At 66.2% G+C, this 67115-nt stretch overlaps 2 protein-coding genes across 2 annotated transcripts; one reads left to right on the forward strand and one right to left on the reverse strand.

Moving 5' to 3' along the window:
• Positions 1-25682: 25682 nt before the first annotated feature.
• On the forward strand, positions 25683-37174 carry LOC141995686 (rac GTPase-activating protein 1-like). The gene is made up of 16 exons (XM_074966963.1): positions 25683-25812; positions 26249-26451; positions 26687-26820; positions 30586-30664; positions 31017-31070; positions 31961-32038; positions 32416-32554; positions 32904-33046; positions 33362-33517; positions 33595-33690; positions 33763-33964; positions 34625-34730; positions 35706-35838; positions 36019-36133; positions 36679-36793; positions 36998-37174. Exons 1-16 carry the CDS (start codon positions 25728-25730, stop codon positions 37047-37049), a joined length of 1890 nt encoding a protein of 629 aa, XP_074823064.1. The 5' UTR covers positions 25683-25727; the 3' UTR covers positions 37050-37174.
• Positions 37175-43464: 6290 nt separating this feature from the next.
• On the reverse strand, positions 43465-54335 carry GMPPA (GDP-mannose pyrophosphorylase A). The gene is made up of 13 exons (XM_074966746.1): positions 54252-54335; positions 53284-53333; positions 52539-52636; positions 52224-52327; positions 48300-48492; positions 48126-48185; positions 47772-47902; positions 46530-46664; positions 46191-46288; positions 45880-45926; positions 45543-45635; positions 44871-45039; positions 43465-44698 (listed from the first exon to the last, which is right to left on the reverse strand). Exons 2-13 carry the CDS (start codon positions 53321-53323, stop codon positions 44598-44600), a joined length of 1269 nt encoding a protein of 422 aa, XP_074822847.1. The 5' UTR covers positions 53324-53333; positions 54252-54335; the 3' UTR covers positions 43465-44597.
• Positions 54336-67115: the final 12780 nt, after the last annotated feature.

The raw sequence follows: 67115 nt of genomic DNA on the forward strand, positions 1-67115 counted from the left end.
GGCTGCCAGGAGAGGTTCCTGTGGGAGAAGGGGTTCCTGTACCGAGAATGGGCTCCCCCAGGGGAAGGGGAGTCCTGTGGGATCAGGAGGCAGCTGGTGGTCCCCCAGAAGTACCGCCGCAAGCTCCTGTCCCTGGCCCATGACATCCCCCTCGCAGGGCACCAGGGAATCCGGCGCACCTGGCAGAGGTTGCTACAGAACTTTTACTGGCCCGGGGTCTTTACCACCGTCCGGCAGTATTGCCGATCCTGTGACCCCTGTCAGAGGGTGGGGAAGGCCCGGGACAAGGGGAAAGCGGCGTTGAGACCTTTGCCCATCATAGAGGAGCCTTTCCAGAAGGTGGCCATGGACATCGTGGGGCCTCTCAGCAAGACGACCCGGTCGGGGAAGAAATACATTCTGGTGGTGGTAGATTTCGCCACCCGCTACCCCGAGGCAGTGCCCTTAGCTTCCATTGAAGCAGACACCGTGGCAGATGCGCTCCTGACCATTTTCAGCCGAGTGGGGTTCCCCAGGGAAGTCTTGACAGACCAAGGCTCCAACTTCATGTCGGCCCTGCTCCGGTGCTTGTGGGAGAAATGTGGGGTCCGGCATGACTGGGCCTCAGCGTATCACCCCCAGTCCAATGGGCTGGTGGAGAGGTTTAACGGGACGCTAAAGACGATGCTGAAAACCTTTATGAACCAGCACCCGCAGGATTGGGACAAGTACTTACCTCACCTGCTGTTCGCGTACAGGGAGGTGGCCCAGGAGTCTACCGGATTTTCGCCTTTCGAACTGTTATATGGAAGGAGGGTGAGGGGCCCCCTGGACCTGATGAGAGACGAGTGGGAGGGGAAGGCCACTCCCGATGGAGAGTCAGTGGTGGAGTATGTCCTGACCTTCCGAGAGAGACTGGCTGAACTCATGGGCCTGGCCAGGGAGAATCTGGCCAGAGCCCAGAGGAAGCAGAAGGTCTGGTATGACCGCACGGCGCGGGCCCGTGCCTACGCCACCGGGGATCAGGTGATGGTTCTCATCCCCGTGAGAAAGAACAAACTACAGGCCGCCTGGGAGGGCCCGTTCAAGGTCGTCAAGCAGCTCAATGAGGTAAACTATGTGGTGGAGCTGTCGAACCGGGCCCACCACCGCCGGGTGTACCATGTGAATATGATGAAGCCATATTATGCCAGGGGGAATGTGGTGTTAGCTGTGTGTGGTCAGTGGGAGGAGCAGGGAGATGACCCTTTAGTAGCTCTATTCCCTGGGACCAGAGCTGGTTCCCCCCTGGAAACAATCCCCCTCTCGGATCAGCTCACCCCTGCCCAGCAAGCCGAGGTCAGGGGGGTGCTGCATCCGTACCGACAGCTGTTTTCCAACCAGCCTGGACGCACTAATCTGACTGTCCACCGGGTGCAGACAGGGTCGCACCCGCCGATAAGATGCTCCCCCTTCCGAGTCACAGGGAAAACTGCTCAGGACCTGGAAAGAGAGGTCCAGGACATGCTGGCTTTGGGGGTGATCCAGCCATCGGCCAGCCCTTGGGCCTCGCCGGTGGTGCTGGTCCCCAAAAAGGATGGGTCAGTCCGGTTCTGTGTGGACTATCGGAAGCTCAATGCCATCACTGTATCGGATGCCTACCCCATGCCCAGGCCGGACGAGCTCCTAGACAAGCTGGGAGGAGCTCGGTACCTTACCACCATGGACCTTACAAAGGGCTACTGGCAAGTGCCGCTGGATGCAGATGCCCGGCTGAAATCGGCCTTTATCACCCCTCTGGGGCTCTATGAGTTTCTGACCCTGCCTTTCGGCCTCAAGGGAGCGCCGGCCACCTTCCAGCGCCTGGTGGACCAGCTCCTGAGGGGGATGGAGAGTTTTGCCGTGGCGTATATTGATGACATCTGTGTCTTTAGCCAGACCTGGGAGGACCACGTGTCCCAGGTTAGACAAGTGCTGGACCGACTCCAGGGGGCTGGGCTGACTGTCAAAGCGGAGAAGTGCAAGGTGGGGATGGCTGAAGTATCTTACCTGGGCCATCGGGTGGGGAGCGGCCGCCTAAAGCCGGAACCGGCCAAGGTGGAGGTGATCAGAGACTGGCCCGCTCCCCACACCAAAAAGCAGGTCCAAGCCTTTATTGGGATGGCAGGATACTACCGAAGATTTGTGCCCCACTTTAGCGCCATAGCCACCCCCATCACTGAGCTATGCAAGAAGGGGAAGCCAGACAAGGTGGTCTGGACCGAGCAGTGCCAGGAGGCTTTCCGGGCGCTGAAGGAGGCTCTGGTCAGTGGCCCAGTTCTAGCAAACCCAGACTTTGACAAGCCCTTTGTGGTGTTCACCGACGCCTCCGACACGGGACTGGGGGCGGTGTTAATGCAGGAGGGTGAAAAGGGGGAGAGACACCCCATCGTGTACCTGAGCAAGAAGTTGCTACCCCGGGAGCAACACTACGCGGCCATCGAGAAGGAGTGCCTGGCCATGGTGTGGGCCCTCAAGAAACTAGAGCCCTATCTCTTCGGGCGACACTTCACCGTCTACACCGACCACTCTCCCCTGACCTGGCTGCACCAGATGAAAGGAGCCAACGCCAAGCTCCTGAGGTGGAGCCTGCTCCTGCAGGATTACGACATGGACGTGGTCCATGTGAAGGGAAGTGCCAACCTGATAGCGGATGCGCTGTCCCGGAGAGGGGGCCCCGAACTTCCCCAGGTCACTGGTCACAGTGACCCCGCTCAGTTCAGTCTCGAAGGGGGGAGAGATGTGAGGATGTGACGCAGCAGGGAGGGGGGAGTGTTGACCTGGGAATGTGCCCTGGGGATGGGAGACCTGAGAGCCTGTCACCTGAGCCAGGAGGGGGAGGGGGAGGTGACACCTCTGCCCAGGAATGTGGACGGAGGCTGCAGCAGGGAACCTGCTCGGTGGGTTTAGTTTCAGTTTGGGGCTGGGTGGAGGAACACAGGGAACCCCAGGGCTGGGGTCTAAGCTCCCTGCTCCCCCAGAAGGACTTCACTGAGGGGTCCTGGGTGTACCCACAAGCTCTGTTTTGGACTGTGTTCCTGTTGTCCAATAAACCTTCTGTTTTACTGGCTGGCTGAGAGTCTCAGTGAATCCCAGGAAGAGGGGTGCAGGGCCTGGACTCCCCCACACTCCGTGACAGATGGCTCTAGACTGTTCTCAATGGTAGCAGATGACAGAACGAGGAGTAATGGTCTCAAGTTGCAATGGGGGAGGTTTAGATTGGATATTAGGAAAAACTTTTTCACTAAGAGGGTGGTGAAACACTGGAATGCGTTACCTAGGGAGGTGGTAGAATCTCCTTCCTTAGAGGTTTTTAAGGTCAGGCTTGACAAAGCCCTGGCTGGGATGATTTAACTGGGAATTGGTCCTGCTTCGAGCAGGGGGTTGGACTAGATGACCTTCTGGGGTCCCTTCCAACCCTGATATTCTATGATTCTATGATTCTATGATTGGAAAAAGGCAAATATAGTGCCCATCTTTAAAAAAGGAAGAAGGAGAATCCGGGGAATAGACCGGTCAGCCTGACCTCAGTCCCTGGAAAACTCATGGAGCAGGTCCTCTAGGAATCCATTTTGAAGCACTTGGAGGAGAGGAAAGTGATCATAACAGTCAACATGGATTCATGCCTGACCAACCTGATTATGATGAGATTACTGGCTCTGTGGATATGGGGAAAGGAATGGACGTGATATATCTTGACTTTAGCAAAGCTTTTGACACGGTCTCCCACAGTATTCTTGTCAGCAAGTTAAAGAAGTATGGGCTGGATGAATGGACGATAAGGTGGGTAGAAAGTTGGCTACATTGTCGGGCTCAACGGGTAGTGATCAATGGCTCCATGTCTAGTTGGCAGCCGGTATCAAGTGGAGTGCCCCAAGGGTTGGTCCTGGGGCCGGTTTTGTTCAATATCTTCATTAATGATCTGGAGGATGGCGTTGATTGCACCCTCAGCAAGTTTGCAGATAACACTAAGATGGGGGGAGTGGTAGATACGCTGGAGGGGAGGGATAGGATACAGAGGGACCTAGACAAATTGGAGGATTGAGCCAAAAGAAATCTGATGAGGTTCCACAAGGACAAGTGCAGAGTCCTGCACTTAGGAAGGAAGAATTCCAGGCACCGCAACAGGCTGGGGACCCACTGGCTAAGCGGCAGTTCTGCAGAAAAGGACCTGGGGGTGACAGTGGACGAGAAACTGTATATGAATCGAGAGTGTGCCCCTTGCCCCTTGTTGCCAAGAAGGCTAACGGCATATTGGGCTGTATAAGTAGGGGCATTGCCAGCAGATCGAGGGAAGTGATTATTCCCCTCTATTCGGCACTGGTGAGGCCTCATCTGGAGTACTGTGTCCAGTCCCCCAGTACCGAAAGGATGTGGACAAATTGGAGAGAGTCCGGCGGAGGGCAACAAAAATGATTAGGGGGCTGGGGCACATGACTTACGAGGAGAGGCTGAGGGAACTGGAGTTATTTAGTCTGCAGAAGAGAAGAATGAGGGGGGATTTGATAGCAGCCTTTAACTACCTGTAGGGGGGTTCCAAAGAGGATGGAGCTCGGCTGTTCCCAGTGGTGGCAGGAGACAGAACAAGGAGCAATGGTCTCAAGCTGCAACAAAATGGCAGATGAAATTTAATGTTGATAAATGCAAAGTGATGCCCATTGGAAAACATCATCCCAACTAGACATATACAATGATGGGTCTAAATTAGCTGTTACCACTCAAGAGAGAGATCTTGGAGTCACTGTGGCTAGTTCTCTGAAAACATCCACTCAATGGGCAGCGGCCCTCAAAAAAGCAAACAGAATGCTGCGAATAATTCCACTAGTAAGCTCCCTCTGGCCTGCCAGTTCCCCTTTCAGTGTGACCCGTTGTAGTTGTGAGGCAACTCCCATCTTTTCATGTGCTGTATATTTTACCTGCCTCTGGATGCTCCACTCCATGCATCTGAGGAAGTGGGTTTTAGCCCACGAAAGCTGATGCCCAAATCAATGTGTCAGTCTCTAAGGTGCCATAAGGACTCCTCGTTCCCTTTAACTCGTTCCTTATCCACCATTCAGTTCTTGTGTTAAACCCCATCTTCTCCAATTTTCCTAATAATTTCCCTGGTGGAATTGCATCATGCACCTTCCTGACATCCCGGGAGATTAGCTCAACTGCGTTTCCTTTGTCTAGGAAATCGGTTCTCTTCTCACAAAGAGAGATGAGGTTGGTCTGGCACGATCTACTTTTTGTAAAGCCCATGATGTATTTTATCCCTATTACCGTTTACCGCTATCTCCTTAACTGCTCTCTCTTTCGAAATTTGTTCCAAGACCTTGCATACAATTGAAGTCAAACTAACAGGCCTGGAGTTTTCTGGATCACCTTTTTTTCTTTCTTACTCAAGGAACTATATTCGCAATGCTCCAGTCAGAGGGTGCAACCAGGGCTACTGGGCTTGCAATTTCCTCGGCCGGTTCCTTCAGCAGCCCAGGCTGGAGATTATCCGCCTCTGATTTGGTCTCATTGAGCTGCTGGAGTTTGGCTCCCGGCAGCAGTTTGGTGTCTCACTCACATGTGGGAATTTGTCGCAGCCCAGCCCTGCCTGCTGCCGACCGAGCTCCAACACAGTCCCCTGCCCCAGAGGAGAAATTAAACCCTTCACACCCAGTGGGTGACAGTACAGAGTGAGTGGGGAAACTGAGTCACAATTTTCCATAAACACAGCACAGGACTCTCCCCCCTTTGCCCCAGGAGTCGTGGGGGGCGTCTCAGAGCCATGAGCCCAGGGGGACGCACTGCCCATGTCCCAGGGCCTGCCACGGGCAGGGGTGTGCAGTGCTGCCCACAGAGCAACGGGCCTCAGGCTAAGGCCAGGTGTGTGGGGCCCTGAAGAGTCGGGGCAGAGGCTGCCTACAGCTCTGGGACCCCAACAAGCAGGACCTGCCCCTCAAGGACGTCACGAACCATTCCTGGCCCCAGCCGCATTCCTGAACCGTCCCGGCCACCCTGACACAGGAAGGCAGCGGGGGAGCCCAGATGCCATGGGGCAGGAGGGGGTGGCAGGGGGACCCCAGATGCCGAGGGGCAGGGGGACGATACTGTGGGGCAGGAGAGGGGGAGGGGGAGGCCAGGTGCCATGGGACAGGGGGAGAATGCTGTGGGGCAGGAAGGGGGTAGGGGGAGCTCAGTGGTTTGAGCATTGGCCTGCTAAACCCAGGGTTATGAGTTCAATCCTTGAGGGGGACATTTAGTGGTCTAGGGCAAAAATTGGGGATTGGTCCTGCTTTGAGCAGGGGGTTGGACTAGATGACCTCCTGAGGTCCCTTCCAACCCTGATAGTCTATGATTCTAGGAGCCCAGATGCCAAGGGGCTCCATGGCCATTCTGGGATGCGCATGCCCGGGGCGGGGCTGACGACGGTCGCTCTCTGCCTCCGTCTCCGGACTCAGCTGGGAAAGCAGGTGGGGACGCGAGGCGCAGAGCTGAACAGAGAAGCAGAGGGAGCAGCTGGGCAGCGCCAGGGCCAGCGACCGCTGAGGTCACCCGGCACTCGCCCCTTGCGCCCAGCGCAGTCACTGCCCCTTCTGCCCACTGTGCCCAGCTGAGTAAAGGCTTTGCCAGCTCCTGCCCCGGGCCTGGTGCCCTGCTCCGAGGAGAGGCAGAGCCAGCCCCCGCAGGGGGCCAACACCCGCCCAGTCCCTACCCTCCCCTTCCACCCTCCAGCCAAGCCAAGCAGCCCCCAATCTCCTTTCCCAGGTGTCCTACTCACAGGCTCCGCTGCCCCTCCTCTGCCTGGGCATGGCCCGGCCGGCAGGGCGCCCACAGCACCGAGTCCCCCGCTGGGCAGGGCCTGGCTGGCAGGGCGCCCGCGGCACCGAGTCCCCCGCTGGGCAGGGCCCGGCTGGCAGGGCGCCCGCGGCACCGAGTCCCCCGCTGGGCAGCGCCCGGCTGGCAGGGCGCCCACAGCTCCGAGTCCCCCGCTGGGCAGGGCCTGGCCGGCAGGGCGCCCACAGCACCGAGTCCCCCGCTGGGCAGGGCCAGCAGGGCGCCCGCGGCACCGAGTCCCCCGCTGGGCAGGGCCAGCAGGGCGCCCGCGGCACCGAGTCCCCCGCTGGGCAGCGCCCGGCTGGCAGGGCGCCCGCGGCACCGAGTCCCCCGCTGGGCAGCGCCCGGCCAGCAGGGCGCCCGCGGCACCGAGTCCCCCGCTGGGCAGCGCCCGGCCAGCAGGGCGCCCGCAGCACCGAGTCCCCCGCTGGGCAGGGCCCGGCTGGCAGGGCGCCCGCGGCACTGAGTCCCCCGCTGGGCAGCGCCCGGCTGGCAGGGCGCCCGCGGCACCGAGTCCCCCGCTGGGCAGCGCCCGACCAGCAGGGCGCCCGCAGCACCGAGTCCCCCGCTGGGCAGGGCCCGGCTGGCAGGGCGCCCGCGGCACTGAGTCCCCCGCTGGGCAGCGCCCGGCTGGCAGGGCGCCCGCGGCTCCGAGTCCCCCGCTGGCTGTAGCAGGCAGGGAAGCCCCGGGAAGGGGTGGCAAGGGGCGCGAGGTGCTGCCTGCACGGCTGCCAGGAGCCCAGGGGCTCTCGGAGAGATGGTGCCTGGGCTCCCCCCCCGAGCGGCGCTCTGGAGAGGTGCCGGGCGGACTTGGCAAGCGCCAGCCGGGCTCTCTCTGCAGCTGGCTAGATTTCCTTCTAATCCTGTTTCGGTAACAGAGACGGATTTTCTCCGGCAGAGCCAGGTGTGTAGCGCGGAGCAGAAAATACCCTTGACAGTTGTTCCGCTCCTCAGTGCGAAGGCATCAGATGTCGGCATTAAAACCAGGCTCTCCACTTAATGACTCTGGCTGGGAACTCGGCATGGGAGGCGGCTCCGAGGCTGAGAGCGCAGGGCTGGCTCGCAGCTGGGCCTGGAGAGCCTTCGAGTGCCATTAATCCCGGCTCTCTCCGCCCGGCTTAACGGCACCGGGAACCTGCCCAGGCTGGCTGGGCACACGCGCGCCTCCCCGGCCAGCCCATGGGCCAGCGGAGCTGCGGGACCAGGCCAGGAGACAGATGGGGGTGAACTCTGGGATGCCAAAGAATCGCTGGCTCCCACCCCACCTGGGGGTGAGAGGGAGCCCCAGCAGCCCAGCCCCAGCCCCCCAGCCAGGCCAAGGTGCAGGACGTCCCATCCACAGGCACCCTCTGAGAGCGGGCAGGAGACGGGGTCCCTCCCCCCCACTGTTTGTGGTGCGGCTGTCAGAGCTCAGCGTCAGGGAGCGGAGCGCGAGCGAAGGGCTGGATGCAGGATCAGCTGGCGAGCGGCACTGAGAGGGCGGCACCGGGAGGGGGGCACGGGGAGGGTAGCTCTAGGACAGCGGCACTGGGAGGGCAGCACTGGGAGGGGGGCACAGGGAGGGCAGCACCGGGAGGGGGTCACGGCGCGGGGGGCACGGGGAGGGCGGCTCTAGGAGGGCGGCACTGGGAGGGCAGCACTGGGAGGGCGGCACTGGGAGGGCAGGGCACGGGGAGGGCGGCTCTAGGAGGGCAGCATGGGAGGGCAGCACCGGGAGGGGGGCACCGGGCAGGCAGCACTGGGAAGGGGCACAGAGCGGGCAGTACCGGGTGAGTGGCACCGGGCAGGCAGCCTGGCGCTGCAGAATGCCGGGGCAGCCACTAACCCACCCGCAGGGTGCGGGGGCTGATTGATCTGCTCCCCAGCAGAGCCAGGCCTGGTTCTGGGGTCAGGCCCAGTCTGGAGCAGCTCCAGCCAGGGGGCACCTGCCATTAGCTTCCCAGCTCCATGGGCAGGGCTGGCTGCGAAAGCAGGGGCTGGGCGGTGGGGCAGGAGCTAGGCCAGGGTCAGAGCCCCAGGCCGGGGCGGAGCACAGACCCCATGTGGGGACCAGACTTCCTGTCAGATGGGACCACAGCTGCTTGGGTGCTTCTGCCTGTCTGGCGGGGCAGAGCCGGGGGGGGGGGAATGGGGGGGATGCTAGAGGGGCAGAGCCCAGGGGATGTGGGGTATTGGGAGGCTGTCACGGCGTCCCCGGGCAATGCTCTGGATCTGCTCCCCATGAAGCCAGTCAGGACTCTGGGAAAGTCTCCTCTCCGGGAGCAGCCTGTCTGCAGGACACACAGCTCACCTGGCTCCACCTTCCTGGGTCTGACCTCGGAGCATTCAGCCTCCTCTGCCCCTCTGTGCGCTTCCCACAGCGAGTCCGCCCAGGCGGGGTCCTGGGGGGGCCAGAGGGTCCTGCCCCCCAACTCCACAGTCAGACGGGACTCTCAGCCAGCCAGTAAAACAGAAGGTTTATTAGACGACAGGAACATGGTCTAAAACAGAGCTTGTAGGTACAGAGAACGGGACCCCTCAGCTGGGTCCATTTTGGGGGGCCGTGAGCCAGACAACCCCGTCTGCCCTTCACTCCATGTCCCAGCCAGCCCCAAACTGAAACTCCCTCCAGCCCCTCCTCCTCTGGGCTTTGTCCCTTTCCCAGGCCAGGAGGTCACCGGATTCCTTTGTTCTCCAACCCTTTAGCTCTCACCTTGCAGGGGGGAAGGGCCCAGGCCATCAGTGGCCAGGAAACAGGGTGTCGGCCATTTATGTACCCTGGCCCTTTGCCCTGCAACAATCACACCCCCTTATCCCACCCCCTAGAGACTTAAGAAATGCCTAGGGGAAACTGAGGCACCCCTACAGTATTCAGATGAAACATTAAGAACAGTCCCACTTCATCACAGAGGCTGGCAGTGCCCCCGCAGGGGGGATGCAGAGCCCAGGGGTGGGGGCATTGGGGGGCTGGCCGTGCCTCCAGCAGGGGTGATGCAGAACCCAGGGGGTGGGGGCATTGGGGGGCTGGCAGTGCCCCCAGCAGGGGCGATGTAAAGCCCAGGGGGTGGGGGGTATTGGGGGCTGGCAGTGCCCTCTGCAGGAGGGACCAGGGTCCCCAGAACCCCACACCCCACACACACAGGCTGGGCACAGTGCAGCTCTCAGCCCAGCTGGCTCCAGGAGTGGTGGCCAATGCTGGGGCAGGTGGTGGGGGAGGTTGGCCCTGGGGCAGACGGGGGTGGGGGAGTCCGGCCAGTGCCCAGAGCAGGGGCAGGAGCCGTGTCCCTCCGACCGGCAATGACCACAGGCAGGGGAGCGGAGGCCCTGGCTGGGGGCTGCCTGGGGCCCCATCTTCCACTGCCTCCCAGCTCGGCTGCAATGGGGCAGTGGGAGGAGCACAGGAGATGGCAGGTGCCAGGCAGCCCTGGGCTCTAACAGCGTTTGCCCCACTGTGGGAGTGAGGGGTGGGGAGAAGCAGAGCTGCCTCAGGGACCCACAAGCCCTGGGCTGTGTCATGGCAGGGCAGAGGGGTCAGCGGCTCCGGGTGGGGGTGGGGGGGAGAGGCCCCAGGGCCAGGGGGGAACCCAGCCCCGTGACACATGGCTAAGGGCTGGTTTTGGGTAACCCCACCCCGGGGGGCAGGGCGGGCAGCTGCGGTTCTGTTCAGATCCCCAGTGCCAGGACCCAGAGCGCAGGGACCAGACTGGCTGGCACTGACAGACCAAGGAGACGTGCTGGAGGCGGGAACCCGGGGGCAGCCGCCAGGGCGCGTCTATCGCACTGTCGTCTGCCCACGTGAGGGCACCGCACCCCCCACCCTGGCTGCTCCAGGTCCTGCCACTCGCTCTCCCTGCGCCGTCCGCCCCTGGCGTTAATTAGCGAGGTCGGGAAGGGTCCACCCAGACCCTGGACCCTTCCCGACCGGGCTTGCCTGGGCACCATCCTCCGACAGGGCAGGGGCAGGCTGTCCCTCAGCCCGTCCAGCCCAGGAGCCTCCTCCCAGCCCCCTGCCCGCGGTGCTGGCTCTGTGGGGTGCCGGCCCTGCCGGAGGTGCTATGGGGCCGGGGTGCTCGCTGAGGGGTCGCTGGGGGCTGTCACTCCGAGAGGCGGGCTGGAAGAGGGGACACTGGTGCACCTCGGGGTGCTAGCTGGGGCAGATGGACACGCAGGCGACGCCCGATGCCCTGGCCATGCCAGTCCCTGGGCACCTGCGGGGGCCCCAAGCCGGGAATTTATCCCGGCTCAGAGCAGGGCCCAGGGCCTTGGAGGGCTCGGTGGGAGCAGGAGGCCCCGGCACCGCTCAGCCTCCAGCCACTGCTGCGGGGGGCTATTATAAAGAGCCCAGACTCCTCCCCTGGGGTGCTCTGGGGCCGGCCCGTCACAGCGGGGCCCTCACTCCGCTTCTCCAGCCAAAACATGCCGGGGTGAACCTCGGCTCGCAGGTCAGGTGTGAGGGGTGCACAACCCCCCCCCCCCCCCGGCCCACATTGGGCTCAGCCCACCCGCCCCACCTGGGAATTAGCTCAGCTGGGACAGAGCTGGAGGGGAGCAGCCCCGGTGCCCCAGCTCCAGCAGCGTCTGGCACAGCTGCCCTAAGGGGCCCCCCTGCGGGAAGGGAGGACGCACCCCAGGGAGGGAAGTATCCTGTGGACCTTGGTAACCCCTCTGACTTAGTGGGGTTTGGGTTTCCCCCCCGGGGGAAGGGCTGGGACTGAGCTGACCCCAGCGGGGAGACGAGAGGAAGAGGCCCAGGGAGCCTTAAGCAGCCTTGGTTGCCAGACCACTGGTAGCCCAAAGGGCCCTGGGTCGGACCTCGGTGGAGGGGGAGGGCCTGGGCTCCCCTCCTCACAGACCCTTGGCAGTCTGGGGTTGTGGCCATGACCCCTGGGCCTGGGCCATGCTCCCCAACCAGACCCCGAGTGGGGACCATTGCAGGTTTGCTAAACCTTTGATCAGGCTTGTCGCTCTCCTCTGGCCTCTCTCCAGTTTGCTCAGATCTTTCCTGAAGTGCAGCGTTTCCTGGCAGAACCCCTACGTTGGGCCAGGCCCCCGCGGGCTCCCACTCTTCCTCCAGGGGAGCCACGCGGCCTCTCCACCTCCTCAGCTGGACCTGAGGGCGTCGGCGCCCTGGGAGCTCTGGGCAGTGAGTCCCACTGGGACAGACCCGCATAAAGACTGGCCACTCTGCAGAGATCAGTGCCCCCAAACCCCTCCCAGAACCCACACCCCCTCCTGCACCCCGAGCCCCAGCCCTGAGCCCCCTCCTGCACCCCGAACCCCTCCCAGAGCCTGCACCCCCTCCTGTACCGCGAACCCCCTGCCCCAGCCCTGAGCCCCCTCCTGCACCCCGAACCCCTCCCAGAGCCTGCACCCCTTCCTGCACCCCGAACCCCCTGCCCCAGCCCTGAGCCCCCTCCTGCACCCCGAACCCCTCCCAGAGCCTGCACCCCCTCCTGCACCCCGAACCCCCTGCCCCAGCCAGCCCCCTCCTGCACTCTACCCCCATGCTCAGCCTGGTGAAAATGAGCAAGTGAGTGAGGGTGGGGGAGAGTGAGCAAAGGGGGGGGGATGGAGTGAGTGGGGGGGGTGGCCTCAGAGAAGGGGCGGGATAGGGGGCAGGGCAAGGGTGTTCCGTTTTCTGCAATCAGAAAGTTGGCAACCCTAGGTAGGTAAGAGAAATGAAGGTCAAGAGCCCAGCCCAGCTGGAGTGACCCCCCCAGCCCCCCCACAGTTCAGGCTCTGTCTGACCCTCCTCCGTTCCCAGGGGAGAGCCACTGACTCCCTCCAGCAGCCAGCTCTTTCCCCCCCCCCCAGTGCTTTGTTCTCCAGCTGGGGTCTTTGCTCAGCGTCCCCCCGGGAGCGCTGGGTGGAGGGTCCCTGTCTGGGGACTGATATGGGCTTAGGCATGGCCAGTCTCTTTTAATGACCTACCCCAGCTGAGACAACCGGGCGCCATTCACACCTATGTCCTTAGCCTGCCTGAGCGCAAGCCGTCCTCTCCCCACCCCCCGCCCCAGGCAGCCATGCAAAATAGAGGGGAAACTGAGGCACACATGAGTTATAAAAATATTACAGAAAACTCCTGCTTGGCCGCACACCCCCGGGCACCAGGCCAGTAGCCCCACCAAAGAAGAGGAGGAAGCGGTCTCAGCGCTCTGGCAGTTTGGGACAGGAAGTGAGGTAGGATCCTGTATCCAGCTTGAACTGCCGAATGGATTCATCCAGCTGGGACCTTGGCCAGGGCAGCGGGGTTGACACCCTGCGTTGGGAACGGGCCAGGGACTCGCTAGCCAAGCTGGCCGGTTTGTTCCACCCTTTCTGTCACTCTCCAAAGACGGCGCCTGGAGTCCCGTCCGCTGGGGCACAGGGGGTGAGCGCTGAGTGCCCGGGGAGAGCGCCCCCTACTGACCCCCTGCTCCCTGCAGCGCGGTGCCCCCGAGCGCCGCCCCGGGGCAGTGGGGCCAGCACTGCTGGCCAGGGGAGAGCCCCATGTGGAGCCCCCACCCCACAGCGCCCCCTACTGACCCCCTGCTCCCTGCAGCGCGGCGCCCCTGAGCGCCACCCCAGGGCAGTGGGGCCAGCACTGATGGCCAGGGGAGAGCCCCACATGGAGCACCCGCCCCACAGCGCCCCCTACTGACCCCCTGCTCCCTGCAGCGCGGCGCACCTGAGCGCCACCCCAGGGCAGTGGGGCCAGCACTGCTGGCCAGGGGAGAGCCCCATGTGGAGCCCCCACCCCACAGCGCCCCCTACTGACCCCCTGCTCCCTGCAGCGCGGCGCCCCTGAGCGCCACCCCAGGGCAGTGGGGCCAGCACTGATGGCCAGGGGAGAGCCCCACATGGAGCCCCCGCCCCACAGCACCCCCTACTCAAGCGCCAACCAGTTCCTTGCAGCAGGTGGGTTTCCTTGGAGGTCTCCCCTCCGGCCCTGCGGGGCCGGAGCTCTGCCCAGGGCGAGCCGGGCCAGGCCGTGCCCGAGGCCCTGTCCAAGGGCAGCCACGGCTTCTGTCTGCAGCAGAGGGCCTGGCTGTCAGAGCAGAGGGCCCCTCCTGGTCCTGCCCCTGGCCTTCTCCGGCACTGCAGGGCCGCGCTGGCCCCCGCCCCACCCCTCATGCCCATCCCCGGGGACCTGCCGTGCTGGCAGTACCATGTCTCTGCCGGCGGAAGCACGTGCCAGGCCCGTCTCTCCCCGGAGATTGATGCTCTCGCGCCGTGCTCCTGTGCGCCGAGCGCCCCCCGGCATTTATCTTGCGGCCCCGGCGCTGTCTGGCTAGTTCCCAGCCTCGGGGCCCGGCGCTCCGCTCAGCGCCTTAATTGGGCTCCCTGACCCGGGGTGGGGATTGGCGGCTGCGGCCGGCGTGTGGCACCGTAAATCACCAGGTGTGCGGTGCAGGGAGTGGGCTGGTCCCGGCTGAGACGGCTGCCCCCCGCCTGCCTGCTGCCATGGAAACCAGCCTCTCCCGGCACCGGGGCAGCCACCGGGCCATCCATCAGCAGGTGCTTCTGGGAGACGTGTCTCCGGCCACCCACGAGCTCCCAGGCTCGGGGCCTCCTCGTGCGCCTGGCAGACCCACCGGGCTGCAGAGACAGGGCACCCAGTAGCCCTCACCACCACCTCCCTGCCCACAAGGCCGGGCACAAGCCAGCCCCCAGGCCCCTTGCTGCTCACCCTGCTGTGCCCTCCCCAGAGAGCTGGGTGCCCTTCCGCTCCTCTGGGCAGGGGACTGGGCACCCCAGCCGTGCCAGCTGGCCAGGGCAGGGATTCAAGGCTGCTCCGGACGCTGCTGTCCGCAACCGGGGCCCGAAGGGTGAAGCCGTCCCGCATTCTGCGCCACACGGGAGCGACCCGCTTATGGGGCAGCGGGGGCCTGGATTGGGGCGCAGAACCCCATTGCCGAGCGCCCGCATCATTCCGGGCAGGCCAAGGCTGGTGCGGCCGGGGCCGCATCAACATTCCCGGCCCGCTCGCCGGAAAGGGAGCTGCCTGCCATCCAACGGGGAGCAGAGCGTTCTGCTCCATCAGCCGGCGTTATCCCCCCCAGCCCCAGCCGCTCCCCCCTGCCCGCCGAGACCGGCCTCCCCCAGGGCACAGGGAGCCCCCAGCGTCCCAGCTCTGGGGGTTGTGGGGGGCTGGCAGACCCCCAAGCTAAGCAGTGTTAGTTGTGCCAGTGCGGCGATGGGAGACAGCCCAGGGCCATGCCAGCCCCGTCAGGGTGGGGCGGCAGCTCTGTGCAGGGGGCTCCCCCGGCAGGCCGTGCTGGCCCCAGCGTGGCACTAGGGGGCGCTGGGCTGCAGGGCGTGGGGTGGGGTCTCTAGGGGGTGCTCTCCCCGGCAGGCCGTGCTGGCCCCAGCATGGAACTAGGGGGCGCTGGGCTGCAGGGCGTGGGGTGGGGTCTCTAGGGGGCGCTCTCCCCGGCAGGCCGTGCTGGCCCCAGCGTGGAACTAGGGGGCGCTGGGCTGCAGGGCGTGGGGTGGGGTCTCTAGGGGGCGCTCTCCCCGGCAGGCCGTGTTGGTCCCAGCATGGCGCTAGGGGGCGCTGGGCTGCAGGGCGTGGGGTGGGGTCTCTAGGGGGCGCTCTCCCCGGCAGGCCGTGCTGGCCCCAGCGTGGCGCTAGGGGGTGCTGGGCTGCAGGGCGTGGGGTGGGGTCACTAGGGGGCGCTCTCCCCCGGCAGGCTGTGCTGGCCCCAGCGTGGCGCTAGGGGGCGCTGGGCTGCTGGGCATGGGGTGGGGTCACTAGGGGGCTCCCCCTGGCAGGCTGTGCTGGCCCCAGCGTGGAACTAGGGGGCGCTGGGCTGCAGGGCGTGGGGTGGGGTCTCTAGGGGGCGCTCTCCCCGGCAGGCCGTGCTGGCCCCAGCGTGGAACTAGCGGGCGCTGGGCTGCAGGGCGTGGGGTGGGGTCTCTAGGGGGCGCTCTCCCCGGCAGGCCGTGTTGGTCCCAGCATGGCGCTAGGGGGCGCTGGGCTGCAGGGCGTGGGGTGGGGTCTCTAGGGGGCGCTCTCCCCCGGCAGGCCGTGCTGGCCCTAACGTGGCACTAGGGGGCGCTGGGCTGCAGGGCATGGGGTGGGGTCACTAGGGGGCGCTCTCCCCCGGCAGGCCGTGCTGGCCCCAGCGTGGCGCTAGGGGGCGCTGGGCTGCTGGGCGTGGGGTGGGGTCTCTAGGGGGCGCTCTCCCCCGGCAGGCCGTGCTGGCCCTAACGTGGCACTAGGGGGCGCTGGGCTGCAGGGCGTGGGGTGGGGTCACTAGGGGGCGCTCTCCCCGGCAGGCCGTGCTGGCCCTAACGTGGCACTAGGGGGCGCTGGGCTGCAGGGCGTGGGGTGGGGTCACTAGGGGGCGCTCTCCCCCGGCAGGCCGTGCTGGCCCTAACGTGGCACTAGGGGGCGCTGGGCTGCAGGGCGTGGGGTGGGGTCTCTAGGGGGCGCTCTCCCCGGCAGGCCGTGCTGGCCCCAGCGTGGCGCTAGGGGGCGCTGGGCTGCTGGGCGTGGGGTGGGGTCTCTAGGGGGCGCTCTCCCCCGGCAGGCCGTGCTGGCCCTAATGTGGCGCTAGGGGGCGCTGGGCTGCAGGGCATGGGGTGGGGTAACTAGGGGGCGCTCTCCCCCGGCAGGCCGTGTTGGTCCCAGCATGGCGCTAGGGGGCGCTGGGCTGCTGGGCGTGGGGTGGGGTCTCTAGGGGGCGCTCTCCCCGGCAGGCCGTGCTAGCCCCAGCGTGGCACTACGGGGCGCTGGGCTGCAGGGCGTGGGGTGGGGTCTCTAGGGGGCGCTCTCCCCGGCAGGCCATGTTGGTCCCAGCGTGGAACTAGGGGGCGCTGGGCTGCAGGGCGTGGGGTGGGGTCTCTAGGGGGCGCTCTCCCCGGCAGGCCGTGTTGGCCCCAGCGTGGAACTAGGGGGCGCTGGGCTGCAGGGCGTGGGGTGGGGTCTCTAGGGGGCGCTCTCCCCGGCAGGCCGTGTTGGTCCCAGCATGGCGCTAGGGGGCGCTGGGCTGCAGGGCGTGGGGTGGGGTCTCTAGGGGGCGCTCTCCCCGGCAGGCCGTGCTGGCCCCAGCGTGGCGCTAGGGGGCGCTGGGCTGCTGGGCGTGGGGTGGGGTCTCTAGGGGGCGCTCTCCCCGGCAGGCCGTGCTGGCCCCAGCGTGGAGGTAGGGGGCGCTGGGCTGCAGGGCGTGGGGTGGGGTCTCTAGGGGGCGCTCTCCCCCGGCAGGCCGTGCTGGCCCTAACGTGGCACTAGGGGGCGCTGGGCTGCAGGGCATGGGGTGGGGTCACTAGGGGGCGCTCTCCCCCGGCAGGCCGTGCTGGCCCTAACGTGGCACTAGGGGGCGCTGGGCTGCAGGGCGTGGGGTGGGGTCTCTAGGGGGCGCTCTCCCCGGCAGGCCGTGCTGGCCCCAGCGTGGCGCTAGGGGGCGCTGGGCTGCTGGGCGTGGGGTGGGGTCTCTAGGGGGCGCTCTCCCCCGGCAGGCCGTGCTGGCCCTAACATGGCACTAGGGGGCACTGGGCTGCAGGGCGTGGGCTGGGGTCACTAGGGGGCGCTCTCCCCCGACAGGCCGTGCTGGCCCTAATGTGGCACTAGGGGGTGCTGGGCTGCAGGGCGTGGGGTGGGGTCTCTAGGGGGCGCTCTCCCCGGCAGGCCGTGCTGGCCCCAGCGTGGCGCTAGGGGGCGCTGGGCTGCAGGGCATGGGGTGGGGTCACTAGGGGGCGCTCTCCCCCGGCAGGCCGTGTTGGTCCCAGCATGGCGCTAGGGGGCGCTGGGCTGCTGGGCGTGGGGTGGGGTCTCTAGGGGGCGCTCTCCCCGGCAGGCCGTGCTAGCCCCAGCGTGGCACTACGGGGCGCTGGGCTGCAGGGCGTGGGGTGGGGTCTCTTGGGGGCGCTCTCCCCGGCAGGCCGTGTTGGTCCCAGCGTGGCACTAGGGGGCGCTGGGCTGCTGGGCGTGGGGTGGGGTCTCTAGGGGGCGCTCTCCCCGGCAGGCCATGCTAGCCCCAGCATGGCGCTAGGGGGCGCTGGGCTGCAGGGCGTGGGGTGGGGTCTCTAGGGGGCGCTCTCCCCGGCAGGCCGTGCTGGTCCCAGCGTGGCGCTAGGGGGCGCTGGGCTGCTGGGCGTGGGGTGGGGTCTCTAGGGGGCGCTCTCCCCCGGCAGGTCGTGCTGGCCCTAACGTGGCACTAGGGGGCGCTGGGCTGCAGGGCGTGGGGTGGGGTCTCTAGGGGGCGCTCTCCCCGGCAGGCCGTGTTGGTCCCAGCGTGGCACTAGGGGGCGCTGGGCTGCAGGGCGTGGGGTGGGGTCTCTAGGGGGCGCTCTCCCCCGGCAGGCCGTGCTGGCCCCAGCTTGGCGTGGGGTGGGGTCTCTAGGGGGTGCTCTCCCCGGCAGGCCGTGTTGGTCCCAGCGTGGCGCTAGGGGGCGCTGGGCTGCAGGGCGTGGGGTGGGGTCTCTAGGGGGTGCTCTCCCCGGCAGGCCGTGCTGGCCCCAGCGTGGCGCTAGGGGGCGCTGGGCTGCAGGGCATGGGGTGGGGTCACTAGGGGGCGCTCTGCCCCGGCAGGCCGTGCTGGCCCCAGCGTGGAACTAGGGGGCGCTGGGCTGCAGGGCGTGGGGTGGGGACTCTAGGGGGCGCTCTCCCCGGCAGGCCGTGTTGGTCCCAGCATGGCGCTAGGGGTCGCTGGGCTGCAGGGCGTGGGGTGGGGACTCTAGGGGGCGCTCTCCCCGGCAGGCCGTGCTAGCCCCAGCATGGCGCTAGGGGGCGCTGGGCTGCAGGGCGTGGGATGGGGTCTCTAGGGGGCGCTCTCCCCCGGCAGGCCGTGTCGGTCCCAGCGTGGCGCTAGGGGGTGCTGGGCTGCAGGGCGTGGGGTGGGGTCTCTAGGGGGCGCTCTCCCCGGCAGGCCGTGCTGGCCCCAGCGTGGTGCTAGGGGGCGCTGGGCTGCAGGGCGTGGGGTGGGGTCTCTAGGGGGCGCTCTCCCCGGCAGGCCGTGCTGGCCCCAGCATGGCACTAGGGGGCGCTGGGCTGCAGGGCGTGGGGTGGGGTCTCTAGGGGGCGCTCTCCCCGGCAGGCCGTGCTGGCCCCAGGATGGCGCTAGGGGGCGCTGGGCTGCAGGGCGTGGGGTGGGGTCTCTAGGGGGCGCTCTCCCCGGCAGGCCGTGCTGGCCCCAGCGTGGCGCTAGGGGGCGCTGGGCTCCTAGGGGAGCCCTTGGTGGGCTGAGCAGTCAAACCAGGCTGTGATGGTTCCGGGCTGTAAAAGCTCGGGGGAAGGGGGGTGTTACGGGGTGGGGGGGCATTACCTGCGTAAAGCATCCGCCTCCCTGGCTCCCCTAGGCCGGGCGTTTGGACACAGGAGGCTCCTGCACTAAGCTGCCAGCTCCAGCCCAGAGGTGGCTGTTTGTCAGAAGTGGGCGAGGTGCAGCGGTATGTCGCCCCCGCCCCCCCAGCAGCTGTGCGCCGTCAGGGTAAAGGGGGCTGGGCTCCAGGGGGCAGCTGGACGAAGGTGCATAGTGGGGATCCTGAGAGCCATTGATCCCAACTGCCTATGATGGAAACCACTTCCAGCCAGGGGGTGCGGCAGCCCCCCCACCCCAGCAGCTCCCTGTGGGGCAGCTTCTCTGGGAGTCACTGGGCCTGCGGAGCCAGGGGCCAGGAGCTCCCGTGTGGGGCCTGACTGGGGCAGCAGCACGATCAGCTCCTGGGCCCGGGGGAGTCACTAACCAGGGGGCGACTGTGGGCCAAATCCGGACCGCCGGACGCTTTGGAACAGGCTGCAACATCCTACTTCCCGCTGATCATGATGCTTGTTTGTGTCGGGTTTCCTCCGGAGTCTGGCCCTTGACAATACCCTGACCAAGCAATGTGGGCCTTGAGACAAACTAATTGACTACCCCTGGCTTAGGCTGTGCAGCCCCCCATCACCCTGCCTGCTTCCTCCCCGAGACGGCACAAGGGACTGGGACGGGAGGCGGGTCCAGGGGGCAGTAACCGGGGGGGCTCTGGAGACCCCGTGGCGCATGGCCGGAAGGCTGGAGCTGGCACGAAGCCGGAGGGGGGTTTGCACTGGGGGGGGTCTCCCCAGCGCCATGCGGCTCCACTTAGCGAGGATGCAGCCCGGAGCCCCTGGGGCCGCAATTGGATTTTCTTGGCTGTGCCGAGCTGATCGATCCAGCCGTAATTAAAGTCGCTCCAAACTCTGACTCAGATTCAACCTTGTGGGGAAGGAACCGTGGGAGAGTCTCTGTGAAACACCCTCTGCTTCCCGTCGCCCGCCTGCCCACTGCAGGGGCGGCTGTGCCCACCAGGGCTGGGCACCCCCAGCCCGGCTGCCAAGGGGCCTGGGGCCTGCAGCTCTCTGCGCCGGGGGTGTGGGGCAGCCCAGGGCCTTGGTGGGTGCCACCTGTGCCGAGGGGGCTCTGTGCCCACGGGAAGGGGGCTGGGCGGGGAGGGGATCTCCAGGCCGGGTGAGTTGCTCTGGGTGCTTGCAGCAGGCCCCCAACACGTACAGCATCACACACCCCCACAGATCATCACACACGCACAGAGCCACATGCCCACACGTCTGGGGGTGGGAAGACAATGCAGCAGAAGCTCTCCCTGGGCTGGTCTCTGTCGGGGCCCCCTTGGCCCAGGGCGGGGCTTCCCGGTGGGTTTGGGGTCTGACCCCCCTGGGTCTGCTTCTGCTTCCTCCCGGCCAGGCTGGGCTCTGCCCCTGGGCTGGGCTTGGGCCTGGGAAGTGGGGGGTCTCCCCGGGTGCAGGATGCCCCTCGAGGCGCCAGGCAGGGCAGCGCAGGGTGCTACCCCGAGGCTCTCCAGAGAGGCCTGGTTTGGCTGCAGCTTGGGGGGCCAGACCCAGACCCCACCGCGCAGCCTGGGCAGAGAGCGGGGAAGGAGCCAGCCCTGCTCCCATCCCCTGGCAGGATCCCGCCGGCGCCCGGCCTCGCCCACGGCTGCTGGGCCAGGCTTTCGGGGGTGGCCGGGGAAGGGACACACATAGGGTGCCTTGGGGGGGTGTTGCAGGGCTGGCGTCTCTGGGGGAGACCCCCTCCCTGGCGGTCTCCCCTTCCCAGCCCCAACCAGTCTCCCCTTTCCCAGAGTCTGGGGGTTCTGGGGGTGTCTGCAGGGGTCGGGGGGATCCATGGGGGTGGGGACCGCCCCATCTCAGCTCTCACTGGGCAGGCGGAGGCAGGGGCATGGGGAGGTGGCCATTGAGGCAGGGAGAGGACCCCACCAGAGCTGTGGGATCTGGCTGCCCCATCCCACCCCGACCCCTGCAGGCTCGGCAGTGGGGGCTCTGTGGGGGGAGGGGGAGGGCCGGGGGCCCGGCACAGGGGGCTCTGTGGGGAGAGGGGAAGGGCCAGGGGCCCGGCACAGGGGGCTCTGTGGGGGGAGGGGAAGGGCTGGGGGCCCGGCACAGGGGGCTCTGTGGGGGGAGGGGAAGGGCTGGGGGCCGGCAGTGTCGGCTCTGTGGGGGGAGGGGAAGGGCCCGGGGTCCGGGACAGGGGGCTCTGTGGGGAGAGGGGGAGGGCCGGGGGCCCGGCAGTGTCGGCTCTGTGGGGGGAGGGGAAGGGCTGGGGGTCCGGCACAGGGGGCTCTGTGGGGAGAGGGGGAGGGCCGGGGGCCCGGCAGTGGGGGCTCTGTGGGGGGAGGGGAAGGGCCGGGGGCCCGGCAGTGGGGGCTCTGTGGGGCGAGGGTCCGTGCCTGGCACAGGGAGGGGTTCGCTATTTCCAGGGGTCTCCCCAGCCCCGGCGCTGCAGGGCAGGCCCGGGGAGCCGCAGGGCCAGGTGCCGGGGCCAGCCCCCGAGTCCCGTCTGCTCACGCAGCGCAGCCGCTTAGCATGCGCCGGGGGCCGGCGGGCTCCGGAGACGCCGCTCCTCATGGGCCGGCACGCGCCGTCTCCGTGCCGCAGCCAGCAGGGCACTCAGCCCCAAGGACGCCGTCCCCTCCAGCCAGCACCCAAGGGCGTCAGTGCCAGGCACTCGCCCCCCACAGCGCCACGCCACAGCGCCCCCCGCTGGGCGCGGCCGGCTGGAGTCGCGGGGAGCCCCCTCCCCGGCCAGTGACCCCACCCCACTCCCCGCAGCGCCCCCCGCTGGGCGAGGCCGGCTGGAGTCGCGGGGAGCCCCCTCCCCGGCCAGTGACCCCACCCCACTCCCCGCTGGGCGCGGCCGGCTGGAGTCGCGGGGAGCCCCCTCCCCGGCCAGTGACCCCACCCCACTCCCCGCAGCGCCCCCCGCTGGGCGCGGCCGGCTGGAGTCGCCGGGAGTCCCCTCCCCGGCCAGTGACCCCACCCCACTCCCCGCAGCGCCCCCCGCTGGGCGCGGCCGGCTGGAGTCGCCGGGAGCCCCCTCCCCGGCCAGTGACCCCACCCCACTCCCCGCAGCGCCCCCCGCTGGGCACGGCCGGCTGGAGTCGCGGGGCCCCCTCCCCGGCCAGTGACCCCACCCCACTCCCCGCAGCGCCCCCCGCTGGGCGTGGCCGGCTGGAGTCGCCGGGAGCCCCCTCCCCGGCCAGTGACCCCACCCCACTCCCCGCAGCGCCCCCCGCTGGGCGCGGCCGGCTGGAGTCGCGGGGCCCCCTCCCCGGCCAGTGACCCCACCCCACTCCCCGCAGCGCCCCCCGCTGGGCACGGCCGGGACAGCAGAGCGCGCCAAGCGACCACTTCTCCCACCATGTTGCAGGGCACAGGGATCTGTTGGCTCAGTTCAGCTCTTCATGGGCCGGAGGCTGAAGGCCCCTCCACCTCCTGGAGCTGCACCTCTCTGAGCCTTAGCACGTCTGTCTCTGCCATGGGCCCCTCAGGGAGTCCCCTCACTCTGGGCCCCCAGGGCCTCCACCCCCCCAAGGGGATGATGCCCCCCGGCACCCCCCACCCTCGCCCTGTTCTCTAGCCCGGAGCGACTCTCAGCTGGCGTAACACAGGAGGGTTTATTGAGTGTTGAACCCAGCACAGGAAACTCTCCGGCCTCAGGCCTGGCCTCCCCCAGCCCAGCACATCCCAGTCTCCCTTGCACCCGGGGGGGCTCTGCCTGCCCCTTCCCTCCAGCCCAGAGCCCCCCTGCTTCCCAGCTGGGCAGCTGAGATCCCCAGCCCCAAGCCCCCCCCCCCCCCACACCATCCATTGTCTTCTCTCCAGGGAAACAGGGTCGTAAACAGGGTCTCCTGGGTCCCCTCTCCCCGCTTCTGTGCTCTGGCCCCTCTGGCTGGACCCGGCTGGTCAGGTCACCGGGGTCCCCTCTTCTCAGCCCATTGTCCTCCCGCTGGCCAGACCCAGCTGGGCCTCCTGAGCTGGGCCTCCCAGTCCCCAGTCGCTGGGGTTTCCGTTCTCCAGGCCATTGGCCGGGGTCCCAAGTTCCCTCGCCGGTCCTGTGTCCCATCAAACTCCCTCTCCCATCCCCCCGTTAAACCAGTAACACCCAGGGAAACTGAGTCCCACCCCCTCTGCATGCAACCCGTAGGAAAACCAAGAAAATCCCCCATAGGAAACAAGGAAAAAGAAGAAACTCCCGCACATCGTCACAGCTCCATGGCAGGGCCAGGCCTGAGACGGGGCCCAGGGTCTGGGCAGGGAACCCGGCGAGATCCAGGCCAGAACCCTCCCCCGGTGCCCAGAACCCGCAGGGGGGAGGGGGCTCCTGCTGCTGGCACCCAGGGGCACTGCAAGCCCAGGCCCAGCACGTGTCAGCACCGGCCGGGCAACTGGGTGTCACGGAGTGTGGGGGAGTCAGAGCCCTGCACCCCCCACTTCCTGCCATTCCCCGGGACTCTCAGCCAGCCAGTAACACAGAAGGTTTATTAGACGGCAGGACACAGTTTAAAACAGAGCTTGTAGGTACAGAGAACAGGACCCCTCAGTCCGGTCCATCTTGGGGGATGGGGAGCCCAGACCCCAGTTCTAGGCCTCCCCCTGTCTCCCCAGCCAGCTCTAAACTCAAACTCTCCAGCCCCTCGTCTGCCCTTTGTCCTTTTCCCGGGCCAGGAGGCCACCTGATCTCTTTGTTCTCCAACCCCTTCAGTCAGCCCCTTTGCAGAGGAGGGGCCCAGCCCATCAGTGGCCAGGGGACAGGGTGTCGGCCATTCTCTGTGCAGACACCATCACACTGGCCCTCTAGGGCTCTGCCACAATCACACCCCCTGATCCCCCCACCTGGATACTTAAGAAATGCCTAGGGGAAACTGAGGCACCCCTACAGTATTCAGAGGGAACAAGAACAGTCCCACTTCGTCACACTGGGAAACAACACAAGTGGGGCCATATCACTTCTGCTCCCTCAACATCCCCCCAGCTGGGCAGTGCCCTCAGGCTGACAGCCAGGGTCCCTCATGTGACTCCCCACTCCCATCGCCCCAAGCTGGGCAGCACCACCTACCTGACAGCCAGGGACTCCCCGTGACCTCCCCACTCCCACCCCCGAGCCTGACAGCCAGGGCCCCCCCTCTGATTCCCTTCCCGCCTCTCTGCCTCAGTTTCCCCCTGTGTTCAGCAGGCATGAGGATCCTGGCTCCCCCCGCACTTTGTGCGGTGCTGGAGCAGAGTGTGGGCCCAGCCCCCAGCAGGGCATGGACAGGGTAGCGGTGCCACCATCCCTCCCCGCCATGCTGGGGCCCGACAGGCAGAGCTGCCCAGGGAAGGGGAGTGTCCAGCCCCCCCACCACTCAGCAGCTCCTGCGGTGCTGGGAAAGGAGCTGGCCAGGCCGAGTGCTCGTCCAGGGGGAGCTGAGGGTTCCCGGGTGCGTAGGAAGCTGCAGGGCTGCCCCCCAGAGTCTGGCTCCCCAGGGGGCTGGGCGCCCCTGCAGGGGCACCTCCAGCTCGGGGCACTGGGGCAGGGCTGGCACAGTGCCTTGGGGGATGGAACTGGGGGCCGTGCGGTGACTCACAACCCGGCTAATGGATTCCCACAGGCCCCCAGCAGCTAATGTGCCCCCCTCCCACTTCCTCACAACTCGTGGGGCAGAGCAATGAGACCCCAGGCCTGGCTCTGCTCCCTGGGCTTTTGCCCCGGCTCTCTGGCCCCTCCTCCCCAGCCAGAGTGTGAGGGGGCCACGCCACGCACCCCAATCCTGCCCTATGGCTGCAGTACAAGCCTGTGGCCTGCAGGCCACGGTTACGGGTGCACGTCCCCGGGGCCTCTGGATGCAAAGGAGGCAGATCCCCCAGTCCTCATTCCAAAGGTGGGGCCTGGGAGCATGGTGCAGGGGACTGGGGGCTGCGGGGGGGGACTGGGCATTGTGGGGAGCACTGGGCACTGCGGGGGGGACTGGGAGCTGCAGGGGGACTGGGAGCTGTGGGGGGCACTGGGCGCTGCGGGGGGCACTGGGCGCTGCGGGGAGCCGGTTTCCCATGGAGCCCTGACAGCTGTGGGGAGGGAGGGGGAACACACAGACCCTGTGCAGAGGAGCTGGATCGAGGGTGCTCCCAGCCATGAGACATGGGGGTGCAGGGCTAGGACGGTGCAGCAGGAAGCCTGGGTTCTGAGGCTGGGGGGCCTTGGGGCCCCCACAATGGCTCTAATTTCTGGGCCTCCCCCATCCCCCAAATCACAGGTTTCTTTAAAAACCAGGGGCCGATCCCGCCTCGTGCCTCAGTTTCCCTACCGGTGAAATGGGAGCTCAGTCCCAGCCCCTCCCGGTGGGGGCCACAGAATGAGCCGCACGTGCTGCCCCTGCCCCCCCCGGATGTCCCCCGCGGCGTTTGGCCTCCCAGCACACGGGGCGGGGCTGGCGGTGCCCGCTGGGGCGGATCCCGGGGGCCCCAAACCCGGCTCCCCAGGGACCCACAGCTGAGCCGGACAATGGAGGTCGGGGGGGGGTATTTTCACACACACCCCCAGAGGGATGTGGGCGGGGCTGTCTCTGAAGCTCCGCCCCGGCCCCTCCCTAAATACAGACGGGGGCGGGGCTGTCTCCAGGCCGCCCGCCGCTGACCCGGCCCGGTGCGCGCAGGTGGGTCTGGTCCGGTCCGGCCCGGGCGCGGCAGCCTGGGGACCCCCCGCTCCATGGCGCGGGAGCGCGGCGGGCCCCTCCTGGCCCAGCTGGCCCGGCTCGCCCGGCTCCTGGAGCAGAGCTGCGGCGTGGAGGAAGGTGGGTGCGCGGGGTCCCGGCTCGGCCCCCCGGACCCAGCCTCGGGGCTGAGCCGTCTGGGGGGAGCGCGGCGCCAGGGGGATGGGCAGGAGCTCGCTGAGAGCCTCCCCCCCCCCCGGACACTCCCCCCAGCTCCCTGAGAGTACCACCCCCACCCCGACACTGGCCGGCCGCCCGCCCCCCCCCCAGCTCCCTGAGAGCACCCCCCCCCCCAGACACTGGCCGCCCCAGCTCGCTGAGAGCTCCCCCGGACACCCCCCCCCCAGCTCGCTGAGAGTACCACCCCCCACCCCGACACTGGCCGGCCGCCCGCCCCCCCCCCCCAGCTCCCTGAGAGCACCCCCCCTCCCCCCGACACTGGCCGCCCCAGCTCGCTGAGAGCTCCCCCGGACACCCCCCCCCAGCTCCCTGAGAGCCCGTGTCCCGTCCCCCCCAGACTGCAGCCGCGTCGCCCGCGGCTTCGAGGCCTGCCGGCAGAGATGCTGCCGGCTGGGGCTGGATCTGCGCCGGGCCCGCGAGCAGCTGCTGGCGGCGGAGAGCGAGTGCTCGGCGCTGCGGGTGAAGCTCAAACACGCCCGCAACCAGGTGGAGGTGGAGATGGGGAAGCGGCAGCGGGCCGAGGCCGAGCTGGAGAAGCAGGTGCGGAGGGGGGGAGGCTCTGGCTGGGGGGGGCTATGGCGGGGGCAGGGGGCTCTGGAGGGGCCTGGGGTTCTCAGCTTTGCTCCCCTAGGGCTGGGGTCTGCGGGAGGGCCCTGGCCTGAGGGCCTGTGGGGGGAGCTGAGGCCGGCTGGGTGCTGAGGGGGGTGGCTGGGGACGGGGGACCCGGTGGGGCTGTTCTTCCCCCCCCCCCCAACAGGTTGCTTCTGCCCCCCAGGAACGGAAGCTGCAGTTGATCTTTGACTTCCTGATGCAGGAATCCCCCCGTGCCGCCCTGAGCGAGGGGCAGCGCTCGGCCCTGGTCCTGCTCGAGGGGCCGCAGCTGGGCACCGCCCTGGCGCCAGGGCGCAGGTGAGCGGGGGGCGGCACCGGGAGGGTGCTGGGGGTGTGCGGCCCCCTGGCCAGGCGCTGAGGCTAGAGAGGCCCGGTGGGAAACGGGGTGAGAATGGCTGATGGGCAAGTAGCACCCGGGGGCCCCAGCGGATTCTCCGTCACTGGCCACATGTGACCTGCTCTGGGGGCCCCGGGCGACGTTCTCCAGCCTGGGCCGGGCACGAGCCCGGCTGGTGATCGCAGCGGCCCTTGGAATCTGGGAATCACCCTGGGACCGATTCTGAGCCCTGCCGGTGCCCCTCGCTCCCGACCCGCAGCCCCTTCCTGTCCTTGGCCCAGCCCAGCTGGTGCCCCTCGCTCCCGACCCGTAGCCCCCTCCTGTCCTTGGCCCACCCCCCAGCCATGCCGGTGCCCCTCGCTCCCGACCCGCAGCCCCTTCCTGTCCTTGGCCCACCACCCAGCCGGTGCCCCTCCCTCCCGACCCGCAGCCCCCTTCCTGTCCTTGGCCCACCCCCCAGCCATGCCGGTGCCCCTCGCTCCCAACCCACAGTTCCCTCCTGTCCTTGGCCCACCCCCCAGCCCAGCTGGTGCCCGTCGCTCCCGACCTGCAGCCCCCTTCCTGTCCTTGGCCCACCCCCCAGCCATGCCGGTGCCCCTCGCTCCCGACCTGCAGCCCTTTCCTGTCCTTGGCCCACCCCAAGCCCTGCCGGTGCCCCTTGCTCCCGACCTGCAGCCCCTTCCTGTCCTTGGCCCACCCCCAGCCCTGCCGGTGCCCCTCCTTACCGACCCGCAGCCCCCTGCCAGGTGGTGGGTTTCATTTCTGCTCCCATCGGTGCTTGGGCTGCTCGTTGACTTATCTACGGTGCCGTGACTCCCCCAAGCCCCCTGTCACGGAGTGTGGGGGAGTCCAGGCCCTGCACCCCCCTTCCTGGGATTCACCGTGACTCTCAGCCAGCCAGTAAAACAGAAGGTTTATTGGGCAACAGGAACACAGTCCAAAACAGAGCTTGTGGGTACACCCAGGACCCCTCAGTGAAGTCCTTCTGGGGGAGCAGGGAGCTTAGACCCCAGCCCTGGGGTTCCCTGTGTTCCTCCACCCAGCCCCAAACTGAAACTAACCCCCCCCCCTCGCCCCCAGCAGGCTCCCTCCTGCAGCCTCTGTTCACATTCCTGGGCAGAGGTGTCACCTCCCCACACACACACACTCGGCTCAGGTTACAGGCTCTCAGGTCTCCCGTCCCCAGGGCACATTCCCAGGTCAACACTCCCCCTCCCTGCTGCGTCACATCGTCACATCTCTCCCCCCTTCGAGACTGAACTGAGCGGGGTCACTGTGACCAGTGACCTGGGGAAGTTCGGGGCCCCCTCTCCGGGACAGCGCATCCGCTATCAGGTTGGCACTTCCCTTCACGTGGACCACGTCCATGTCGTAATCCTGCAGGAGCAGGCTCCACCTCAGGAGCTTGGCGTTGGCTCCTTTCATCTGGTGCAGCCAGGTCAGGGGAGAGTGGTCGGTGTAGACGGTGAAGTGTCGCCCGAAGAGATAGGGCTCTAGTTTCTTGAGGGCCCACACCATGGCCAGGCACTCCTTCTCGATGGCCGCGTAGTGTTGCTCCCGGGGTAGCAACTTCTTGCTCAGGTACACGATGGGGTGTCTCTCCCCCTTTTCATCCTCCTGCATTAACACCGCCCCCAGTCCCGTGTCGGAGGCGTCGGTGAACACCACAAAGGGCTTGTCAAAGTCTGGGTTTGCTAGAACTGGGCCACTGACCAGAGCCTCCTTCAGCGCCCGGAAAGCCTCCTGGCACTGCTCGGTCCAGACCACCTTGTCTGGCTTCCCCTTCTTGCATAGCTCAGTGATGGGGGTGGCTATGGCGCTAAAGTGGGGCACAAATCTTCGGTAGTATCCTGCCATCCCAATAAAGGCTTGGACCTGCTTTTTGGTGTGGGGAGCGGGCCAGTCTCTGATCACCTCCACCTTGGCCGGTTCCGGCTTTAGGCGGCCGCTCCCCACCCGATGGCCCAGGTAAGATACTTCAGCCATCCCCACCTTGCACTTCTCCGCTTTGACAGTCAGCCCAGCCCCCTGGAGTCGGTCCAGCACTTGTCTAACCTGGGACACGTGGTCCTCCCAGGTCTGGCTAAAGACACAGATGTCGTCAATATACGCCACGGCAAAACTCTCCATCCCCCTCAGGAGCTGGTCCACCAGGCGCTGGAAGGTGGCCGGCGCTCCCTTGAGGCCGAAAGGCAGGGTCAGAAACTCATAGAGCCCCAGAGGGGTGATAAAGGCCGATTTCAGCCGGGCATCTGCATCCAGCGGCACTTGCCAGTAGCCCTTTGTAAGGTCCATGGTGGTAAGGTACCGAGCTCCTCCCAGCTTGTCTAGGAGCTCGTCCGGCCTGGGCATGGGGTAGGCATCCGATACTGTGATGGCATTGAGCTTCCGATAGTCCACACAGAACCGGACTGACCCATCCTTTTTGGGGACCAGCACCACCGGCGAGGCCCAAGGGCTGGCCGATGGCTGGATCACCCCCAAAGCCAGCATGTCCCGGACCTCTCTTTCCAGGTCCTGAGCAGTTTTCCCTGTGACTCGGAAGGGGGAGCATCTTATCGGCGGGTGCGACCCTGTCTGCACTCGGTGGACAGTCAGATTAGTGCGTCCAGGCTGGTTGGAAAACAGCTGTCGGTACGGATGCAGCACCCCCCTGACCTCAGCTTGCTGGGCAGGGGTGAGCTGATCCGAGAGGGGGATTGTTTCCAGGGGGGAACCAGCTCTGGTCCCAGGGAATAGATCTACTAAAGGGTCATCTCCCTGCTCCTCCCACTGACCACACACAGCTAACACCACATTCCCCCTGGCATAATATGGCTTCATCATATTCACATGGTACACCCGGCGGTGGTGGGCCCGGTTCGACAGCTCCACCACATAGTTTACCTCATTGAGCTGCTTGACGACCTTGAACGGGCCCTCCCAGGCGGCCTGTAGTTTGTTCTTTCTCACGGGGATGAGAACCATCACCTGATCCCCGGTGGCGTAGGCACGGGCCCGCGCCGTGCGGTCATACCAGACCTTCTGCTTCCTCTGGGCTCTGGCCAGATTCTCCCTGGCCAGGCCCATGAGTTCAGCCAGTCTCTCTCGGAAGGTCAGGACATACTCCACCACTGACTCTCCATCGGGAGTGGCCTTCCCCTCCCACTCGTCTCTCATCAGGTCCAGGGGGCCCCCAGTCCCACCGCTACCACCAGTTGTCACAAAGTGTGGGGGAGTCCGGGGCCTGCACCCCTCTTCCTGGGATTCACTGAGACTCTCAGCCAGCCAGTAAAACAGAAGGTTTATTGGACAACAGGAACACAGTCCAAAACAGAGCTTGTGGGGACACCCAGGACCCCTCAGTGAAGTCCTTCTGGGGGAGCAGGGAGCTTAGACCCCAGCCCTGGGGTTCCCTGCGTTCCTCCACCCAGCCCCAAACTGAAACTAACCCCCCCCAGCAGGCCCCCTTCTGCAGCCTCTGTCCACATTCCTGGGCAGAGGTGTCACCTCCCCCTCCTGGCTCAGGTTACAGGCTCCCAGGTCTCCACTCCCCAGGGCACATTCCCAGGGCAACACTCCCCCCTCCCTGCTGCGTCACATCGTCACACCCCCGTCTTGAGTCGCAGGTTGGGGCGGCTGAGCCAGGCATGCTACCCTGTTGGGGGGCGCTGCTGGGGGGGAGCTGCCCTGGCGGGAACCGGCGCCCCCTGCTGCTAGCCATGCTGACCCGCTCTCTGTTGCAGGCTGTCCGCAGTGGACGAGTCGTGCACCTCGCTCACGTCCCATTCCGACATCAGCTACGACCGCACTGAGGACGACGTGGTGAGGACCCTCCCCAGGCAGCCGGGCCCCGCTCCGGGCAGACGAGCCCCGGGGGTGCCCTGGGCAGCACTGCAGGGCCTGACTCCGGCTGTCCCGGCTCGTTAATAGCCTGGAGGGAGGGGGCCTGGGCGCAGGCCCTTCTAGTGTAACCAGCCCAGCGGGGTGCCTGCCCCCCAGTACTGGGTCTCCCAGCAGGTCCCTGGGGAGCTGGTGATGGCTTGGGCATGGAGCTGCCAGCGTGGCTCCGTGCTGGGTCATTACCCACGGACCTAGGGCTCTGAGCCCCACTGCGCCCTCCTGGGGTGCCCACCCCACTCCTGCCCGGGCGCCATCTCATTCTCACTCCTTTCAGGACCTGGACCTGACGGTGGTGAAACCCCTGAAGCAGAAGTCCCGGGAGCGCCCGGTAGGTGCGAAATGCCTGGAGCTGCCCCAGGCTGGGGGGTGCTCAGGGCTCTGGCGTGGGAGAGGGGGCAGGTGGCTCCTGGCTTCAGTCAGGTTCCCAACGGATGGGAGCAAAATTCTCCCAGAATGAGCCCATCATGGACCCGCAGGATCGGCGTTCTGAGGGGGGCAGTCAGGGGGTAGGAAGTGGGAGGGGGCAGGGCCAGGCTGTTTGGGGAGGCACAGCCTTCCTGACCCGACCCTCCATACCGTTTCGCAACCCCGATGTGGCCCTCGGGCCAAAAAGTTTGCCCACCCCCGGCCTAGTGCAAGGGGCTTGTGGGCATCCGGACTCCGGGTTCCATCCCCAGCTCTGCCCCAGTGGCATGTGGCCACGGTTCTGTGTCTGTGCTTGTCTCCCCCCTTCTCCCCATGCGGGGGGGCCCCGGGGGACGGGGGGAGACAAGCGGCCAGGGCTCCTGGGAGCTGAGCAGTGGTGTCGCCCTCCCAACCCTAACCCCAGGGCTCCACGTCTGAGGGCAGGAAAGGCCAACGCCCCCCCCCCCCCCCCCCGGCAGGGCAGGGCTGTGCCAGGCAGGACTTAGCCACAAGTGAGGGGCTTCTGGTGCAGAGCAAAGCCCGGCCCTGGGCTCTGCCAGTGCCCCTCAGTCCCGACCCGCAGCCCCCTGGCAGCCCGGCCCTGGGCTCTGCCAGTGCCCCTCAGTCCCGACCCGCAGCCCCCTGGCAGCCCGGCCCTGGGCTCTGCGGACTGTCCCTCGTGCAGTGTTTCGTGACCTGGCCGCTGCTCTGTCTGGAGCCGGGGTGGTGCCCGGTGGAGGGGGGGCTGGGGGGGGCCGCGCTGCGGGTGCCCTGCCCGGGCTGCTCTCACCTGCCTGTCTGCTCTGTCCCCAGCGCTCGTCTCTGGCCCCCCTGATCGGCCCTGTGGTCGCAGCAAAGCGCACGCGCCCCCCCGTGCTGCCAGCCGCCGGCGTGAGTGTGGGGCTGGGGGGGCTGTGGGAGTCCCTTGGAGACGGGTCAGGGTGAGCGGCCCCTTCCCCGGGGTCCAGGCATGTTCCGGGGGCTCCCGTGGGCAGCTGGCCAGGGCCGGGGTGACCGTGGTGGGGCAGCCCCTGGCTGACTGGCCCAGGAGGGCAAGTGAGGGGTGGGGGCGCGGGCACGGGCCCTGCTCCCCAAAGGCTCCACCCGCCTTTCCCTGGGCCCCCAAATCCCCGCTCACTTGGCGCCCCGCTCTGCTGCTTGCCCTGCAGGGCCCCGGTGCGGGCTGGGCGGGGGCAGGGCCCTGCGGGCAGGATGGGGGGCGGGATGGGGGGCAGCTCAGCTCCAGTCTCCACCTCTCCCCCCCACAGGCAAGTGAGCCCCTGGTGACGCTCTCGGCGGGGCCCGTCGCTGAAGACCGAGGCCCGGACCGGAGCCGGCTGCCCGTGGCCGCGGTGCCCGTGCTGGGCCGACGCTCGCGCCAGGGCCGACGCCTCTCCACGCTCACAGGTCACCCCGTCTGCTGCCCACCCGCCGGTGCCAGAACCGCCCCCGGGCCCTGCCGTGGGCTGTGGGGGGGCGGGGGGTAGTGTGCGCCTGGCCGGGGCCGCCCCGAGCCGCGGGGGGCTGGCGCTGGCCCAGCTCCTGGGGAGGCCCCGGCCGTGCCCTGCCCCGGGGAGGCTGCGTCGGCAGCTGGGGCCCTGCTGGGCCAGTGCCCCCCCACACCCCCCCTAGCGGGAGGGTCTGGGCTTCGCTGTGGGAAGGGGGGGCGCTGCCAGGGGCTGGCTTGGGCAGCGGGAGGGTGCCTGTGCTGGGACCCCCCCACACACTGATTCTCCTCCCCCTCCGCCCCCCCCAGAACTGACCACGGTGTGGGGGAGCAGTGAGGACTCGGACAGCCACCTGGAGAGTGGGGCAGGGCTGGAGCCCAGGGGGCTGGACCCCTTCCCCTCCCCCCCACAGGGGCCGCCGCCACCCCAGCACCTCTTCACTTCCAAAACGGTGGGGAGCAGCGCGGGCCCCACGGACAGCCCCTCCCCCATACAGGGGCGCCCTGCAGCCGGGGTCCCGGCTCCCCTTCCCCCACCACCTCCCACGTCCGCTCCCGGGGCTGGGTGGGGCGGGTCCCGGGGGGCTCTGGGCGAGCAGGTTTGGGGAGGGGGGAGCGGGAGCGGGTCACCGGGTGAGATTGGCCCTGCAGCGGGTCCGGGGGGCCCTGGGTGGGCTCTGGTCCCTGGGGCAGGGTGGGCGGCGGGGGGGGGGCAGTGGGTTCTGGGGGGGTCTGTCCGGCCGCGCCGTGACTCCCCCTCTCGGCAGGTGATCCGCCCCGAGCCCTGCGCCGGCTGCGGTGCCCGCGCCCGCTTCGGGCGGGTGGTGCTGCGGTGCCGGCGATGCCTCCTGCTGGCCCACCCCGAGTGCCGCGGGCGCTGCCCCCCCCTCTGCACCCCAGGGCCCCGGCCCCGGCCCCGGCAGGTGAGTACCCGGGGGAGCACCCGGGGCGGGCAAAGGGTCCGTGGCCTGGCCCCTCCCTCACCCTGCCCCTCCCGCAGGGCGTCCTGGCCGACTTCGTGCCCCCCACGGCCCCCCTGGTGCCCGCCCTGGTGGTTCACTGCGTGAGCGAGGTGGAGCGCAGAGGCCTGACGGAGGTAGGAGGGGGGGAGCTGGGGGGGGGGGCGGTCCCTGCTGTGGAGACTGACCCCCCCCCCGCACCCCCCCAGGCAGGGCTGTACCGGGTGCCCGGCGCGGAGCCGCTGGTGCGGGAATGGAGGCAGAAGCTGCTGCGGGCCAAGGGGGCGCTGCCCTCGCTGGGCCGCGTGGGCGACGTGCACGTGGTGTGTGGGGTGCTCAAGGACTTCCTGAGGGGCCTCGAGGAGCCGCTGGTCACCTTCCGCCTGCACCCCGTCTTCCTGCGGGCCGCCGGTGAGCGGGGCGGGGCCGGGCGGTGTGTGCAAGGTGGGGCGGGGCCTGTGGGTTGGTGTGGGGCTGGAGTGGTATGTGAATGGGAAGGGGGGGACTGGGGCGGGGCTGGGAGGTGTGTGCAGGTGGGCTGGGGCAGGGCCTGTGGGTTTGCGTGGTGGTGGTGGGGGGGGTTGGGGCGGGGCTGGGCGGTGTGTGCAAGGTGGGGCGGGGCCTGTGGGTTGGTGTGGGGCTGGAGTGGTATGTGCATGGGGGAGGGGGGGACTGGGGCAGGGCGGGCAGTGTGTTCAGGTGGGCTGGGGCAGGGCCTGTGGGTTGGTGTGTGTGTGGGGGGGGGGGACGACTGGGTTGGGGCGGGGCTGGGGCTGGGAGAGTGTGCAAGGTGGGGCAGGAGGCAGGGCCTGTGGGTTTCGGGTGGGCCACCCCACAGGCCAAGGGAGGTGCTGGGACTTTCTTGGGGGAGCCAGGGTCAGCTTGCTCCTGGTTGGGAACCTTTCCCAAGGCCCCCCCGACCCACAGCCCGTGTGTGGGGTATCTGTGGTGCCATCTTTCCGAACCCCCTGGCTCTGCCCCCCAGTGCTGGGCTGTGCTGGTGCAGTGGGGCAGCATTGGGCTGGGGGGCGGCCGAGGGCCCATGACCATGGCTCCTGGCTCTGCCCCCAGAGATCCCGGACGAGGCCGCCTGCCAGGCAGCCCTGTGCCACGTGGTGAGCAAACTGCCCCCCGCCAACCGGGACACGCTGGCCTTCCTAATGCTGCATCTGCTGAGGTGAGGGCAGGTGGGGCCGGGGGCTCCTGGGGGGGGCTTGGGGCTCCTGGGGCGGGGGCCTTGGGAAAGGCTCCCCCAGCCCGTGGATCGGCGCGGTTTCCCATTCGGCTCTGTGACGTGTGAGTGCCCCCCCCGGTGCAGTGTCTCGCGGATCAGGGGCTGTGCCCCGGGATTCACCAGGCTCCGTCCCCCTCGCTGGCGCCCCGAGGGCAGGAGGGGCCTGCGTGCCGTGGGGCTGCCATGGGGCAGCAGTTCCGCTGAGCGGGTGTCACAGCTGATCCCCTGGGTGGGGTCCCGTGCAGCTCGCTCAGTGTCCCTCTGTTCCCAGGGCCTGGCTCCTGGCAGGGCCCCCCGTGGGGCCGTCCCTCCGGCCCAGGATCAGCGCGGCTCGGTGCCCCAGATGGACCCTCTGGCCCGGGAGCGCATGTGGGTCAGTCTCCATCTCTCTGCCAGCTGCCCCGGTGCCTCTCCGGCCCTGGGGTCGCCTGGTTTCCCTCTGCGGGGAGAGTCGGTGTCGTTCTGCCCAGACCCATCTGTCCCGGGTTTGTGCACCCCGGTCACGCCGAGATTGGGGGGTTCCTGGGAGGGTCCAGCAGCTTGAGCCTTGTTCGCTTTGCCTGGGGGGCAAACTGCCCTGCCCGCAGAGCCGGGCTGCTGCCCCTGGGGCCCCGGGCGGGAGGAATGGGCCGTGCTTGCGTTGGGGTTGGCTGCTGACCCACTTGTGCTTTGTGGGGGGCGGGGGGGGGGCGAAGGGGGCGTTTGCTGCCCTGGCTGAGGTGGCCGGAGCTGGGGGTGTCAGGGAGCTGGGGCACCCAGCCGGGGCTGTGGGGGAGGGTCTGTGGAGGTTCGGGGGTTGGGGCGGCCCCGGGCAGGGTGCTCGGCAGAGTTTCGTTGGGGGTTGTCGATCGGGAGCCCGGGGCGGGGTCCTGGCAGGACGCCCCGTCACAGCAGCCCAGACGCCTGGCTTCCCCGCAGGGTCGCTCGGAGCCCCGAGTGCAGGATGGACGCGCTGAACCTGGCCCGGGTCTTCGGGCCCACGCTGGTGGGGCACGGCACGAGCAGCCCCACGCCCCTGGCCATCCTGCAGGACACGCCCCAGCAGTGCGAGGTAGGAGCCCCCATGGTGCAGGCGCCGGGGGGGGAGGGGGGGCTGCTCTCTGCTCCGGCCTCGCCCCACTGCACCCCCCCCTCCGTTCTCCCCTGCTGCCGGGGATCCAGCTCCTCTGTCGGGGGGGCCCGTGGCTGGCCCCAAGGGGGCGCGTCTCAGCGGCTCCCCCCGCCCCCCCAGGTGATGGTTCGTCTCCTGTCGCTGCCGCCCGAGTTCTGGAGGCCCTTCGTGGGGACGGAGCTGGAGAACCTGGTGCCCGTGGCCACGAGCGACCCCCTGGCGCTGGACAGACGGGGTGAGCGTGGGGGCTCCCCGCCGGGGACAGCAGGGCTGTGGGGGGCAGAGGCCACGCAGCCTGGCCCGAGCCCCGGAGAGCAGCTGGAGCAGGCAGAGGAAGGGGGCTCTGGGGGCCCCCTCAGAGTTGGTGGGGGGAGCTCTCTGCTCTGGGGGGTCACCCTGCGCCCCATCCCCAGGCCTGGTGCCCCCAATGGTGCCCCGGTGATGGGGGTCGGAGGAGCAGACACCCCCCTCCCCCCCATGACCGGGGGCAGAGCTGCACTCACCCACGGAGCAGGGCAGTGGCGACTTGGCGCCAGCCGCCCTTGGAGATGGGGCGGGGGGGCTGGGCTGCTGCAGGGAGTGACCCCCCCCGGCCCCCCCACTTCCCCTCGGCGCAGCCCCCAGCCCTGAGCCGTGACTGCCTCAGTGGGGCAGCCGGAGCCCAGCCCCAGGGCGGTGCTGTCGGGGGGGGGGGGGGGGCAGAGGGTTGAACAGACTTGGGGGGGCAGGGCAGGCTGCAGACATCCCCCCCCCGCTCACAGTGTGCCCCCCCCCCCACAGAGCGGCTCTTCCGCCCCCTCTCGTCCCCCGAGATGAACTCGACTCAGCTGAGCCCGACTGGCGGCTGCTTCCCCGACCCGCTGTGGAGCTGCATGGGCACTGCGCCCGCCCCCCTGTGAGTGCCCCGGGGGGTGGGGGGGGCAACGTGCCCCTGTGAGTGCCCCGGGGGGGTGGGGGGGCGGTGCTGTGGCCGCGCCCCCCTGTGAGTGCCCTGGGGGGGTGGCACTGCAGGGGGGGACTGTGGCTGTGTGGGGCTGGGGGGGAGTTGTCACTCTCTCTGGGGAAGCTGCCCCTGCCCTAACCTCTCTTCTGCCCCCAGGCCAGCGTCGGGCCCCAGGAAGACGGGCCGGTTCTTCCCCTCCCTGCTGTAGGCCCTGGCAGGGGATGGCTCCAAGGGCGAAGGGCCGGGCAGCCTGGGCTGGGGGCGGGGAAAGTGTCGGCCCTGGGGGGGCAGGCACCAGCGCTCGCTGCACGGGGGTGTGGAGGGAACATGCACAGGGGCTGTGGGTCCCTGCCCCATGGCAGGGGCTGCTGGACTGAGCTGGGGGCCTGGCTCCCCCACCGCTCCCTGTCTGAGCGTCCCTGGGGTGGGTGAGGGGCACAGGGACCTGGGGGCTAATTTCTATTAAATGCTTGTGCAGAGCCAGGCCTGTCAGAGCGCGTGTCTGTGGGGGGGGGCATGCGTTTGTTGGGGGGGGGGGCGCGTGTGCCTATTCTACCCTGCTGGGGGGGAGGGGGACATAGGGTCTCCCAGCAGCAGCAACCCCATGGCCTGGCTTCGGGGGAAACATGCACCTGGCTTCCCTGGGCCCCTCCTGGGGGGGCAGGGAGGGGGCCCCTCAGTCCCCTGGGGCTGCAGGGGGGACACGAGCTGGGGCAGATTCTGGGTCACTGCAAGGCATCCGGCCCCAGGGCTCAGCTGGTGGGTCGCTACGGGAGGGGCAGGAATTTCCCCCTCAGGTCTGGGGGGGGCTGACTGGGGGATTCTCAGTGAGGTGGGGTCTTTACAGCAGGGCTGGGGCCTCTGCCGCTCAGCCAGAGCGGGGTGGGGGAGCGTGGGGGGCCAGTGCTGGGGCAGGGGTCTGACTGGAGGTAGGGGGAGGCTCTGGCAATAGTCAGGCAGCTGCAGTACGGCCCGCTCCCTGCGGGGGGCTCTGCCTGCATCTCACCCCAGCTGCCCCCAGCGCTGGGCTGGGGTGGCCAAGCCCCTGCCCCCTCCCCCATTTACCCTTCTGTGGGCTCAGGGGGTAACCTGGTTAATTTAGGCCCCCCGTCCTGTTCCTTGGGCTCCGGGTGTCCCCGGGTAATAGCCGGAAGCTCGATTCATTATCAATCCCCCGGGGTGGCCAGGGCTCCCCGATCCTGCTCTCCCGGGGGGCTGGCTGCTGTGTGGCCGGGCCGTGGGCTCTAGCAGCTCGGGGCTTGGAGGCGAGTTCGCGTCGGGGCTCCCAGGGCTCCCTCCTCCCTGCCGCTCTCCTGCACCGAGCCGGTTGCACCGGGAACCCCGGGTCCTGCTTGGCTGGGCCGGAACCGGGCCCTTTCCCAGAGTCTTACCGGGCAATTCTTCGAGCAATCAGAACTGAGTGGGCTGGGGGTGCAGGGGGGCTCTGGGCTGGGGGTGCAGGCTCTGGGGTGGAGCTGGAGATGAGGGATTAGGGGTACAGGAGGGGGCTAAGGGCAGGGGGTTGGGGTGCAGGGGGGTGCAGGCTCTGGGGTGGAGCTGGAGATGAGGGGTTTGGGGTACAGGAGGGGGCGCAGGGCAGGGGGTTGGGGTGCAGGGGCATGAGGGCTCTGGTGTGGAGCTGGAGATGAGGGGTTTGGGGTATAGGAGGGGGTGCAGGGCAGGGGCAGGGCTCAGGGCTGTCAGTGGCACAGTGGGGCGAAGGCAGCTCCCTGCCTGGTCTGGCTCTGCTCTGTGCCCCCAGAGTGACCGGCAGGTCCAGCTCTGAGGTGGGGGGAGGAGGGGCAGGAGCCCCCCCAGCCATGCATGGGGGCACCGCTAGCCCTGCCCTTTCAGCGCTGTCCCCCCTGCAGGGATCTCGCTGGGGCTGTGCGTTCCTAGGCTGCCCCTTGGGTGCTGGGGCCCTCCCAGGCCTGGTTCTCCGGCCCCCAGCCATGGCCCGAGCAGCCCGCGGGGGTGGGGGGTGGCAGCCTCGGGCGGAGCAGCCCGGGCCCCGCTCCTGGTTCTACCTCCGGCTCCGGGGCCCATCCCCAGCTCTGCTCCGCTGTCCTGCACCCGCCCCAGTTGGGGCCGTGGACCGCCAAAGCCAGCGGGCCCAGGGAGGAGAGGCCAGACGCAGGCGGCCGGGCAGCCTGGGGCCCTGCTGGGGGAGGCCGTAGGGCTGGGCCCACAATCGGTGGCGCCGGCTCCTGCCCCGCTGGGCATCCAGGCCCCGGTCTCGCCTCCTTCTCAGCGGGCTCCAGGCCTCGGTTACCAGCCGCCCTGGGCCCAGCGAGCCGGGCTCCTGTGGGGCAGCTCCGGGGCTCGCTGCAGGTGCCAGCGCCAGCCCCCTGGTCCCGTGCCGGGGGTGGGGTGAGGCCAACCCCCCGAATGCAGCCCTGAGGCTGGGGGGCTGGGAGTACGCAGCGTTAGGGTCAGGGTGAACTTCAGCAGCCTGCACCTCTGAGCCAGGCTTCACAATGAGAGGGGTCCCGGATCCACCAGCCTGGTGCCCGCCTCTGGCTCTGGGGGGGAGCCCGGCCGTGCGCCAGGCCCCTTCAGGCCACACATGCCCTGGGGCTAGCCCCCCGCCTCCTGGGACCGACCCTGCGAACCGCCAGCACCCCTGGGTCACACCATGACCCCCCAGCGAGTCCACCGGGGCTGGACGGAGCAGGGAGCCGTGTACCCCCGGGGGAGCAAAGCCCCTGCACCCTGCCGACCCCGCAGGGACTCTCAGCCCTGGGGCGGGTGGGGGGTGACGGCAGCAGGGGGTTATTAGCCATAGTACAGAGCCCTTCGTTACCAGGGAGACTGGCAATTACAGCAAAGGCCATGGGGTCAGGCCAGAGCCCTCTGCGCCCCGCCCAGGCCCAGGTCAAAAGAGACTCCTGCGTCCAGCAGCCCCCCTGAACAACCCCCACCTCCCCCCACCTGCCTCCCCCGACACAATGGGGCAGATGGGGGCATTAGCTGCTTGGCACCAAAGGTCCAGGTAACGGCGTGGCCATTGTTTTTGGGGCACTACAAGGGGCCTGGCCCAGACACCCGCCGACTCGCTGGTGTCTACAAAGAGCAACCCCCCCGCCCCTTTACCCATGCAGCTCATAGGGGAAACTGAGGCACACACACTGTTGCTACACATTCCCACGCCGCCGCACAGAGCCTAGCTCCCAGGTTCTGCATCCCCCCCGCCCCACGAGGACAGGGGCTCTGGCCCCATCCCTTCTGGCTGCGCTCGCTGCACGGCCCGGGGCTGCTTTGTCCCCGCAGGCGGGGAGCCTGGGCAGGCGGCTTATCAGCTGCGGGTGCTACAGACAGCCAGTCCCTGGGGGCTTTGGTCTCCAGCCCCACCCCGAGGGGCTTGGTGCTGGTCCCCAGGTGCCAGGGGTGCTGCCTGCCCCCTTGGGCTGTGCCCGGCGTTTTTCATGCTCCACTTCAGCAGACAAATGTCACGGGGCCAGCGACAGGGCTGAGGGTGGGGCCGGTGGCCGGGCTGTGGGGTGTGAGCCCTGCTGGGAGACACTGGCTCTTGCGCCTTACCCCACAGCAGGTGGGAACACTGAGCCCGAGGCAGACTAAGCAATTGTGGGGAGGGGTGCTATAGTCTTCTTATGGGGAAGACAGATTCCTGCTTCAGGCCCCCAGTGGGTTGCCACCAGGGCAGGGAGCCCCCCAGGGCCACAGTCTCCTCCCTGACACATGAAACCCCCCACACACACACGCTTCATTCACCACCCCTCACTCCGGGTTCATGCCCAGCCCATGCACTGAGTAAGGCCAGGCTAGGCCCAGGGCTGCTTAGATGCAATTCCTATTAAACCCCCAAACCCACATGGGGATGTGACAAAGTGGAGATTTCCCCTTATGTTGTATGATACTGGTTTGCATGAATGCTGTGTGTGCCTCAGTTTCCCTGCATAGTGCACCATTGTCTGGGTGGTGGGAATAAGCGTGTGTGACTTTTGCAGAGGCTGCTCCAGCTGCCTGCAGGGATGCTCTGGCCGCCCCTTCATAGCCTGAGACCTAGGAGGGGGAATGCGACCAAGTGACTCTTGGCCCGGGAAGCGAGACAAAGGCCAGAGGAGAAATGGGCAGGGGCCAGGCAGCTGGAAGGAGTCGGTCTTGGCTGCCTTGGGGCACAGCGGGAGGACCAGAGCCCTGGGTCTGGGATCCTGTCATCTAATAAACCTTCCCTTTTCCCGGCTGGCTGAGCGTCACGTCTGACTGCGGAGTTGGGGGGCAGGACTCTCTGGTCCCCCCCAGGACGGACTGGCTGTGGGAAGTGCATGGAGGGGCAGAGGAGGCTGAATGCTCCCAGGTCAGACCCAGGAAGGTGGAAGCCGGGTGAGCTGTGTGTCCTGCAGACAGGAGGCTCACAGGAAGGCGACTGGCCCAGAGTCCTGCCTGGCTTCATGGGGAGCCGTTCCAGAGCATCGCCTGGGGATACCGTGACGTCGGGACCCTGGGGCAGATCGCAGCCAACCTCCTGCATGGGGAGGCAGAAACTGGCCCCATATGAACTCCCGCCAGCGGTGGCAGGTGTCTGGAAAAACATCAGGCCGGTGCTGGCGCATCCCCCACCACGCTCTGGAACTTGTTCTGGGGTAAATTCCACCCTTGTTAAGCACGAGTCTTCCTGCTAGTCTGACTGTGCCTTGCAGCAACGCCCAGCCTGGGAGCGCGTGCGGCCTTCTGTCTGCCAGCCTGGCGAGCCGGCCATGCACTATTTGGGTAGCCGGAGGATTTTATGTTTGTATTTTGTATAATTTAAAATGAAGGATAAAAAATAATAGGGCATGTGTTCAATGTCTTGACGTAGGATTTGACCAGATCCTGCCAGCCACCCTTTCTGACGGCAGACAGGAACGGCCTCGTGGGCCACTGGTAAAGATGCGTCAGGCAGAATCTGTGTCTGAGCTGATTTCCAGGCAGTGACAGACCTTTTAGGGTCACCACATTGTTGTAGGTTTAGTATTTTGAAATAAGTAAAAGAATGCCGTGACTGTTTTCTCCTGCATTGCAATTTGATGTTCCCGGTCAAATGTTCTGTGTAAATCAATCCTGTGCTGTGTGTGAATGAGGAATGTGTGTGTGAGAAGATAAGTGTGAAGGCCTCACCGGACCAGATGTTCTAGGGAGGAACCGGAGACAGATGCAAGGGTGCCAGGAGATTAAAACACGCCCCTATTGACCACTCCTATTAGCAGGCACCTCGCACTGGGGACAAGATAGCTGTGATCAAAACCAGCCTGGGGCAACTCCCTGAGAGACTGATGAAAGAACAAGATAAAGGATGAGAAGGACAATTTAAGAAAACGAGCACTTGTCAAACAGCGATTGATTACAGCATGACAGTGCAAAACTCATTGGTCCCACCGAAGGAAGATCACTATATAAACCGGGTGCCTTGCCATGAAACTTTGGGTTCGTCCTGCCAAGACTTCCCCAGAGCATCGTGTCGCGACCGACAGAACCTGGCTCCTCCCTACCCGTGATCAACTGAGCTGGCCACTAGATTGATCCAGACTCGGGCCTGGTAACTAGAACCTCGACTGGCGGGACAGCGTGTGCGTGACTGAACGCACATGCGAATTGTTGGATCTTCAACAAACACAGCCTGTTGCCTTTTCCCTTGAAAACGATCCTGTGTGCTTCTTATCAGCATAACGTTTGTTCCCCTGTCAGCGTCACCTGGGCTCAAGACCCCCTTCCCGGCTCTGTGCAGCTGAACACACAGCTCCTGGAGTCTCACTGGAACATGTGTTTTCTAATCGTTGAGCCATTCGCATGGCTCTTCTCTGCCCCCTCTCCAATTGAGCCACATCCCCTGGAATGGTGGCACGAGCACCGGGCCCCGGATTCCAGCAGGGCCCCACACAGAGGTAAAATCATCTCCCTGCAATTTCCTCCTTTGTGCAGCCCAGGCTGGCAGGACCCCTTTGGCCAGCAGCGCCCTGGTTCTCCACCATGCCCCCCAGGAGCGAGTCCCCCCGCCGGTCCATAGGGCCCGCACTCAGCTCCCAGCCGCACTCAGTTACAGCTCCCTGCATTGAAACACGGAGTGTTTGCTGGCGCCGGTTACCGGGGGATCCAGCTCGCTCTGCAGCCCACTGATAAATACGTTGAACAGAGAAGGGTCAAGAACCCGGCCCAGCAGGGCCCCCGGGAAACACACCTGCCCGATGCCGAGTCGCCATTTACAAGCCACAGGGAGACCCGGCCATTCCCCAGCCGTTGATCCATGTAACGAGCCCTGCGTTCATTTTATCTATCAACCCGCTTGCAGCACCAGGGCCAACCCCCCGAGTCGGTCACATCCTGCGAGTGCCTTTACCCCAGCCCGGCCCCGTCCTGCCCCCCTGCGAGGCAGAGGCAGTGTTGGGCTGCTGAGATCCCCGCAGAGGTGACAGGGGCTGGTACAGGCCAGTTTGGTGCACCGGTAAGAAGTGGCCGCAGGTACAGGCCAGTACACAGCCGACATTAAAGCACTGTGCTTTACCGTCATTGCCCCTTTTGCCCCCCCCGGCTGCTGAGATGGCCCTTGCTAGCCCACAGGGCCACCCAGGCTACCCCCACCCCCTTCCCAGCACAGGGGACGCCTGCCAGCCTGACGTTTTAACCCCACAGGGGCCTGCTCCAGTTCTGCTGCGATTCCATAGGTGGACGTGGACAAAGTGTCATGGAGTGTGGGGGAGTCCGGGGCCTGCACCCCTCTTCCTGGGATTCACCGGGACTCTCAGCCAGCCAGTAAAACGGAAGGTTTATTGGACAATAGCAACACCGTCTAAAACAGAGCTTGTGGGTACACCCAGGACCCCTCAGTCAAAGTCCTTCTGGGGGGCAGGGAGCGTAGACCCCAGCCTTGGGGTTCCCTGCGTTCCACCCCCCAGCCCCAAACTGAAACTCTCTCCAGCCCCTCCTCCTCTAGGCTTTGTCCCTGTCCCGGGCCAGGAGGGCACCTGATTCCTTTGTTCTCCAACCCTTTAGCTCTCACCTTGCAGGGGGGAAGGGCCAGGCCATCAGTTGCCAGGAAACAGGGTGTCGGCCATTCTCTGTGTCCAGACCCCTGCACACACCTGCCCCCTAGGGCTCTGCAATGATCATACACCCTTACCCCACCCCCTAGAGACTTAAGAACTGCCTAGGGGAAACTGAGGCACCCCCACACTATTCAGAGGAAACATTAAGAACAGTCCCACTTCATCACACAAGGGCTGGCGGCAGGCTGGATTCCTTCTCCTCCTGCTCGGGGCAGGTCTCGCTGCTGGATGCTGTTTGCTGGCCCCGGCAGCCATCACAGCCCATGTGCCAGCAGCCTGCACGTGACTCCAGCGAGGCGCCCAGTTTAACGCTGCAGGGGCTGGCCAAGGATGGTGCAGACCCGACAACCCCCTCCCAGCGCCCCGCAGCCTGGCCAGGGGGGCTCGAGGGGCAGGACAAACACAGCCAGAGGCCCGGCCTTGGGCCCACGGACAGAGGGTGGGGCTGGCGCCGGCTTGGCCGGACTGTGACACCCCAGGGAGCAGGTTTCCGGGCTGGGCTGAGCCGGGCAGGGGACCGGCTCCACCCCACAGGGGAGGGGCTGATGCAATTGCGTTAATGTCTGTCTATGGAGTGGCTGGACAGGCCCAGGGCATGGCCTGGCCAGAGCAGCTAGCTGGACTGCAGGGGGAGCTGAGCCACGCACAGGCCGGGGCTGCCTGAGAACCCCGAGCCGGAGGGGGAGGCCGTCGGTCCCCAGCTCCCAGCGGGCCCCTCACAGGATGATCTGGTTCTTGAAGCTGCGGCTCAGCTCCTTGTGGGGCAGGACGATGGAGTTGAGGATCACGACCTCTGCAGGGATGGTGACGTTACAGCCTGCGTGGGGAGACCAGAGCCACTGTCAGCTGGGGGCGAGCCGGAGGACCCGCCCCACAGGAAAATCACAGCTGGGGGACCCGAGGCTGCCCCCCATGCACCCTCCACAGCCAGGTCCTGGGGAGCGGGGAGGAGAGCAGGGGCCCAGGGCGGGGGGGGTGGTCAGACCTACCGAGGATGGTGATGGAGGGCGTGAGCCTGCCGTCCCTGAAGAGGGTCTCACTGTCGATTTTAGCGTAGGGGTCGTTGGGGTTCGGGTCGCTGGGCGTCCCCTCGACCCGGGCCCAGCGCCCAATGGTGCTGTCCCAGCCCACAATGCTGTTGAGCACACAGGTGTGATCCTGGGGAGAGGGTGGCACAGGGTGAGGGGTGCTGCAGCTCAGACAGATCACAGAGGGGGCACCAGCCCTGGGCACAGCCTGGCCTCCGGGTGGGGAGCCAGAGAAATGAGGTGCAGTAGTCTAGTGGCCTGTAGCAGCGGGGCTGCGGGTCGGGAGTGCGGGGCACCGGCAGAGGAGAGGTGGGAGCCCAGGGTTGGGCTAGCAGGGGGCCGTGTGTTGGGATTGAGGGGCACAGGCAGAATTCAGGGGGTGGGGGGGGGGTCAGGGCTGGGCTAGCAGGGGGCTGTGGGTCAGGAGTGAGGGGCCCCAGGGCTGGGCAGTGGGGGGTTTTGTGGGGTTGCCCAGGACAGAGGGGCCTCGGCAGAGCTGGGGAACAGAGGACACGGCTCCCAGCCGCACATGCGGTTGGCTGAGCTGATCTGGGAGTTCATGCTGCCATCTCTGCCCAAAGCCGGGGACTGACAGGCGCCCCCCTGCCCTCCCCCAGCGGGGCCCGCCCCTACCTGCAGCGATGCCCCGTGCAGGATGATGGACTCTCGCACACGCACGCCAGCTCCCACCGTCACCCCCTTCCCGATGGAGACATTGGGGCCCAGCTGGAGCGAGAGAGCAGGGCAGGCAATGAGCAGCATCCACCCAGCCGGCCCAGAGAAACCCCCCTCCAGGCCAGCGCTGGAAACAGGCTGCCCCCCCCAGGCCGGCCCAGAGAAACCCCCCTCCAGGCCAGCGCTGGAAACAGGCTGCCCCCCACAGGCCGGCCCAGAGAAACCCCCCTCCAGGCCAGCGCTGGAAACAGGCTGCCCCCCCCCCAGGCCAGCCCAGCCCCAGCCCTGCACTCACCACGGCACTGTGGTCGACGGAAGCCGTCGGGTGGATGTACACGTTCCCTACAACACAAACAAGGGTGAGGGGATGTGGGTCTACCCCACCCCCCTCTGGGCTAGGCAGGGAGAGGACCTGCCCAGAGCCCAGCCACAGCCACCGCCCTGCAGACCCCCCTGTGCCCACAGGGCAGGCCTAGCGCCCACGGGTCTCATCCCCGGCTGGGACCCCTCGTGGCGAGAGGGGAGCCCGGCTCCGGCCCGCGGTGCGCAGGGCCCAGCTAGCAGCGAGCCCAGCCAAGCTGGCAGGCACAGTGCGTGGGAGGGTACCTCGGATGGTGGGCCCCCCGGGGCTGTTCCGGGCCAGTCTCTCCGGGTGGCACTGGCCATACTGGCTCAGGTACAGGCGGCTGGCGTAGATGGCAGAGCTGGGGGGAAAGGAGCGAATCAGTGACCGGGCCCCACCTCGCAGCGTCCGAAGGAGCCAGCCGGGCAAGCGCCCCCGCGGGGGCCGGCGCCACAGTCAGGCAGCGCCTAGCGGCGAGGCTGCTCCTCCGGGGCTTCGACAGGGACCCCCCGACTGGACCAGGCCTGAACTGAGCCCAGCTCCGAACAGTGCAAGGGACACTGCCGCCCACCCGCTCCCCGGCCCTGCCGGCCAACACCCACCCAGCCGATTTGATCTGGCTCCAGAACCCGTCGGTTTTGTAGACGTAGAGCTTGCCGCGCCCGGCCAGCGCCGTGAAGACGTCCTGCTCCAGCCGGATCACCTCGGCCCGCTGCCAGCCGTTGCTGCTCTCCTCCCTGCCAGGCGAGAGGCACAGGGTGAGGGCGAGGGCTCTGCTGGGGGGCTGAGCCGGGATTACTGCCCCCGGCATGGCCATGCACCTGAACAGCAGAGCAGGGCTCGGGCTGCCGAAATCCCAGCTCCCTCTGCCAGCAACCAGGGCCCCTTCTGCAGGCCCCAGGCGCGGGCAGCAGTGCCAGCAGGAATCCAGCAGCTCCAGCACTTACCACCTGCCCCTCCCCACTTTGCAGAAGGAGCCGTGGGAGGGGGCTGCCAAAGGGAACACAGGGTTATGGCTGCTCTAGGGAACAGCCTGGCCATGGCCCCGAGCCAGATTCTGTTTGGGCCCAGTGGGGCGAGACCAGATCCGCTGGCAGCTGGCGTGGCCAACCCGAGGGCTGCCCGCTCTGCGCCTCCATCCAGGGCAGGTGCTATGCACGGCACCAGCTCCTTCCCCAGCCCTGCGCTCCGAGCCCACCCCTGACTGCCAGCGCCTCAGCTGGCTGTGTCCGCGGCTGGCCCAGACAGGCACAGCCTGGGCCCCCGGCAGGGACAGAGCTGGCAGGTCAGGAGCACCTCATAAGCGCCCCGGAGAGCAGCACACCCAGCATCAGAGCCCCTCCCGCCCCAGCAGCAGGTGCTTTTCAGGGCGAGATGGGTTTCTCCTCCGCCCTGAACTCCCACCTGTCCCCCTGCACAGACAGTGTGGCTGGGAACGGCCCATGTCAGGGTCCCTGCTGCAGGGTGAGCCCTGGGCCCTGTGATGCAGCAATGCAGGGAGCTGGGGGGGCCCCAGGGCCGTTGTCCCCCGAATGCCCAGGAACCCGATCCCAGCTCAGCACCAGGGCTTTAGAGGAGCAGCAGGTGGAAGCAGGGAGCGGCGAAGTGAGGCTCCGGGAGGGAGCTGGCAATAAATGCCCCATGCAGGGCGCACGTGCCCAGGTGCTGCCGCAGGCTGGGAGAGGGGCGACAGAGACTTACCCAAGGCAAGAGCACCTGGTGCAGGTCAGGCAGCGAGTGAGGATGGCAGAGGAGGAGAGAAGGTGGGAAAAGAAAGAGATGGAAGATGAGCGTGGTAGCTGCAGCCCCAGGCACCAGGCCAGGGGGACTGGGGGGGCACTCACAGGAGCAGCTCCTGCTGGGTTCTCTGGAAGACCTCGCCGATGTGCTGGAAGATGGTCGGCGTGAACAGGTAGATGCCGCAGTTGATGATCTCGCTGACGAAGGTGCTGGGCTTCTCCACATAGTGCAGGACCTGGGGGGCAAGGTGCCATGAGCGCCCCAACCTGGCTCGCCAGTGCCACCCCACCGGGCACCGGCCAGGGCGAATGCTGGGAACTGGACACAGGTAGCTGGGAGAGCAACGCTGCATCGGGGCCACAGCACACGATGCTCCTGCCCCACATGGGCCAAGGCACCCCACAGCACGGCCATCACCCAGCGTGGGCAGCGCTGCCCATGTGGCCCCAGCCCCTTACCTCACACGTCTCTGTGTTGGCCACGATGCAGCCGTAGTTCAGGGACTGCTTCCTGTTGGCCTGTGGAAAGGGGACAGCGTCAGCGGGCTCCATGCCCAAGGAACCTGGGCAGAGGTGTCCCAAGGCTCCCAGCCGGCCACCTGCCGCAGGAACCCAGGGCAGCCCCCCGCTCACCGTGGTGCCCAGCATGACAAAGCCGTGCGGGTCTCCACGCTGCTGCTGGAAGGCCAGCATCTCTGGCAGGGGGAACTCCGAGCACACGTCTGCATTCAGGACGAAGAAGGCCTCGGGGCCACCCGACAGGATCTGGTCTCGGAAGTGATAGATGCCACCGCCCGTGCCCAGCGCCGCATACTCCTGCAGGTACCTGTGTGACCAAGTGGGAACCTTCTTAATCTTTTCTCTGAATATTGTGTGTGCCTCAGTTCCCCCTGTGTGTTACTCAAGTATCTAGGTGGTGGGACAGGGGGTGTGATCGTTGCAGGGACCCCTAGAGGGCAGGTGTGACGCCGAGTGGCTAACGGGGCACAGAGACCAGCCGACACCCTGAATCCCGGCAACTGACAGCCGGGCCCCTCCCCTGCCAGAACCAGCCGGCATGCTGGAGAACAGAGACCAGGGGACCTGTTTGCCCAGGAAGGAGACAAAGGCCGCAGGGGGGCAGCTGGGGGTGACGGAAGCTGGGCTGCTAGAAGGGGTCAGTCTCCTGGTTTGGGATTGGTAGGGAAGGGGGCACCCAGAGCTCTGGGCCCTGGATCCCCCCAAGCTGGACTTTGCGGCAGGTCCCTGATTTCTGTGCCCACAAGCTCTGTCCTACGCTGGGGTCCCCACGACTAATAACCCGTCTGTGTCCCATGCTGGCTGGGAGAGGGGGGCAGGGCCCTTTGGGGAGGCGTGAGGCTCCCCAGGGGTCCTGTCCAGGGGGACTCGCTGTGGGGTGGGGAGCCGGGGGCTGAATGCTCGAGGTCAGACCCAGGAGGCACTGAAGCCAGGCAGGCTCCTGGCCCTGGTGAGTGGCCCTGAGGGCAGACGCTGCCCCAGAGCCCTGGCTGGCTTTTCTTAGCGTGGTTCCCAAGCACCCAGCCTGCAAGTCTGGGACAACCTGCAAGCCAAGTCGGGGCATGGCCAGAGGTTTCCCTGCTACGGCAGTGTGACTAACTGGGGCGTTCCCTTGGTTTTTTCTTGGTTTTCCTATGGTTTGCATGCAGAGGGGGTGGGACTCAGTTTCCCTGGGTGTTACGGGTTTAACGAGGGGATGGGAGAGGGAGTTTGTTGGGACACAGGACCGGCGAGGGAACTTGGGACCCCAGCCAATGGCCTGGAGAATGGAGACCCCAGCGACTGGGGACTGGGAGGCCCAGCTCAGGAGTCCCAGCTGGGTCTGGCCAGTGGGAGGACAATGGGCTGCGGAGAGAGGACCCTGGTGACCTGACCAGCTGGGTCCAGCCAGAGGGGCCAGAGCACAGAAGCGGGGAGAGGGGCCCAGGCGACCCTGTTTACCTGGAGAGAAGACAATAGACAGAGGGGGGCTTGGGTTCGGGGATCTCAGAGGTCCAGCTGGGAAGCAGGGGGGCTTGGGACTGGAGAGAGGGAGCAGGCAGAGCCCACCTGGATGCAGGAGAGACTTAGATGTACTGGGCTGGGGGAGGCCAGGCCTGAGGGCCCTGAGAGTTTCCTATGCTGGGGTCAGATGCTCAGTAAACCCTCCTGTGTTACGCTGGCTCAGTCTCGCTCCAGTCTAGAGAACAGGGTTGCGTTATTCCCTCTGGGAGTTGAGGCCCTGGGTGTCCAGAGCGAGTGGACTCCCTGAGGGGCCCACGGCAGAGACAGGCGTGCTGGAGGCTCAGAGAGGTGCGGCTCCAGGAGGTGGAGGGGCTGAACCTGAGAGAGAGAGAGTGGCACCCCGAGAAGGGCTGTCGCACTGAAGGGGGATCCCCACAGGGACCATATGGGCCAAGAGTGGGCACGACCTGTGAGTCCGTGACAGGCAGCACCAGTGCAGCCTCGGGACCGTGAGGGGGACACAGGACAGCTGTCCCGGGCCCTTCTCCTGGGAGCAAGATTTCTATGGCAGGGGAGGGACAGGACTCCTCGTCCCCACGCTTGGGGGGCTCAGCAAGTGCAGAACAGACCCAGGGGAATGGCAGCATCAGACTGGGACCCTGTTGCCCAGGGGCCTGCAGGGATCCCACAAGGACAGCTGCCTGGCCACATGGGGCTGGGCTCGGGAGGAGGCGGGGGTAGCCCGGGGGTGCTAAAGCAGGAGGCTCAACCAGACACCTCAGGCTCCAGAGGGGATCCCAGCCGGGAAGCCTGACTTCAGCACCAGGCAAACAGGGGAAACGACAGCGAAGAACAGAATTACCAGCCACGGAGATGGACACAGATTGTGGGGCCGTCAACATGGTGTTTGAAAGGGAAATCAGGCCTCACCAATCTACTAGAATTCTCTGAGAGGATCAACAGGTGCGTGGACAAGGGGGATCCAGTGGATAGAGTGTACTTAGATTTTCAGAAAGCCTTTGACAAGGTGTGACGCAGCAGGGAGGGGGGAGTGTTGACCTGGGAACGTGGCAGGGGAGTTTCAATGGGAGACCTGAGAGCTGGTAACCTGAGCCGGGACGGGGAGGTGACACCTCTGCCCAGGAATGTGAACAAAGGCTGCAGGAGGGAGCCTGCTGAGGGGGGTTTAGTTTCAGTTTGGGGCTGGGTGGGGGAACGCAGGGAACCCCAGGGCTGGGGTCTAAGCTCCCTGCTTCCCCAAAAGGACTTGACTGAGGGGTCCTGGTTGTACCCACAAGCTCCGTTTTAGACTGTGTTCATGGTGTCCAATAAACCTTCCGTTTTACTGGCTGGCTGAGAGTCTCAGTGAATCCCAGGAAGAGGGGTGCAGGGCCTGGACTCCCCCACATTCCGTGACACAAGGTCCCTCGCCAAAGGACCTTAAGCAAAGTGAGCTGCCATGGGGTAAGAGGAAAGGTTCTCTCATGGGTCGGTAACTGGTTAAAAGACAGGAAACAAAGGGGAGGAATAAATGGTCGGTTTTCAGAATGGAGAGAGGTAAATAGTGGTGTCCCCAAGGGTCTGTACTGGGAGCAGTGCTGTACAACATAGTCATAACAGACCTGCAAAAGGTGGTAAACAGTGAGGTGGCAAAATTTGCAGATGGTACAAAACTACTCAAGATAGTGAAGTCCCAGGCAGACTGTGAAGAGCTACAAAGGGATCTCTCGAAACTGGGTGACGGGGCAACACAATGGCAGATGAAATTCAGTGTTGATCAATGCACAGTGATGCTCATTGGAAAACATCATCCCAACTAGACATATACAATGATGGGTCTAAACTAGCTGTTACCACTCAAGAGAGAGATCTTGGAGTCATTGTGGAGAGTTCTGTGAACACATCCACTCAATGGGCAGCGGCAGCCAAAAAAGCGAACAGAATGTTAGGAACCATTAGAAAAGGGAGAGATAAGAAGATAGAAAATATCCTGTTGCCTTTGTATAAATCCCTGGTACGCCCACACCTTGAATACTGCGTGCAGATGTGGTCGCCCCATCTCAAAAAAGATATTTTGGAATTGGAAAAGGGCAACAAAACTGATGAGGGGTATGGAACGGCTGCCGTATGAGGAGAGATTAATAAGACTGGGACTTTTCATCTTGGAAAAGAGACAACTAAGGGGGGATATGACAGAGGTCTATAAAGTCATGACGGGTGTGGAGAGGACGTGTCATTTACTCCTCCTAACACAAGAACTATGAAATTAAGAGGCAGCAGATTTAAAACAAATAAAAGGAAGTATTTCTTCACACAACGCAGAGTCAACCTGTGGAACTGGTTTTCAGGGGCTGTTGTGAAGGCCAAAACTACAGTAGGGTTGAAAAAAGACCTAGATACGTTCCTGGAAGACAGATCCGTCAATGGCTCCCAGCCAGGATGGGCAGGGATGGTGTCCCTAGCCTCTGGGGCACCTGGCATTGGCCACGATCAGAGGCAGGATTCTGAGCTAGATGGACCTTTGGTCTGGCCCAGTGTGGTCGCTCTCCCACCCAGCATGGAAAGCCCCCAGGCAGGAGGCTCCTTCCCACCCACCTGATGGGGATTTTAAACTCCTGCTGTGCAGACACCAGGAAGCGGCTCAGGGCTTCGGTGGGCTGGTAGAAGCCCACGAGGAGAATCTCCTTCAGGCTTGGAACCTGGGAGGCCGGACACACATCGGTTAGGTGAGAAGAGAACCCAGCCCCCAGCCCCAGGTGACACCTCTCCCCAGGGCCACGACTTGCCCTCGCCCTCCCATGGGCTCAGGCTAGCATTTACCCCGGGCTCTCTAGCTGAGAGCCGTGGAGCCGAACGACCCTTGTGCCCCGCACAGGTGGGCCCAGCCCTTGCATGCGGCTGGCTCATTACCTTGGTGCAGGCCTCGATGTGGTGCTGGATCATGGGCACCCCAGCCACCGGGAACAGCGGCTTCGGGACTTCGAAGGACAAGGGCCGGAAGCGAGTCCCTGAGGGAAGGAATGAGGGGCTCAGGGGACAGCAGCCATGGAGGGTTTCCCGGCCAGGCCGGCTCACCGGCGCTGCACAGACCCCCGGGTTGGCTCCTTCCCACCACCAGACAGGTAGCCAGGAGCTTTCGGGGCCAGCCGCAGCTCCCGCTCCACGCACCGCGCTCCATGCCAGGGCCACAAGGCAGGCGCACGCGCGCATCAGAGCAGCCATGCCAGCCCAGCATCAGCCAGGCACAGCGGCCACTGGGCAGCGCCAGGGAAGCCAAGCCGCGGCAAGGTGGCCAGGCCCGGGGGGCTGAGCCCCAAGGGATGAGCGGCAGGGGTGAGGGGAGCAGGACACAGGAGGGGCTGGCAGCCGCGTGGAGCAAAGGGGGTGAGGCAACGGCAGACGGAAGAGGGGGCGAGGCCCCGGGGTGGCTCAGGGTCCAGCCGGCCGCGGCAGAGGCCAAAGCCGGCGGAGCCCGGGGGGACGCGAGGCCCCAGGGCACGGCAGGGGCTGGGCAGGGGCTGGCGGGAGTGAGGGGAGGGCACCGGCGGGTCCTGGGCAGGACTGGCGGCGCTGTGGGGCGGACACCACCCCTGCCCCGGAGGAACGGGGGCCGAGCCCAGGGGGCCGGCAACGCGGGCGAGGGGCCGGGTCTCACCTTTCTGCGGCCCCCCGATGAGGATCACGGCCTTGAGCATCTTCACAGACCTGCCGTGGAGACAGAGCGACTGGGACAGCGCCCCCGAGGCCCCCAGCCCGGCCCGCCCAGCCCTCGGGACCCCGCCCCACGGCGCCCCCCGAGCGCCCGGGACCCCGCCCCACGGCACCCCCCAGTGCCTGGGACCCCGCCCCCCCGTCCCACGGCGCCCCCCCAGTGCCTGGGACCCCGCCACCCCGCCCCACGGCGCCCCCCCAGTGCCTGGGACCCCGCCCCCCCGTCCCACGGCGCCCCCCCAGTGCCCGGGACCCCGCCACCCCGTCCCACGGCGCCCCCCCAGTGCCCGGGACCCCGCCCCCCCGTCCCACGGCGCCCCCCCAGTGCCCGGGACCCCGCCCCCCCGTCCCACGGCGCCCCCCCAGTGCCTGGGACCCCGCCCCCCCGTCCCACGGCGCCCCCCCAGTGCCTGGGACCCCGCCCCCCCGTCCCACGGCGCCCCCCCAGTGCCCGGGACCCCGCCACCCCGTCCCACGGCGCCCCCCCAGTGCCCGGGACCCCGCCCCCCCGTCCCACGGCGCCCCCCCAGTGCCTGGGACCCCGCCACCCCGCCCCCCCCCCCCAGTGCCCGGGACCCCGCCCCACAGCGCCCCCCGAGCGCCCGGGACCCCGCCCCACGGCACCCCCCAGTGCCCGGGACCCCGCCCCCCCGTCCCACGGCGCCCCCCCAGTGCCCGGGACCCCGCCACCCCGCCCCACAGCGCCCCCCCCAGTGCCCGGGACCCCGCCACCCCGCCCCACAGCGCCCCCCCAGTGCCTGGGACCCCGCCCCACGGCGCTCCCCCGAGTCCCCGCCCCCCCCAGTGCCCGGGGCACGGCGCCCCCCTGGGGGGAGGGGTCGGACCGAGAAGGGGGGGGTCTGGGGGGGGTCGGAGCGGCGGGGCCGGGGGGGGTCCTGGGCTGCCCGTTACCGGGGTGACGGCGGGTCTCGGCGAGGCTCCGAGCGGCTCCACTTCCGGCCACGTCAGCGCCTCCGGCCTCGCGCGGGGTCTGCCGGGAGTTGTAGTTCCAGGAAGGGGGGGTCAGATCCATAGGGCGGGGGGGGCGGGGCACACAGCCGGGGTGCAGGGGGGTTGGGTCAGATCAGGGGGGCGGGGCACACAGCCAGGGTGCAGGGGGGTTGGGTCAGATCCGTGGGGCGGGGGGGGCGGGGCACACAGCCGGGGTGCAGGGGGGTTGGGTCAGATCCGTGGGGCGGGGGGGGCGGGGCACACAGCCGGGGTGCAGGGGGGTTGGGTCAGATCCGTGGGGCGGGGGGGGGCGGGGCACACAGCCAGGGTGCAGGGGGGTTGGGTCAGATCCGTGGGGCGGGGGGGGCGGGGCACACAGCCGGGGTGCAGGGGGGTTGGGTCAGATCAGGGGGGCGGGGCACACAGCCAGGGTGCAGGGGGGTTGGGTCAGATCCGTGGGGCGGGGGGGGCGGGGCACACAGCCGGGGTGCAGGGGGGTTGGGTCAGATCCGTGGGGCGGGGGGGGCGGGGCACACAGCCAGGGTGCAGGGGGGTTGGGTCAGATCCGTGGGGCGGGGGGGGCGGGGCACACAGCCGGGGTGCAGGGGGGTTGGGTCAGATCCGTGGGGCGGGGGGGGCGGGGCACACAGCCGGGGTGCAGGGGGGTTGGGTCAGATCCGTGGGGCGGGGGGGGCGGGGCACACAGCCGGGGTGCAGGGGGGTTGGGTCAGATCCGTGGGGCGGGGGGGGCGGGGCACACAGCCGGGGTGCAGGGGGGTTGGGTCAGATCCGTGGGGCGGGGGGGGCGGGGCACACAGCCAGGGTGCAGGGGGGTTGGGTCAGATCCGTGGGGCGGGGGGGGGCGGGGCACACAGCCAGGGTGCAGGGGGGTTGGGTCAGATCCGTGGAGCGGGGGGGGCGGGGCACACAGCCGGGGTGCAGGGGGGTTGGGTCAGATCCGTGGGGCGGGGGGGGCGGGGCACACAGCCGGGGTGCAGGGGGGTTGGGTCAGATCCGTGGGGCGGGGGGGGCGGGGCACACAGCCAGGGTGCAGGGGGGTTGGGTCAGATCCGTGGGGCGGGGGGGGCGGGGCACACAGCCGGGGTGCAGGGGGGTTGGGTCAGATCCGTGGGGCGGGGGGGGCGGGGCACACAGCCGGGGTGCAGGGGGTTGGGTCAGATCCATAGGGCGGGGGGGCGAGGCACACAGCCAGGGTGCAGGGGGGTTGGGTCAGATCCGTGGGGCGGGGGGGGAGGGGCACACAGCCAGGGTGCAGGGGGGTTGGGTCAGATCCGTGGGGCGGGGGGGGCGGGGCACACAGCCGGGGTGCAGGGGGGTTGGGTCAGATCCGTGGGGCGGGGGGGGCGGGGCACACAGCCGGGGTGCAGGGGGGTTGGGTCAGATCAGGGGGGCGGGGCACACAGCCAGGGTGCAGGGGGGTTGGGTCAGATCCGTGGGGCGGGGGGGGCGGGGCACACAGCCGGGGTGCAGGGGGGTTGGGTCAGATCCGTGGGGCGGGGGGGGGCGGGGCACACAGCCAGGGTGCAGGGGGGTTGGGTCAGATCCGTGGGGCGGGGGGGGCGGGGCACACAGCCGGGGTGCAGGGGGGTTGGGTCAGATCCGTGGGGCGGGGGGGGTGGGGCACACAGCCGGGGTGCAGGGGGGTTGGGTCAGATCCGTGGGGCGGGGGGGGCGGGGCACACAGCCAGGGTGCAGGGGGGTTGGGTCAGATCCGTGGGGCGGGGGGGGGCGGGGCACACAGCCAGGGTGCAGGGGGGTTGGGTCAGATCCGTGGAGCGGGGGGGGCGGGGCACACAGCCGGGGTGCAGGGGGGTTGGGTCAGATCCGTGGGGCGGGGGGGGCGGGGCACACAGCCGGGGTGCAGGGGGGTTGGGTCAGATCCGTGGGGCGGGGGGGGCGGGGCACACAGCCGGGGTGCAGGGGGGTTGGGTCAGATCCGTGGGGCGGGGGGGGCGGGGCACACAGCCGGGGTGCAGGGGGGTTGGGTCAGATCCGTGGGGCGGGGGGGGCGGGGCACACAGCCGGGGTGCAGGGGGGTTGGGTCAGATCCGTGGGGCGGGGGGGGCGGGGCACACAGCCGGGGTGCAGGGGGGTTGGGTCAGATCCGTGGGGCGGGGGGGGCGGGGCACACAGCCGGGGTGCAGGGGGGTTGGGTCAGATCCGTGGGGCGGGGGGGGCGGGGCACACAGCCGGGGTGCAGGGGGGTTGGGTCAGATCCGTGGGGCGGGGGGGGCGGGGCACACAGCCGGGGTGCAGGGGGGTTGGGTCAGATCCGTGGGGCGGGGGGGCGGGGCACACAGCCGGGGTGCAGGGGGGTTGGGTCAGATCCGTGGGGCGGGGGGGGCGGGGCACACAGCCAGGGTGCAGGGGGGTTGGGTCAGATCCGTGGGGCGGGGGGGGCGGGGCACACAGCCGGGGTGCAGGGGGGTTGGGTCAGATCCGTGGGGCGGGGGGGGCGGGGCACACAGCCGGGGTGCAGGGGGGTTGGGTCAGATCCGTGGGGCGGGGGGGGGCGGGGCACACAGCCGGGGTGCAGGGGGGTTGGGTCAGATCCATGGGGCGGGGCCGGGGCCAGCCCGTCCTGAGCCCACCCCCAGCAGCCCAGGGCACACAGCCGGGGTGCAGGGGGGTTGGGTCAGATCCATGGGGCGGGGCCGGGGCCAGCCCGTCCTGAGCCCACCCCCAGCAGCCCAGGGCTGTGGGTTGGGCACCCCCAGGGCTCTGCTGGGAGCCCAGCGCACAGGTGGGGGGCCAGGCCAAAGGGCCCCGGGCCTTAGAAGCGGGGCGCCCCATCGCCCCCTGCTCCGGGGCCCTGCGGGGACTCGGCCCCAGGACAGCTGGAAGCAGCCAGGACCCCTGGAGGCGCCGTTGCCCCCGGGTGCCGGGCGGGGCAGGCCTGGACCCCGGCCGTACCCGGCAGCCCCACTGCCGGCACCGGGCTCCCGGGGGCAGCAGCGTCCCGAGCCGGTGAGATTGCGAGGGGCTGGCGGGCTCCGAGCCAGCAGCAGGGATGGGCCCCCGGCCAGTGCACCTGTCAGCAGCGCGGCCGCAGGGGCCCAAACAAGCCCTGATATGGTCAGGCCGGGCTATTAATACCCGTGACGACAGCCGGCTGCTGGCAGCCCCATGGGTGGGGGGCCGGGGGGGGCCACGCAGCCCGCCCAGGGCGCAGCGTTGGGCAGGGGATCCGCAGCCCCTCAGCGTGGGAACCAAAGGGAATCCGAGCCCCGGGACGGGGTGCGCGTCTCCCTGGGGAGAGGGGGCTGGGCCCACACTGGCGGGCGCACGGGGGGGAGTCTCGCTTCCTCCTCGGCCGGGGCAGATTCGAACAGGCGCTTCTGGTCCCACTCCTTGAGACAACCCGAGGCCGAACTCCTTTCCGACAGGCAGCCTCCCGCCTGGTCTCTGGGATCGGCTGCAGGGACCCGCCGAGGACGCCACCCCATCACCAGGGTCAAGGATTTGGCCCGGGCTGCACGGCCCGCAGGGGCACCAGGATCTCTGCGAGCAGGGGAGACGCAGGGGGACTGGCTGCGAACCTGCTGGTGACACCAGGATCCAGGGCAAATCCACAACCACGGACCCTGGACCCTCGGACATCAGAGCTCCAGGGCGTAGGAGCAGGGGAGGGAGTCCCTAAGGGAGGGACAAGGCGCCCTGCAGGGGGGGGGACCTGCCTTGGGGAAGTCCCCTGACCCATTGCTTAGAGGCGGCGGGGGGGTCACTGAGAGCATGAATTTAGCAAGTTTCCAGGAGGCCTGGACGGGTCTAAGGAGAAAGGGACCAACCAGAGTGAATGCAAGTTGGTGGGGGGTGCTCCCTGGGGGCAGATTACCCCACGCCTGCCCGATGTGTGACAGAGTGCAGTGCCCCCACCCCCCCCGCATGTACCCCCCGTCCTGCCAGAGCACACCCCTGTGACGGGTTGGACCCCTTGGGAAGCCACCGGATGTGCTGAGATACCCCCGAGTCTACCTGTTCTGCCAGCCTGGGCCCCCGTTGACCTGTCTTGCTGAGCCAGGCTCCGAAAACCTCCTTGAACTCACACCCAGGCAAGGCCACCCCCAGCTGCAGATCAGCTCTGGGAAGACTCAGCGTAAGAGACTTGCTCCAGTACTCAGATGTCCCCTCCCTTGGGGTGCAGACCCACAGATCTATTACGAAATTCGCCCGTTCCCTCTATGTGGAGAGAGGTGTGCACATGTCTCCCCCCCTCCCCAGTTAGAAATGACAAACTGGGTTTAATAATAAACAAAACAAGTTTTATTAACTCTAAAAGGCAGATTTTAAGTGGTAAAAGGGTAACAAACAGAACAAAGCAGATAACGAACAAATGAAACCAAACACGCAAACTGAGCTAGTCACACTAAAGACATTGGTGACAAACAGGATTTCTCCCCCTAGATACTGTTGCAGGCAGGTTGCAAAGATTCAATATCGATCCAATTTGTGGAATGACCCAGCCACTCCCAGTCTCTATTCAAACCCAAGTTAATGGGATCTAATATGCGAACCAGATACCATGAACTTGGGTTTGAACAGAGACTGGGTCATTACACCTATTGAATCTATTTCCCAAAGTTACGTATCCTCCTCAGGCCTTCTTGTCCACTGTCTAGATGGGCCCGCTTGATGATCACGACAAAAGTTTTTTTCTCCTGTTGATAATAGCTCATCTTAATTCATTAGCCTCTTACCGTTTGTACGGCAACTTCCACCTTCTCTATGTGTGTATATCTCTCTTCTTACTCTATGTTCCATTCTGAAGTGGGCTGGAGCTCACGAAAGCTTATGCTCAAATTGGTTAGTCTCCAAGGTGCCACGAGTCCTCCTGTTCGTTTTAGTTGAAATACAGATACATAGTCAATATTCCTAACTTCAGACACAGAAATGATACAGGCATACCCACTGGACAGTCCCATTCAGTAAATCACAACCTCTCCAGTGAGCTCTCCCAGGAGCCATCTTGCATAGAGTACATCTCAGTTATGTCGTATTCATATCATAAGCATATTTCATGAATAATATGGAATGACACGTCTGTCTTGGCGTCCCCGGGCGATGCTCTGGATCTGCTCCCTACGAAGCCAGGCAGGACTCTGGGAAGTCTCCTTTCTGGGAGCAGCCTGTCTGCAGGACACACAGCTCACCCGGCTCCACCTTCCTGGGTCCGACCTCGGAGCATTCAGCCTCCTCTGCCCCTCCGGGCGCTTCCCACAGCGAGTCCGCCCAGGCGGGGTTCTGGGGGGGCCAGAGGGTCCTGCCCCCCAACTCCGCAGGCAGACGGGACTCTCAGCCAGCCAGTAACACAGAAGGTTTATTAGATGACAGGAACATGGTCTAACACAGAGCTTGTAGGTGCAGAGAACAGGACCCCTCAGCTGGGTCCATTTTGGGGGCCGTGAGCCAGACAACCCCATCTGCCCTTCACTCCATGTCCCAGCCAGCCCCAAACTGAAACTCTCCCCAGCCCCTCCTCCTCTGGGCTTTGTCCCTTTCCGGGGCCAGGAGGGCACCGGATTCCTTTGTTCTCCAACCCTTCAGCTCTCACCTTGCAGGGGGGAAGGGCCAGGCCATCAGGTGCCAGGAAACAGGGTGTCGGCCATTCTCTGTGTCCAGACCCTTGCACACACCTGCCCTCTAGGGCTCTGCAATTATCATACACCCTTATCCCACCCACTAGATACTTAAGAACTGCCTAGGGGAAACTGAGGCACCCCCACACTATTCAGAGGAAACATTACGAACAGTCCTGCTTCGTCACAACATCACAACCCCATCGACCCACCAGAACGTGCCCCCCTGCCCCAACCGAACACCCCCCACCCCACCCAAACATACCCCCACCCTGCCAGAACACATCCCACTGACCCACCAGAACACCCCCCCCACCCCAACAAACACCCCACCCCTCCCTGCCACAACACAGCACCCCAGAAGCCAAACCACATGAGCCATCCGGGAACTCCTTGCCAGAAGGTGTTGTGAAGGCCAAGACTATAACAGGGTTCAAAAAGGAGCTAGATAGATTCCCGGAGGACAGGTCCAGCAATGGCTATGAGCCAGGATGGGCAGGGATGGTGTCCCTAGCCCCTGTTTGCCAGAAGCTGGGAATGGGGGCCAGGGGATGGATCACTGGGCGGTTCCCTGTTCGGCTCATTCCCTCTGGGGCACCTGGCCCTGGCCGCTGTCGGCAGACAGGACATGGGGCTGGATGGACCCTTGCTCTGGCCCAGTCTGGCCGCTCGGATGTCCCTATAGTTGTCAGTCCGGGTACCCCCCATCCCAGCACTGGCGTCATTATCCCGCAGGCCCTGTGTCCCCAGCTACTGTTCCACTTAGGAGGAATCCCGCCAAGTTAATGTAGGACACACGGCGAGAGCCCCAGCCCGAGCTCTGCCCCGTCAGCTCTGCCAGCTCCCCCCAGCGCCAGCTATGCTCCAGTCTGTTCAGCGTTACTGGGCCTTCCCCCTGCCCCTGTCTCCTTGGCAGAGCTGGGCCCTGGAACAGCCCTGCCGGGGGACGGAAACAAAATCCCAGCTCGTTACGGGCTGGGGACTGGCCCTGGCTGGGGAGTGGCCCTGGCTGGGGACTGGCTGGTGGCTGGGGAGTGGCCGGTGGCTGGGGAGTGGCCCTGGCTGGAGAGTGGCCGGTGGCTGGGGACTGGCCCTGGCTGGGGAGTGGCCCTGGCTGGGGAGTCGCCCGAGGCTGGGGAGTCGCCCGTGGTTGGGGAGTGGCCCTGGCTGGGGACTGGCTGGTGGCTGGGGACTGGCCCTGGCTGGGGTGTGGCCGGTGGCTGGGGAGTCGCCCGTGGCTGGGGACTGGCCCTGGCTGGGGAGTGGCCGGTGGCTGGGGACTAGCCCTGGCTGGGAGTTGCCCTGGCTGGGGACTGGCTGGTGGCTGGGGACTGGCCCTGGCTGGGGAGTGGCTGGTGGCTGGGGAGTGGCCCTGGCTGGAGAGTGGCCGGTGGCTGGGGACTGGTCCTGGCTGGGGAGTCGCCCGAGGCTGGGGAGTCGCCCGTGGCTGGGGAGTGGCCCTGGCTGGGGAATGGCCGGTGACTGGGGAGTCGCCCGTGGCTGGGGAGTGGCCCTGGCTGGGGACTGGCTGGTGGCTGGGGACTGGCCCTGGCTGGGGAGTGGCCGGTGGCTGGGGAGTCGCCCGTGGCTGGGGAGTGGCCCTGGCTGGGGAGTGGCCGGTGGCTGGGGAGTGGCCCTGGCTGGGGAGTGGCCGGTGGCTGGGGAGTCACCCGTGGCTGGGGAGTGGCCCTGGCTGGGGAGTGGCCGGTGGCTGGGGAGTTGCCCGTGGCTGGGGAGTGGCCCTGGCTGGGGACTGGCTGGTGGCTGGGGACTGGCCCTGGCTGGGGAGTGGCCGGTGGCTGGGGAGTCGCCCGTGGCTGGGGAGTGGCCCTGGCTGGGGAGTGGCCGGTGGCTGGGGAGTGGCCCTGGCTGGGGAGTGGCCGGTGGCTGGGGAGTCACCCGTGGCTGGGGAGTGGCCCTGGCTGGGGAGTGGCCGGTGGCTGGGGAGTTGCCCGTGGCTGGGGACTGGCCCTGGCTGGGGAGTGGCCCTGGCTGGGGACTGGCCCTGGCTGGGGAGTGGCCGGTGGCTGGGGAGTGGCCCTGGCTGGAGACTGGCTGGTGGCTGGGGACTGGCCCTGGCTGGGGAGTAGCCCTGGCTGGGGAGTGGCTGGTGGCTGGTGGCTGGGGCGTGGCCCTGGCTGGGGAGTGGCCCTGGCTGGGGAGTGGCCGGTGGCTGGGGAGTCGCCTGTGGCTGGGGAGTGGCCGGTGGCTGGGGACTGGCCCTGGCTTGGGGAGTGGCCCTGGCTGGGGAGTGGCTGGTGGCTGGGGAGTGGCCCTGGCTGGAGACTGGCTGGTGGCTGGGGAGTGGCCCTGGCTGGGGAGTGGCCGGTGGCTGGGGAGTGGCCCTGGCTGGGGACTGGCTGGTGGCTGGGGAGTGGCCCTGGCTGGGGACTGGCTGGTGGCTGGGGAGTGGCCCTGGCTGGGGAGTGGCCGGTGGCTGGGGACTGGCCCTGGCTGGGGAGTGGCTGGTGGCTGGGGCATGGCCCTGGCTGGGGAGTGGCCCTGGCTGGGGAGTGGCCGGTGGCTGGGGAGTCGCCCGAGGCTGGGGAGTGGCCCTGGCTGGGGAGTGGCCGGTGGCTGGGGAGTCGCCCGAGGCTGGGGAGTGGCCCTGGCTGGGGAGTGGCCGGTGGCTGGGGACTGGCCCTGGCTGGGGAGTGGCCCTGGCTGGGGAGTGGCTGGTGGCTGGGGAGTGGCCCTGGCTACGGGAGCTGATGCAGCAGACTCAGGTCATTGCTGGAGTTGGAACCTGTGGCCGGATTCCCTGGTTTCATGCTGGCTGCTTTATCCCACTCTGGGGCTCACGGGCCAGTCGACTGCACCTCAGCTCTTTCAGCCAGAGCCGCGCAAGGCAACCGGGGTGGGCGCTGCAGTTGCTTCCAGTCTCTTGTCCTCCAAATTCCCCCAGCCACTGGTCCCCCAGCCTCACCTCGTCACACTCACTTCTGCACCCCCTACCTCCCCTGCATACACGTTCCCCAAATCACCCCTCCTCCCCCTCCCCCTTGGTGCGTGTGGACCCCTGCCATCTAATCCCCTCCTTCCAGAACCCCCAGGCAAGGAGTTCCACAGGTTGACGGTGCATTGTGTGAAGAAATACTTCCTTTTGTTTGTTTTCAACCGTCTGCCTATTCATTTCATTGGGTGACCCCTGGTTCTTGTGTTATGTGAAGAGGTTAATAACACTTCCCGATTCCCTCTCTCCTCACTATTCAAGATTTAGAGACCTCTGTCATATCCCCCCTTAGTCTGCTCTTTTCCTAGCTGAGCGGTCCCAGTCTTTGCAATCTCTCCTCGTACAGAAGCCGTTCCATACCCCGCATCATTTCTGTTGCCCTTCTCTGAACCTTTTCCAGTTTCGGTATCTCTTCTTTGGAGATGGGGCGACCAGAACTGTCCACAGCATTCAAGGATTTCTATAGTGGCATTATAACGGCTTCTGAGGGGGTGCGGGAAATACGTTTCTCTAGTGTTACCAGCTTTGCCCTTCTTTTGGGGTATGTTCATTTATTAGGGTTACTCTTTGGCAGCGGGGGGGGGGTCTGTAATTCCATCCATGTCCTGCTTGTGTCACTTGTGTTCTCCCACGGAGCTCTGCTTCTCCCGGCTGCAAGGCCCCTCCCAGTGGAGCTTCCTGCAGGACCGAGGTGCCCCAGGGCTGGGTTCCTCCAGCCCCAGAATCAGACGAACACACCCACCTTAACAGAGCGCGTCTGAGAGGACCGGGCCAATCAGCACTTCCACGCTGACCCCTTTGTACGCCCCTGGGCTCAGCAGGCCGGGTCAAGCAGCATTTCCAAGCTGCCACCCTCCTGTGCCCCTGGACTCAGCACGTCCCTGTCCCCACAGCCGCGTTACCGTTGTTCTGGGCGTAACCCACTGGATGAGCAAACCCCACAGGACTTTTGGGGCTGCAGGGATCTGTAGCTTAGGTACCAGGAGCGTTGCTGTAGAGCGAATGGGGAAGCCAAAAAACACCCACCGGGGGGTGGGGGGGGGCAGGGAGAGAGAGAGAGAAGCAACCAGCTTAATCATGAAAGTTTTTTATTGCCAGGTAATGAGGGGAGCCAAACAAACAACACAGTGATAATATTAAATCTAACTTATAACCGATCCCACCAGTCAGGGTCCGAAGGCTGCACCTAGAGCAAGAGCAAGCTGGGTTCTCACCACTCCATGAAGCTGGAATCGATCGGGGGTCCTGGGTGGCGGTGGTAGCTGAGGGTCCGGAGTGCTGGAGTCAGGCAGAGCCCCCAGCACGATCCGTCAGGAGAAGATGAAGTCCCCATGGGACTGATGCAGATTGTGGATCCAGGCATCAGAGCACTTACTGGAGCATAGGTAGGGATTTTGTAGAGAAACAACAATGGTTTGAGGGAGAACACTACATTTGTTTATGTGTAAACAAGGGAGGATACCAGGGTTGGTTTGTTCAGGCTAGACATGGGAGCTGATCACCCTTGGGCTTTGGGCGGTGTTCCTTGGAGGGAGCTCACAGTGCAATTAGGGAACTTCACTATTTTGGATCCCAATCAAGGATTTATGACTAGAATTGGTCTGATAACGGCCGAGCTGGGTGGGTGCAGGCTGGGTTCATTGACATCTGGAGCAGAGATCCCCCCTCATGCCGTGCTTCCCTGCTTCGCTGGTCCCAGAGTTCCCTGCGGGTCGTGCCTTGGAATCTCTGGTCTCCGCTCTGTCTGCTAATGGAGATGCCTCCCTGTCCATCTCCATGCAAATGAGGCTAGGGGAGTTTCCTTAATTGTCACCCTTGTCCCAGGGGTTGAGGTGTGTCTCCACGGCCTTTTCATTCTTTTTTCAGAGTAACAGCCGTGTTAGTCTGTATTCGTAAAAAGAAAAAAGAAAAGGAGGACTTGTGGCACCTTAGAGACTAACCAGTTTATTTGAGCATGAGCTTTCGTGAGCTACAGCTCACTTCATCGGATGCATAGCATATCGTGGAAACTGCAGAAGACATTATATACACACAGAGACCATGAAACAAAACTTCCTCCCACCCCACTGTCCTGCTGCTAACAGATAAGCTGTTTCCACGATATGCTATGCATCCGATGAAGTGAGCTGTAGCTCACGAAAGCTCATGCTCAATAAACTGGTTAGTCTCTAAGTTGCCACAAGTCCTCCTTTTCTTTTTTCTTTTTTCATTCTTTCTGTAAGTCTTTCTCTGATTGGCTTTGGTTCAAGCAGAGGCTGGAGGGAGGGTCTTTCATGAGTCCGACAGGCTGGGTACTGCGCCCTGGTTCCCCAAGAACACAGGGCTGACAGGTAACAGGACTGTAGTTTAAATGGATTACTCAGAGGTTCTGTATTAATATGCCTAGTAAGGAATCTATTTGTCTAAATACATTTCCTGAATCTATTTTTGTTCTCTGTATTGTTACAGACATACTTGCTGACAGGTATTTTGAAATGAATTCCCAAAATAATGGAAATTGGTGTGATTATATTGTGTGATTTTGACAAATAAAATATGCAGAATTTTAAAATATTGTGAGCAGAATTTTTAATTTTTGGTGCAGTAGCAACATATAGAGTGGGGTCTCGTCTGAACACTAATTATGCCCTGGTAATTAATACCCTTGTGAACTGTCTGTATTAACGCTCTGTGAGGCATTGGGGAGCCTCACTGACACGTGGCTGCCCAGGCAGGGGGCCGGCACAGCTCTCTACCTGGCTCCTAGGGCAAAGAAACATGGTGGAATCAACCAAAGGGATCCCCATTGACACAGAAACTGTCCAGTGGATGGGCAGCTCCCGGGCCGGTATTTTGTATGTGTGTGTGTGTGTGTGAGTACTTACTCCTGTGTCTACTTTGTTAATACATTTATTTTGTTTTTCTGTGAGCCAGCTCAGTGCCGTCTGTGAAGGGCCAGGTGTTTTCAGCCCAGGGAAGTTACTGAGCTGTGATGTGCTTTTGTGTCTCTAAAGGAACAAGGGACTCCTGGTATTTCTCTGAGCTGCCTGGGAGGGGCTGGACATTGCAGAGCTCCCAGGTTTGAGAAAGCTGGGGACAGGGAGTGTACTGGGGTCACCCTGCTGGCAGTAACCCAGGCTGGTGGGAGCCAGAATGGGGCTGAGGACAGGCTGCTGGCCCACGGCTGGAGCTGCACACAGTCACTCCAGGTGTGACCCACGTCCTGGCAGCCTGGTTGTGAGCGTCCCGGGCTGGGAGCTACAACAGCAAAGCCTTGTGAGGCAGCCAGGGTCACAGGGCAGGTGGTGACGCCCCCGCTCCCTGGTCTGGATGGCACCGCGATTGGACTGTGACCAGGCCACCAAACAAACTGAGGTCTTGCCCCAAAATGTTCCAGATGCCCCAGTCACTGGGCACTTATCAGGATCCCCAAATGCAAATGAGCCCCAGTGGTCCCAGATTGACCATGAAGTGATTGACGAACCCAGTGGTGAGTTGCAAAGGCGATTTTGGGAGAAGAGCTCCAAGTTATCAGCAATCTACCCCACCAGCTCTCCGGGCGTCTTGGAACCGGACTCGCTGCAGGCTTTGAATGACTCGCTTGGATTAGATATTGGGAAGGGGCCTTTCCTGCCTTCGCGCCCGTCACGGGGGCGGGGGTTCCAGTGACACCCGAACGGCCGCTATCACAGCGGCCTCCACTTGCCCCACAGGGCTGGAGCAGGCACTGAGCCAATGGCCATGCCCACAGGCCACGCAGGTCATTGCGGGGGCAGGGGCCAAGCTCGGCTGGTGTTCAACCTGAGGGGGAGCACGGGGAGGGGGGCCGCAGGGGCTCCAGCGGTCTGGAGACTCCTGCTCCGACTGGGAACGAAGCGACGCCCTCTGGCTTGGCAGCCCCCCCCACATTCAGTGAGAGACCCCCATGGCCGACACAGGAGCTGCTGGGGGAGCCTCAGTAGGGGGCACGCTCCCCACTGAGTGACCACTGACCCCAGCATGGCCAAGGTGTCATCGGGATGATTATAGTGAACCCGAAGTCATCAGACCCCCGTCAGGTTGCAGCCCCAGTGCCCTGGTCCAGCCAGCCCTGAGCATTACCCTGCAGCTCACTGAAATCCTGCTCCAGGTTGCCTGGGATACCGACTGCCGCCTCCCTTCCTGTCTTAAACCGTGTCATGCTCTTGATAAACTGTTGCTATTCCCCACCCCAGAGGTGGCTGCATCTCAGTGCTGGAGGAGGGTCCCTGCCCAGTCAGCGGCTCATTCCCAGCTCACAGGGGGCTGCATGGGCAG

Source organism: Natator depressus, chromosome 11 (assembly GCF_965152275.1).
Source record: "Natator depressus isolate rNatDep1 chromosome 11, rNatDep2.hap1, whole genome shotgun sequence".
NCBI lineage: Eukaryota > Metazoa > Chordata > Testudines > Cheloniidae > Natator > Natator depressus.

Excerpts from the sequence above, each read along its gene's own strand:
- LOC141995686 (XM_074966963.1), top strand. The coding sequence starts at position 25,728 with ATGGCGCGGGAGCGCGGCGGGCCCCTCCTGGCCCAGCTGGCCCGGCTC. Across the intron at positions 30,665-31,016 it reads ACCGCACTGAGGACGACGTG|GACCTGGACCTGACGGTGGT; the intron begins GTGAGGACCCTC and ends CACTCCTTTCAG. Across the intron at positions 32,039-32,415 it reads CCGTGCTGCCAGCCGCCGGC|GCAAGTGAGCCCCTGGTGAC; the intron begins GTGAGTGTGGGG and ends TCCCCCCCACAG.
- GMPPA (XM_074966746.1), bottom strand. The coding sequence starts at position 53,323 with ATGCTCAAGGCCGTGATCCTCATCGGGGGGCCGCAGAAAG. Across the intron at positions 46,665-47,771 it reads ACCCAGCAGGAGCTGCTCCT|GGAGGAGAGCAGCAACGGCT; the intron begins GTGAGTGCCCCC and ends CTCGCCTGGCAG. Across the intron at positions 45,927-46,190 it reads CGGGGGGCCCACCATCCGAG|GGAACGTGTACATCCACCCG; the intron begins GTACCCTCCCAC and ends TTTGTGTTGTAG.